Raw genomic sequence first — 72,089 nt, 5'->3', positions numbered from 1 at the left:
ACCTGATGTGAAATAAAAGCATGTGTCTGTATGGTATGCCAGGAAAAGGATGAAGGTGGTACCTCACAGAGGTTGGATCTGGGAGGGGCTGACACTGCTTCTTTACTCCAGGTCTTTGTGTCTTTCTTAGAAGCTCATTCACTGTGGGTTGAGGTAGTGGATGGAGTGGCAGGCACCACTCTGCTCTACATTCCTAAGCTTTAGTACTTTGCTGAGTGCTGGGAAATAAGAAACCAGGTTCAAAGTCTAAAGATACCTTTGCGATGTATGCTTGTGTTTGTGCTCACTCGTGTCCAACTCTTTGCAAGTCCATGGACTGTTGCCTGCCAGATTCCTCTGTCCATGGCATTCTCCAGGCCAGAATACTGGAGTAGATTGCCACCTCCTGCTCCAGGGAATCTTCCTGACACAGGAATCTAACCTGAGTCTCTTGAGTCTCCTGCATTAGCAAGCAGATTCATCACTACTGCGCCACCTGGGAAGCCCTCCTTTACAATGTACAATAATGTCTAACATTCTACTTAATTTCTAAAGAAGAAAAAAACAGTGTATATGCTTATCCTAATCATGGGGATCTTTCTCCAGTGGAAAGCGAAGTACTTCATTATCTTAGTAAACACTACAAAGAATTTATTATGGTTTTCGTTGCGCATTCTTTCTGGGAGTATACCTAGAATATACTAGTTAGAATATTTATACTACATATCTGGATTCACAGAAGTGGGAGCTGAAATGAGGAAATAAGGGAGAGAAAAAATAAATTGCCCTTTTTTTGACCATATTATCATTCCTTCTCAGGTCCATGTCTGTTTTTTAGTAACAGCTTAACTGACACATAGCACACAATTCATCTATTTAAAGTGTATAATTCAACCTTTTTATATATTCAGAGACACGTGCACTGGAAACTGTGCTGACGTGTTTCGATTTCTGGAGGGGACCACCCTTTTAGCCGCTGGCAAGTTGATTTCATAGGGCAGCTTCCTCTGTGGGTAATACCTGCTTCGTCCACCTCTATGTTTGTGAATACTTTGAAGGGCCAACCGCTTGCTCCAACCAAGGACACCTCTTCAGAGCAGGTAACTCTTTTCTAAGTATATCTTGCCCCCATTTGGCCCTCCTGACATTGCTGACCCAGATCAAGGATCTCGTTTTACCGAGCATATAAAATAGCATTGGACTGTCCAACAGGGTATCCAGTGGAACTTTCATCCTGCATATGGGCCTCTGGCATTATTGAACAGCACAGTGGTCTTCTAAACCCTTGCTCTTTAAGTTGCAGGTTAGTAAATGGACTCCTAAATGGACTTCCATGCTACCAGGGGCACTTACCTCTCTAAACTCAGTCGTATGGGCATCACTATTCTTACACCAACTAACTCACCTGACAATGCTGCCTATGATTGCTACTGAGGAGATAGCAATCTGATATTTTCATCTTATAGAATAGAATTATTTACATATTTCCCAATAATTTTGAGCCCTTTTATCTGGTGACTCAGATAGTAAGGAATCTGCCTGCAATGCAGGAGACCCGGGCTTGATCCCTGGATCTGTCAGGAAGATCCCCTGGAGAAGGGAATGGCAACCCACTCCAGTATTCTTGTCTGGAGAATTCCACGGACAGAGGAGCTTGGCTGGCTTCAGTCCATGGGATCGTAAAAGCATCAGACACAACTGCGCTACTAACACTTTCTTTTTCACTTTTCACATTTAAAATTTCAATACTCAGAATGTTTATTAATTAAAAAAAATATGATGGGACAGACTTAAGAGTAAAGGTGAATCAGTTTTGCCATCCAGTTAGAAAAAAGGCTATCTAACTTGATTTACATTTTTAATATTATTTAAATTTACATGTTGAACATATTTGGAGGAGAATTAAAACTTTCTGGTCTAAGAAACAAAAAAATTTGTTATTAAATGCCTATCAGAATGTGTGTCTTACCCTGATTCTAACAGCTCTCCTGAAGAGGGAAGCTTAGAACTGTTCTGATCTAGGGACATGATTGATCCCTTGCTTTAAATAACAGATGGTGTGATGTGACACCCAGCAGCGATGCATGTCAGCTTTAGAATTAAGAATGTAGGAAAGGATTTCTTGAGTGGACAGTAATGGGAGTGAAGTTGTTTGAAGAACTGTAGCAGCTACTGGTATAAAGAGGAACTATAAATATTTTACGTAGAAGTAGTCTCGGGATGTTTATTTTCTTTATTTTTTAAAAAATATTCAATTAAATTATATCATTTCCATGGTAAATCTACATAATTGGCTAAAATCACACCTGAAGATGAAGGCTGGTATTTTTCTAGTGCTAATAAAAAATTATCAAGAAAGCTTCTGACAGACATCAGAAGGGGGTAGAAAGAGTACCTGCCTCATTAGTTTAAGCAGGGCCTTATATACTTCTCATCTGGCTGCTGAGAATAGATAAAAATAACTTCAAGGTTGTAAGAGCTTTTCTTTTACCAGACCCTTTCCCAAAGTATACATTCTGAGATAACTTTGGCACAAGATTAGCCAGGGAGAATGGATTCCGGGGCAACACATCTCTGGGTGAGATATACTGTTGCCATGTAATCAGGGGTACTCCTCTTGAGAAACAGGTTCCCTGGCAAGATTTGTTACAATGATAATCATAGAGCTTAAGAAAAGCATCTCCATGAGGAAGACATTGTGCTGTGTGATCTTTAGTTCTGGACATAAAGAAAGGCCAGGTCTCAGGTGAGAAACATTGTTGAGCAAGGCTTAAGGAAAGCATGATCGAAAATGTTCACCTTCTCCTTCAAGGGCCCTAAGCTTTAACTCTCACAGGTCTTGACTTCCTTGTTATGGAAAGCTCACCTCATAAGCCCGGGCAGGATTTGCTGCATCCAAGAGTCTCCATACCATTAACAGGAGCTGAATAAGTGAAGGGATCACCCACTTCTTGCCACGTCTCCCTGGAACTTAGCCTCATCAACAGTCAGCTGGGAGCAGGATGAGAAAGCCTGATGTTCTCCCTCCTGGGAGAACTCTCTGCCTGGGAGTTAGGTGGAGATGGAACCCTGTGTTCTTAATTAAGACAATGTGGAGTTGAATCTTCATCCTTTTTGCTGGGGGAAGGAAGGTAGGGTTTGGTTCAAATGTCACAGAATGCCTCGATTCTTACCAAATTTTGTTTATTTAAACATATATATTTACTGTATTTTTAGGGCCATTTTCAGACACTTTGATCATTATCATTTTTATAGTTCTCACCAGTTTCATTGATGAGTTGGTCTCTGAGGTCATCATGTTGTCATGTCAGAAGTGGCTTCCTCATGTCTATTTTTAAGTCTTCTCCCATATGTCTATTCTTCTCAAGCTGTGATAGCCATAACCTGTGGGTAATCTGTGGTATTCCAGGCAGTTTGGCAGGGCATGGGATAAACTTGGAGTATCTGCCTGTCTCTTGATTTAATCCACATATGTAAGGGAGAAATATTTATATTAATACAATGACCTTATGGTAATAACATATGTGAATGAGATGGATTTTAAACATGAAACCTGATAGTTTGAAGAACTCTCCAGTAGTGAGCTACCTGGAGCAATACCTCCAGGCTCTTAACCTAAGCTTGCATTTTCTTGTAGGATCTGCAGTGGGCATTTGCCAAGTGACCTTTCTGTTTCTAGGCAAAGGATGAATTTTAGTACTGAATTTGGCAAACAACACATGGAAAATAAAATTGTCTGTGATCTGTGATGATATCTACCTAAAAATCCCCAAGATTTTCTTGCTCAATATTATATATTAAGTAATATTATATACATAGCATAATGCATAATTAAACTAAAGGATGCAGCTTCTTCTTCAAGGGTCCTGTAATTGAATTGGGAGCATGACGAAAGCAGTGTATTCTTTTTTGAAATTGAATTAAAATGTATAACATATTAGTGTAGTATAAATATACACAATTTAACAACAACAGAAAAGATCCTTTAATGATTCAGTTCTAGTAAAAAAACAAAAAACAAAAAACCATGTATTAGATGTACGGCCTCCTCTTTGCCCTCTGCTTCTATTGAGATGTCCTTCTCAATCACTCTTAATCTTTCTATATTTTTTCTTCTTTCCCCTTAAGATTTGACTATGCAACTTTTTTATGCTCACATCATTTTAAATGCATTCTCAAGGCTAATTATTCCCAAAAGAACATCTCTAATCTTGTCCTTTCTATCTCCCTTCCTTCCACCAATCTAATTACATAGAGTGTTGTGTTCCAGAAAAGTACTGACAGATCATTTTCCCAGTTGAGTTCCCCAACTATTAAAATGAATCTCAACCCTCACTTTCATTTCCTCCAGCTATTGACTCTAGTGCTGAATTTAGCACAGCCTCTAAAATGAAAGTGTGCTAATGATTCCAGGGAACTATAAAACATGAAAATTACAAATATTTCAATATACTGCCAAGAGAACATAATACAGTACTCAGTGTATTGTCACTAGACAAATAGTTTTAGACTTTTAGGGTTTCTTATGAAGCTAAGATTAGTAGTTTGAAGTGCTATAATAGAATATCATGTACCTTCCTAATTTATCTTCAAGATACACAATTCATCAGGAAAAAATCTGTTTCCAAGACACTGATTGTGAAATATGTTCCTGCTGTGTTAAGAGAGAGTAGAATATTTTTCTGCTTGCCAGTTACCTTATTTGTTATCTTATCTTTGATATTATATCATTTTTTGCACAAATAAATTTCTCAACCTGAGTATTGACCATCACATTATTTCTTGTTACACATATCCAAAAAGGCACAAATTCTACTAGGTGATTTCCGCTGTTTTTCCTTTAATTGATGTTTTGATAGAAATCATTTTGGACTAAAGTGCTGAATCCATTTTCAAAGGTTCCAGCTTATCTATGGAACCCTGTGACACCCCTACTTCCTAACTAAACCCCAAATAAAAATGTTTACAACTTATGCATTAGGTTTCTTGAAGATGAGTTCAAATTAGAAATCTTCCACAGCAATATTAAATATTACCCATAATATATAACAAGTAAGTCTTTAACACAAAAATTAAATATTTTAAAATTATGCAATCTATCTGTTTAATTTAAAATGATATCTACAAAGGATGAATAGGTGCTGAGTCATAATCAGCTGTTAGAGTTTCGATCCCACATTTGCTGGCTATACGGATTTGAAAAAAAAAAAAAAAACAAACCCTAGACTCAGGTGTTATATTCTTCATCAAAATGAATATAATAAAAAAGCATGACATTCATGAGATTGCTTTAAACATTAAATGTGATAATGCCTATAAAGTGAACACTTGGTATGTATTGAGTTTTAGCTATCAAGAATGAAAATGTCAGGTTCTTTACCACATGGTAGTTATCATTTTTAGAAGTGTAAATTATTATTTCATGTTAGTTTCACAATTTAAAAAGAAATCAGTGAAGTTAAATAATACAGTTGCGCTATGGCCATTCAGGTAGTAACATCTGAGCTGAAATAGGGTCAGGCTGAGTCAGAAAACTCAACCATTATAATCTACTGAGTATGATCAAGAGCCCATAATATCTGAAAATAGCAGGAGGGGTTTGATTTAAGCACTTGTACTTAAGAACTCTTCAGGAGTTCAACTGATTTTCTTCCCTTTATCCAGAAAACAAAAATTATTTTCTTCCTTTTTGCTAATGGGGTAAACATACTTAGCCATGTTTTTTTTTTGTTTTTTTTTGTTTTTAAATCAGACACTGTAAGTAGAAGTCTTCAGTTCTATAGCCTTTTCAAGAGCCTAGAAGAACATTTGAGATTGTGAGGAAACACAAATTTATTGACCCTAAAATATTAAAATATACATAGCAACTCAGTATTAATTGATATTGAAATCCACACACAAAAAATAATCAGGTAATCTCTTTAATATTTCTCTCTCATATCATTTAAGGAAGCTGGGAAGATCCCCTGGAGAAGGGAAAGGCTACCCACTCCAGTATTCTGGCCTGGAGAATTCCATGGAGTGGCAAGGAGTAAGACATGACTGGGCAACTTTCACTTTCACTTTTCATGAATTATTTGGGGCTTCCTTGATGGCTCAATGGTAAAGAACCCTCCTGTCAATGCAGGAGATGCAAGTTTGACCCCTGGATCAGGAATAACCCCTGAAAAAGAAAATGGCAAACCAGTCCAGTATTCTTGCCTGGGAAATCTCATGGACAAAGGAGCCTGGCAGACTATAGTCCATGGCATCACAAAAGAGTTGGACCTGACTTAGCAACTAAACAACAACTAAAATGGATGTATTTAGTGTGAGTCTCAGGTAGACCGAGATAATATTAATTTGTTGTGGACCCTGCTAAAGGAAGATGCATTGCGGCCTGAAAAGTTATTCAAACCATCCACTCTGCCACCAAGGATTGCTTAAGGGGAACTAGCAATAGTCCTTAAAATTGTTGTTCAGTTGCTAAGTTGTGTCTGACTCTTTGCAACCCCATGGACTGCAGCACACCATGGAAAAGCTTCCCTAACCTTCACTATCTCCCAGAGTTTGCTCAAATTCATGTCCATTTAGTGGGTGATGCCATCCAACCATCTCATCCTCCATCACCCCTTTCTCCTCCTGCTCTCAATCTTTCTCAGCATCAGGATCTTTTCCAATGAGTCAGTGCTTCACATCCAGTGACCAAAGTATTAGAGCTTCAGCTTCCAATGAATATTCAGAGTTAATTTATTTTAGGATTGACTGGTTTGATCTTCTTACAGTCCAAGGGATTCTGAAGAGTCTTCTCCAACACTAAAATTTAAAAGCATCAATTCTTCAGCACTCATCCTTTCTTGTGGTCCAACTTTCACATCTGTACATGACTACTGGAAAAACCATAGCTTCAACTAGTTAAACCTATGTCTGCAAAATGATGTCTCTGCTTTTTAATACACTAAGCTTGTCATAGCTTTTCTTCCAAGGAGCTATTGTCTTTTAATTTTGTGACTGTAGTGATCATCCACAGTGATTTTGGAGCCCAAGCAAATAAAATCTGCCACTATTTCCACTTTGTCCCCAGCTATTTGCCATGAAGTGATGGGACCAGATGCCATGATCTTAGTTTTTTGAATGTTGAGTTTTAATGTTGTAAAGTCCCTAAATACAGCCAGTCAATTTGTATCCAAATTTTTTACTTCCAGTTTTCTTTCTGTCAGGTCTCTAAATGTTAGCATGCTGCTTTCTCCTCAGTACTCTCTTCTGATTAAAAAACAAACAAACAAAATTCCAACCTCAAAACTTCATTTAGATATAATTGGCAAATACTAAATGATATATATTTAAAATGTAAAGTTTGGTAGGTTTTGACTTATACTTGTGAAGCCCCCGCCCTGTCATCTTTTTGCTTTTGCTCTGAATTTCCTTCTCCTTTAGAACTATAACCAACATTCCTTTATAATCTATACCACCCTGTCTTGGTGTTTTAAATGGGCCTCAAAAACATCACCACACTCCATTTGTTCCAGTCATAACCAACACCACTAAATATGCAGAGAGTTTTTAAATTATTTGGAGAAGGAAATGGCAACCCACTCCAGCATTCTTGCCTGGAGAATTCCAAGGACAGAGGAACCTGCTGGGCTACAGTCCACGGGGTCACAAAGAGTCGGACACGACTGAGCGACAAACACTTTCATACTTTCAATTATTATAGTAGCTTGCTCTTTTATCATGTGAATAAACATCTTTTAAACTTATAGAGCAAGTATGTTCTGTGGGTGTGTTTTGCATATCCTTCAGATAAGCTATCTTCTCTTGTACTTTATTTCTTCTGGAGACATACGTGTTTTCAGTTGTGCCTGACGCTTTGTGACCTCATGGACTATATCCCGCCAGGCTCCTCTGTCCATGGGATTCTCCAGGCACGAATACCGGAGTGGGTTTCCACTTCCTCTTCCAGGGTATCTTCCTGACTCAGGGATTGAACCCACATTTCTGAGGTCTCCTGCATTGGCAGATGGATTCTTTACCACTAGTGACACCTCAGAAGCCCTGGAGACATAGCTATAACTATAAGGGAATTTTTAAGTCTGATGGAGCCTGGGTGAGAAGTGACTCTAGCTGGGGACATTCAGAGCCAAGGGATGCTACAGTGAGAAAGGAATGACAAGGAAATGAAATGAAACTCTTTCACCAGGCTTGTGGATATGTGTTTAGTTTCCATTAAAGCACTGTTACACTGAAAGATGAAATTCTTAACAATGCTTGGTTAGGAGAGAATTGGAGGTTCAATAACTTTCCCATGAGGCGCTATCCTTGCCCAGGTTCACACTAAAATTGATGGGGAACACATGAGCAAGCTAGGAACACTTTATGATGCCTGTATTCCCTAGATCTGGAGTGTTATTTTGCATATCATAGAAGATGTTTCCTGCTGATTTTGGAGGAAAAATTGTAAACTAGTATTACACTCAATTTCCAGGGATGTATGAGAGAATGCTTCTTCCAGATAATACTGTGAAGATTGCCTTTTACTAACAGCAATCTCATAAGAATTGAGTTCCAATGTTGGCTTATTTCATCTTCCAACTATATTGAATAATTGTCTTTCCCAACTGGGATTGTGCTTCCAGTATATAAATCAGTGCTAGCCCAATATTGTCTGAGATCTAGACCACAAATATTGTACATCCAGTGCATTTTTTTTTTTTAAAAAAGATTCGGTTTGTATAATCTTCCATATATGGTAAGCCACATTCAGCTGTCACACAGATCTAAGAAGGAGAGCTCACATTTGAAAAGTTTGATATTTTTCCACTGTGTGTATATATATATATATATATATATATATATATATATATATTTCTCTCAATCCTTCAGAAAGCCAGATGTACCGACCTTGGGTTATGAAGTGTGTCCAGCAATAAACACTGAGTAAGTTTTTGAATTTTGGTGGCTATAGTACATGGAAATTAGTAAGAGAATGTCTACAAAATTATTGGACTATTAAGACACAAATCCTGGGATATTAGTTTTCTAATGCTACAGTAACAAATTATCAAACCTCTAGTACTTTAAAACTGCACAAATCTATTATCTTACAATTGTAGAAGTCAGAGTCTAAATTTGGTAAGCAGGGCTCCACTCCTTTTGCAGGTTCTGGGAAGAATGTCTTTATGTCTTTTCTAGTCTTGAGGGATCCCCTGTATCCCTTGGCTCACAGGCCCACGTTATTCTTGTTGTTGTTTAGTTGCTAAATCGTGTCTGAGTCTTTTTGTGACCCCATGGCCTGTAGCCTGCCAGACTCCTCTGTCCATGGGGTTGCCAAGGCAAGAATTATGAAGTAGATTGCCACTTCCTTCTCCAGGAGATCTTCCTGATGCAGAGAAGAGATCGAACCTGCTTCTCCTTTATTGGCAGGCAGATTCTTTACCACTGAGCCGCCAGGGAAACCCTCATAGCTCTATGCTCCATCCTAAAGTCAGCAGTATGCAGCTTCCAGTCTCACTCTCTCCTTCTTGGCTTTTGGTTTCACAATGCCTTTACTCTAATCCTCCCACCTCCTTATTATAAGAATTCTTATGATTATGTTGGGAACACACATATAGTCCAGGCAATCTCACTGTCAAAAAACCATTAGTTTATTCACATACACAATGACCGTTTTGCCATAAAAAGGTAACATATTCAGTGGTTGCTGGGAACTAGGACATAAACATCTTTCAGGGTTCACATCAGGATAACATATCCCAAGTGATATCACTCTAAAAGCCAAGAAGAGAGAACATTTCCACATACCAGCCAAAGAGAAATAAATCAGAAAATCTGTATGAAAATGAAGACATGAAGAAAGCAGTGAAAGGCATTGTCTAGGCCAGGAGCCACATATCTGTTTTTATAAAGAATGTTTTATTGGAAAATAATCATGTTCATTCATTTTTATGTTGCCTATGGTTGTTCAATTAAATTCTGAAATGAACATTGTACTAAATTCCTAGGGGTGCTTAACAAAGTGCTTCAAGCTCTATAAATTTTTTCTCTAATAGTTCTAGAGGGTAGAAATCCAAAATCTGTAAGTTCATATATTATTTGAAGGTTCTAGGGGAGGAATATTTCTTTTAACTTTTGCTGGTTTCAGCAATCCTTGACATTCCTTACTTTATAGAGAATTAGTCCAATCTCTGTTTCCATCTCCAAGTGGCCTCTTGCTGTGTGTCGTTTTCAAAATTTTCTATTGCTAAAAATATACCATACCAGTCATTGTTTCGGGCCTACTCCTGTCCAGTATGATCTCAACTTGATTATATCTCCATGACCTATTTCCAAATAAGGCCACATTCAGAGATCCCCAGGGTTGAACTTCAGCATATCTTTTTTAAGAGAACACAAGTCAACCTATAACAGGTATCAAAAGCACTTAAAATGTTTTCCTAAGATGGAAAATAACAGTTATCCTGACTCACATTCTGCTTGACATCGATCAGTGGTAGGCTTTCATAACCCTCTGTGTGCTGTAGCTAAATTGCTTCAGTCCTGTCCAACTCTGTGTGACCTATGGACTGTAGGCCACCAGGCTCTTCTATCCATGGGGTTCTCCAGGCAAGAATACTGGAATGGATTGCCATGACCTCCTGCAGGGGATCTTCACGACCCAGGGATCGGACTTGCATCTCTTATGTCTCCTGCATCGGCAGGCAGGTTCTTTACTGCTAGCTCCACCTAGGAAGCCCTCATACCACTTTATATAAATACCAGATCCCTCCAGAAAAAGAAGAAAGTTAAGTCATTTCAATGGTAGCATAATAAAATTGCATTTGAAATAGAAATACTAAAGATGTAGTGTGTGCTCAGTCATGTCCGACTCTTTGCAACCCCAAGAAGAGTAGCCCACCAGACTCCTCTGTCCATGGAATTCTCCAGGCATGAATACTGGAATGGGTTGCCATTTCCTATTCTAGGGGATCTTTGTGACCCGGGATTGAACACACATCTCTGTGTCTCCTGCATTGGCAGGGGGATTCGTTACCACTGTGTCACCTGTACATTCAAAGTCATGATGTCTTCCATGAGAGAATACTTTTGGTTCCCATGCAATCACGTAGCCTCATTTGAAAAGCTAGATGTGTATTCTTCTTTATTTTGGTTTCAGGTCTTATTTCTAATTCTCTTTGGTAAAGTTATTCATGCACTTAACCTTATATGTCCCCAAACTTGGAGAATATATCATTGAGTAGCATTCACAGAATTATATAATGGATGTGACTATTTCTCTATAGCCAGAGTAAAATTTTGAAGTGCTACTTTCTTTCTTTATAGTTTCGTTATTTGGAATAAATTTTATCTAGACCTCTCTTTCAGGGCTTCTTTTGTAGCTCAGCTGGTAAAAAATCCGCCTGCAATGCAGGAGACTCTGGTTCAGTTCCCGGGTTGGAAAGATCCCCTGGAGAAGGGAATGGCTACCCACTCCAGTATTCTGGCCTGGAGAATTCCATGGACTGTATAGTCCATGGGTTCACAAAGAGTTGGACTGTACTGAGCGAATTTCACAAACCTCTCTTTGTTTTTCAGTGGCTGAGTATGTTTTATTTTTCTGCTGCCTGTTAAATTGAAGCTGCAGTCTCAGAGACTGTCTTATTTTGTAAATATATCCAAAGGGTTTTAAACAATAAGCCTTTCTGATAAATATAATATGTGATTATAAAAGTTCTCATATGTGATGTTTAATTCTTAATGGGAACGACAGATGCTCTGATTCAGTGGGATGATATATCCTTTTGGAGTTCTGTATTGCCTCTCTGGTATAGTATTAAGGCTGAAAGGAGTGAATACTGAGTTTTAGAAATGTAGATGGAGGGAGAGGTGGTTAGTCACTAAGTCCTGTCCAACTGTTGCAACACCATGGACTGTTGTCTGCCCAGCTCCTCTGACCATAAGATTCTCCAGGCAAGAATACTGGACTGGGTTGCCATTTCCTTCTCCAGGGGATCTTCCCGACCCAGGGATCGAACTCAGGTCTCCTGCCTTTCAGGCAGATTTTTACCCACTGAGTTACGAAGGAAGAGCCAATCATAAATTAGGGGGAAATGTCATATCATAAAGTTTGTTTTGGAAAAAAAATCATCCTTACTTGTGATCATTATATGCTATTGACAAGTTTGGGTCATTAGATACATTTTTCCTCACAGATTACAGGATGTTTCAAATATTTGTATGAAGAAGAAATGTTATTGTAGTGTAGTTAATATTTTTACAGAAGAAAATCATATTTAAATATGATCTATACAGAGGCAAACTATCATGAAGCAGATTTACTTATGCATTTGTTTATGCTCATATTACTCTCTATAAAATTTCATAATTATCATTCATCATGTTTTATTATACTCATTCATTTATATGACTGTCACTCCTTCTAAACTGTTAAGACCTTCAAGGTAGGACAATGCTTCATTTACCTCTGTAACCACTACTTGCGTTCTAACATATGGGAGTCATTTAATAAATGTTTGGGGTTTAAAAAAATAAATTAAGAATAAACTGGCATAGTTCCTAGTAATTAAGCAGTGTATACACATGCAATAAAAACTGAATATGCAAAGAAGTCATAATGAATTTTATTTAAGAGACATTAAATATATATAAATTGAAATTTTATATTGATTGAAAGCATGCCATATGCTTTGGTGGTGTTCTGCTTTGTTCAATTTAATGAGAAAGATGGCAAGTAAACTTCATATGTTCCAAGAAATTGGGACTCCACAAAGTTCCTTGTAGGATGTTTAGAAGAAAAAGTAGATTATATAGGCCTTTTTATATGACTCTATATACAAACTCTGAATACAACTTCATTTTATGTAAGGTATATATGTCTATATAAATTATATGTTATATATAATTTTTCAGTTTATACTTAACAGTAATATGTCAGAATAGACTCAACAAATATATACTGAATTCTGATTTGATTCAAATCTTTTAACTCTCTATGTTATACATTTAATTATTATCACATTAAAAAATACTTTGTCTCTATTTCATAAATAAGTAAATTATAGGCTTAGATATATTTCTAAGATGAAACAGCTAGCAAGTATTGGAGGTAGAGACTGATTATTTCTGATTCTATACCCATATTATTTCCATTTTCAAAGACATGATAATGTGATGGTAAATATTTCTCAGCTAGCTAGAAGTGACTGGGTCTGATTTATTGCATTTACTGATTTTCATGGTGCAAATACTCTTGCCTTGACTCATTTCAAGCTATCAGTATCATTTCAATGAAAGTGGAGTTTAAAATAAAATTTAACTCTTGGGTGCTAGTAACAAGCACCTCCAACACACCCCTGGAAAAACAAAAGATTCTTTTATGGACAGCTATAATATTAGGAAACATAGTCATAGCAAAGACATCAATTATTCAGGCTGTTCATGCTGGGTTAAGACAGCAAGACATGGCATTAGGAGTTTAAAAAATCAAGAAATAGTGGGCAGGCATGGTGAAATCAAGGATTTCCAGTGGTTAGATACCAGGAGACAACACAAGATTACAAATGAGAAAATTCACAAAATTTTTATATATTCAGCACATCTTTTCCCATGTCTCATTATGAGATATTTTATGAATTATGTCTTTCAAGTAGTATTTTCTTTAATTACAAAATTATGGAAACAATTCAGATGCCACTTAGCAGCACAATTAATTATAAATAAATGGTACAAAAGTCACATAATGGAATACTGTACAGCAGTGAAAAAGAATGAGCTACTGCCCGAGTTAGCATGGATGAATCTCAATAATATTCAATTCAGTTCATTTCAGTCATGCAATCGTGTCTGACTCTTTGCAACCCCATAATCTGCATCACTGCTGGCCTCCCTGTCCATCACCAACTCCCGGAGTTCACTCAAACTCATGTCCTTTGTGTTGGTGACGCTATCCAACTATCTCATCCTCTGTCGTCCCCTTCTCCTCCTGCCTTCAATCTTTCCCAGCATCAGGGTCTTTTACAATGAGTCAGTTCTTCACATCAGGTGGCCAAAGTATTGGAGTTTCAGTTTTAGCATCAGTCCTTCCAATGAATATTCAGGACTAATTTCCTTTATGATGGACTGGTTGGATCTCCTTGCAGTCCAAGGGACTGTCAAGAGTCTTCTCTAACACCACAGTTCAAAAGCATCAATTCTTCAGCACTCAGCTTTCTTTATAGTCCAACATGACTATGGGAAAAACCATAGTTCTGACTAGTTGGCAAAGTAATATCACTGCTTTTTAATATGCTGTCTAGGTTGGTCATAACTTTCCTTCCAAGGAACAAGCATCTTTTAATTTCATGGCTGTAGTCACCATCTGCAGTGATATTGGAGTCCAAAAAAATAAAGTCTGTCACTGTTCCCACTCTTTCCCCATCTTTTGCCATGAATTGATGGGACCAGATGCCATGATCTTAGTTTTTTGAATGTTGAGTTTTAAGCCAACTCCTTCACTCTCCTCTTTCACTTTCATCAAGAGGCTCTTTAGTTCTTCTTCCCTTTCTGCCACAAGTGTGTTGTCATCTGCATATCTGAGTTTATTGATATTTCTCCCAGCAATCTTGATTCCAGCTTGTGCTTCATTCAGCCCAGCATTTTGCATGATGTACTCTGAATATAAGTTAAATAAGCAGGGAGACAATATACAGCCTTGATGTACTCCTTTCCCTTTCCTTTTCATGGAACCAGTCTTTTTTTCCATGTCCAGTTCTACCTGTTGCTTCTTGAACTTCATAAAGATTGCTCAGGAGGCAGGTAGGGTGGTCTGGTATTCCCATCTCTTGAAGAATTTTCCACAGTTTGTTGTGATCCACACAGTCAAAGGCTTTGGCATAGTCAATAAAGTATAGGTAGATGTTTTTCTGGAACTCTCTTGCTTTTTTGATGATCCAACAGATGTTGGCAATTTGATCTCTGATTCCTCTGCCTTTTCTAAATCCAGCTTGAACATCTGGAAGTTCACAGTTCAGGTACTATTGAAGCCTGGCTTGGAGAATTTTGAGCATCACTTTGCTAGCCTGTGAGATGAGTGCAGTTGTGCAGTAGTTTGAGCATCCTTTAGCATAGGCCAATAACAAAATCTCTTGACTTCCTACTTTTGCATTCCAGTCCCCTATGATAAAAAGGACATCTTTTTTGGGTGTTAGTTCTAGAAGATCTTGTAGGTCTTTATAGAGCTGTTCAACTTCAGCTTCTCCAGCATTACTGGTTGGGGCATAGACTTGAATTACTGTGATATTGAATGGTTTGCCTTGGAAACGAACAGAGTTCACTCTGCCATTTTTGAGATTGCACCCAAGTACTGCATTTCAGGCTCTCTTGTTGACTATGAGGGCTGCTCCGTTTCTCCTAAGGGATTCTTGCCCACAGTAGTAGATATAATGGTCAGCTGAATTAAATTCACCCATTCCATCCATTTTAGTTTACTGATTCTTAAAATGTGCATGTTCACTCTTGCCAGCTCCTGCTTGACCACTTCTAATTTACCTTGATTCATGGACCTAACACTCTAGGTTCCTATGGAATATTGCTTTTTTCAGCATCAGTCTTACTTCCATCACCAGTCACATCCACGACTGAGCATGGTTTTCGCTTTGTTTCTGTCTCTTCATTCTTTCAGAGTTATTTCTCCACTCTTCTTCAGTAGCATATTGGGCATCTACTGACCTGGGGAGTTCATATTTCAGTGTTATATATTTTTGCCTTTTCATACTGTTCATGGGGTTCTCAAGGCAAGAGTATTGAAGTGGTTTGCCATCCCCTTCTCCAGTGGACCACGTTTTGTCAGAACTCTCCACCATGACCCATCTGTCTTGAGTGGGCCTCCATGGCATGACTCATAGTTTCATTGAGTTAGACAAGGCTGTGGCCCATGTGATCAGTTTGATTTGTTTTCTGTGATTGCGGTTTTCATTCTCTGAAGGATAAGGATGAGAGGCTTATGGAAGCTTCATGATGGGAGAGACTGACCATGGGGGAAACTTGGTCTTGTTCTGATGGGTGAAGCCTTGCTCAGTAAATCTTTAATCCAATGTTCTGTTGAGGGCCAGGGGTGTGTTCCCTCCCTGTTGCTTGATCTGAGACCACACTGAGGTGGAGGTAATGAAGATAATGGAAACCTCCTTCAAAAGGTCCCATGCGTGCACTGCCGCAGTCAAAGCCCCTGACCCTGCAGCAGGCCACTGCGGACCCATGCCTCTGCAGGAGACTCCTGGACACTCACAGAGAAGTCAGGGTCATTCTCTTGTGGGGTCACTGCTCTTTTCTCCTGGGTCCTGGTGTGCACAAGGTTTTGTTTATGTAGATCACAACAAACTGGAAAATTCTTCAAGAGATGGGAATACAGGACCACCTTACTTGCTTCCTGAGAAATCTGTATGCAGGTCAAGAAGCAACAGTTAGAATCAGATATGGAACAACAGACTGGATCCAAATTGGGGAAGGAGTATGTCAAGGCTGTATATTGTCACCCTGCTTTTTTAACTTATATGCAGAGTATATCATGTGTAATGTTGGGCTGGATGAAGCACAAGCTGGAATCAAGATTGCCAGGAGAAATGTTGATAACTTCAGATATGCAGATGACACCACACTTATGGCAGAATATGAAGAGGAACTGAAGAGGCTCTTGATAAGTGTGAAAGAGGAGGGTGAAAAAGTTGGCTTAAAACTCAACATTCAAAAAACTAAGATTATGGCATCTGGTCCCATCACTTCATGGCAAATAGATGGGGAAACAATGGAAACAGTGACAAACTTTCTTGTCTTGGGCTCTAAAATCACTGAAAATGGTGACTGCAGCCATGAAATTAAAAGACGCTTGTTCTTTGGAAGAAAAGCTATGACCAACTTAGACAACATATTAAAAAGCAGAGACATTACTTTTCCAACAAAGGTCCATCTAGTCAGAGCTATGGTTTTTCCAGTAGTCATGTAAGGATGTGAGACTTGGACTATAATGAAAGCTGAGCACTGAAGAATTGATGCCTTTGAACTGTGGTGTTGGAAAAAACTCCTGAGAGTCCCTTGGACCACACGGAGATCAAGCCAGTTAATCCTAGAGGATATCAGTCCTGGATATTCATTGGAAGGGCTGATGCAAAACTGAAACTCCAATACTTTGGCCACCTGATGTGAAGAACTTACTCATTGGAAAAGACCCTGATGCTGGGAAAGATTGAAGGCAGGAGGAGAAGTGGATGACAGAGGATGAGATGGTTGGATGGCATCACCGACTTGATGGGCATGAGTTTGAGCAAGCTCCAGGACTGGTGATGGACAGGGAAACCTGACTTGCTGCAGTCCATGGGGTCGCAAAGAGTTGGACACAACTGAGTGATTGAACTGAACTGAACTGAATAACAAAATGGTCAAAAAATGCAAGCAGAAGGATTCCATTTAAATATATTTTAAAGATAGGCAAAACTGATCAATATAATATTTCACATTTACAAAGATAGTAAAAGCTTCTACAAAATTCAAAGGATTAATTGACAAAAAATTCTGAGTAGTGACTTTCTGCCAGGACAGAGATGGGATTGTGAGTTGACTGTGGTAATAAAAGTGATTCTGCATGTTAGTAATGTTCTGTTTCTTGACCTCAAGTCTGTATATACATTGTTGAATTTTAGTTATTCTTTAATCTTGCTTATGTGTTAACAGATGTTATATGATTGTAAAACACGTGCATGAATATTTTGAAAATTTAATAGCAATTATAGTCATAACTCTTAGGAAGTATACAAGATAATGTTAAATTATTATCTCTGCTTGACGTGGATACACGGTATTTTGGTATGCAAACAGGAATGAAATTAGTGCCATATAAGGTTTGTGAGGACTTTTCTTTGTGTGTATCCCTGTTTTTAGTGATGAGAGTAGGCAAAGCACATGGAAAGCACTTGAAAATGATCAAATCTGATCACCTTCATCCTTGATTGTTTGGTCAACATAGTTGGTATAAAAATGAAATGTTGCAACATTAAAATAAGAGCAATCAAGTCTAAAATTAAGTCAAAACAGAAAAACATAAGTTCAAGAAACAGAATGATTTTAGATAGTTAAAAAAAAGGGACAATGTAAACATTCTTGTGAAAATGAAAATCTTTGGGAAATTTAGGTATTCTTTTATATTAACATCATGTAATATAGTAAACCTAGAATATTGGAATATATGCTGAGCAATGTTAAATTCTACAATAGGTGTCAGTGTGCTAAAAATGAAATTTCAGGCCTCTAAGTTAGTAGCTTTATATAAATCATATAATTATATATAAAGTAGTGCTGAGATAAATCAAATGAAAAAAATGCAGTTAACATCCCAATGTCCATAATAACAACCACAGAAGATTTTTTTTTTTATTAACAGCTAAATGGACTATGTAGGGCTCATCACAGATAATTTGAAATAGCAGAAGTGGATAAAAAGTATGCATTATCTCTTCATTGGCTAATATAGTTAATAATCATTTTTTCAGTTGTTATTACTATACATTATATTGGCCTTACACAATGTAGAGAGAGCTCACATTTAAGAACTGACACTTTAACATGAAAAAGGAATTTTGGTGCCAAAGTTCAACCAGATATTTAGACTGAATAGCATTAGTAAGGCTGAGAGCATATACAGGATTTCCAGGACAGATATTGTTGTTTTGTTTAGTATATTATTGACATATTGAGACTATATTTTTGACATTATAATAATACACACACACACACACACACACATCACCCAGTATTTTACCCAATATCACTATTGAAATATACATTTAAAACATTTTTTGATGTAAAACAGGCTTAAATGTTGTTTTAGTCATTGGATAATATATTTTCGAAGACCTACTTACTTCACCTGACATTATTAATAATACATTTTCCTAGGAATATCTTTGGGCATATATTTGTTTTAAAGACTGTTTCCTTTGGATAAGTTTTCATGTGTATAATTATTATTTTCAAGTATCTGCATATCATTAGACCCTGCTAAATATTGCTGACATAAATATGTTTACCAATTCTTCATGACATTGGAAATATGGGTGTGTCAGTTTAAACCTTATAGAATTGTTAACCATCTGAAGTATATTTATGAATGTTTATGTATCTGATACAGCATTGCATTGCAGACTGATTTGCAACCTTATTTCCACAGACGTTAAAGATACTTTCAAAATGTGTTGACTGATTCTATATCATTTTTATGCATTGTGTTTATATTCTGTTCTAATTTATTTGTGTTTTATTTCTACATTTTGTAAACTCTGCACAATAAAAGAGCTGACTGGTTTACCTAATGTGTTTGCAGAGAGAAATAGAATAAGATTGACCATTTTAACAAATGGACCAAGTATACTGGTTTCTAAATTAGTTAATTAACTCAATCCCATGTAATAAATTATCAGTTCATGTCCATTGATTTAGGATAATAGGAAAATGCCATTAAAGGTAATGCTATAATGTGGAAGTTAGAATATTAGGCTACTATTTTATTTTTCAGATGACAAAAGATAATACTGAGTAAAGGTAGTAAAATGGAAGTGAAGATGAAGGAAGTGACTCCTTTAAATTTACTCAAAGGCCCTTTCAAGTTCTCAACACAAAGACAGGATATTATAAGAAAAATAAAAGTCACTTTTGACAGTAAAATAAAGATTATTCCTAATGTATGCCTCCCAATGCAATGTTACTGTCTTCAATTTATAACCATATACCCTCAAAGAAGAGAAATGACTTTTCAAAGAGTCATGTTGAGTAAAACCAAATCTTGACTGATTGGAAAGTCACAATTTTAGATCTATGAAAGTTTTGTCTTTTCTAAATCATGGTGTAATACTTTAAAATTGTATTGTATTATACCAAACACAGACTTGAGATGTTGCAGTGTGCCTTTTCTTTTACATCCAATTTAAGATGAACCACTATTGAGAAATCGTAGGCTGAAAACACCAAAAATTTCCCCTACAGCTAAAAAAGAATATAAATAAAAGCAATTACTAATTTTTATCCTTATTTGCCTACTCATATAAATTACCAGAAATGAAGACTCTACAGTTAAGATCTCTAATTTTTCTTACACAGAAAAAAAAAAAAGACTATTGGAAATTTTACAGTCCTATAAGTATCGCTGACAAAAAAAGTAAACAAAAACTCTGCATTCACAGATATGTATTATTATCAGTGTTATTATGATGATGCTAGTGGTAAAGAATCCGCCTGCCAATGCAGGAGACACAAAAGACACAGGTTCAATCCCTGGGTCAGGAAGATCACTGGGAGTAGAAAATGACAGCCCACTCCAGTAGTGTTCAGTTCAGTTCAGTTCAGTCGCTCAGTCATGTCCGACTCTGAGACCCCCTGAATTGCAGCACGCCAGGCCTCCCTGTCCATCACCAACTCCCAGAGTTTACCCAAACTCATGCCCATCAAGTCGGTGATGCCATCCAGCCATCTTATCCTCTGTCATCCCCTTCTCCTCCTGCCCCCAATCCCTCCCAGCATCAGGGTCTTTTCCAATGAGTCGACTCTTCACATCAGGTGGCCAGAATGTTGGAGTTTCAGCTTCATTATCAGTCCTTCCAATGAACACTCAGGACTGATCTCCTTTAGGATGGACTGGTTGGATCTCCTTGCAGTCCAAGGGACTCTCAAGAGTCTTCTCCAACACCACAGTTCAAAAGCATCAATTCTTCAGTGCTCAGCTTTCTTCACAGTCCAACACTCACATCCATACATGACCACTGGAAAAACCATAGCCTTTACCAGACGGACCTTTATTGGCAAGATAATGTCTCTGCTTTTTAATATGCTATCTAGGTTGGTCATAACTTTCCTTACAAGGAGTAAGTGTCTTTTAATTTCATGGCTGCAATCACCATCTGCAGTGATTTTGGAGCCCCAAAAAATAAAGTCTGACACTGTTTCCACCGTTTCTCCATTTCCCATGACGTGGTGGGTCCAGATGCCATGATCTTAGTTTTCTGAATGTTGAGCTTTAAGCCAACTTTTTCACTCTCTTCTTTCACTTTTATCAAGAGGCTTTTTAGTTCCTCTTCACTTCCAGTAGTGTTGCTGCAGCTGCTAAGTTGCTTTAGTCGTGTTCGACTGTGCGCCCATAGACGGCAGCCCACCAGTATCCCCCACCCTTGGGATTCTCCAGGCAAGAACACTGGAGTGGGTTGCTGTGCCCTCCTCTAGGGGAATCTTCCCAATCCAGGAATGAAAGCCACGTCTCTTGTGTCTGTCTCCTGCATTGGCAGGCATATTCTTCACCACTAGCGCCACCAGGCAAGCCCCCTTTGTGATCTACTTTGTGAAAAAAAGGAAAAGAAAAAAGGAAAAATAATATTATCAACAAGGTTTAAGTTACCTGTTATGCAAGCTAAATTTGTCTGCTAACTGAATCCTACAGTTAGAATTATCTCCATGTTCACTGGCAATTTTGAGGCAGAGGATGTGCCCTGCTAATATTGATCATCTGATATAAGAATGAACTCCTGCTTCAGGCAAAATCCATGGTCCCCAAAAAATAAAATTTCAGAACTTAGGCCAATACTTTGGCCATCTGATGAGAAGAACTGACCCATTGGAAAAGACCCTGATGCTGGGAAAGATTGAAGGTGGGAGGAGAAGGGGATGTCAGAGGATGAGATGGTTGGATGGCATCACTGCCTCAGTGGACATGAGTTTGAGTAAACTCCAGGAGTTGGTGATGGACAGGGACGCCTGACATGCTGCAGTCCATGGGGTCGCAAAGAGTCCAACACGACTGAGCTACTGAACTGAACTGAACTGAAGTGATTATAAATGATTGATTCCTCTCAAATAAATCAATAATATTAAAATTCCCCATGCACCTTGAGGAGACAATTATTAAAATGATAGACATAGATCAGGACTGCTTTACCAATGAAACACTGTACATTTGGAAAGAAAAATATATGGGAGTAAGCATCCCCTGACAAAATATAAATACATACATAAACACAATTTAGCATGAACATATTTCATTGTATTAAATTTTTTAAACTATCATTATAAAAGCAATGTTCCATTAAAAGAATGAGTCATGATTTACTTAACCAATTTTCCCGTAATGTTGATGATTTTGGAAGATAACCAGGGTTCAACTGCACTTATTTCTCTCCTTTAGAAGACATTTTCTAGTTATACAGTATTTCTTGGCAGAGCCATTTACCTAATGTGCTTTATAGTCACTTTCTTTTTTGTCTAGGTAGACAAGCTAGTGAAAAAATTAAACTTTTTCCTGAAAATAATGAAGCAGTTTGGAATTATGCAGTCTTCAATTTCATAATCCTTTAAATCTAAGGCTATTATATTTTATCTCTTTTTAGGATACTAGTTATGTATTCCTTTGAGAAAGTATCTTGATTCTCACTCCAGTTATTTATGATTTAAATTTACATATTGCCTTTCTTCTGAAAAGCTTATGGCATTGAAGAAAAATGCTTTCAACTTTCATTAAACATCTGTCACGATCTAGTGCTAAAAAAAGCAGCAGGGAAGCTTTACAACAATAAGTGAAAAAAATACGATGAGAAAAAGCAACATTATAAATAGTAATAATAGCAATATATTATGATCAGAGCCCTCACATCCAGCTGCAAAAGTATTTTTAATTTTGCCTTAAATATATAAATAACGCATAATCCTTTTTCTAGACAAATCGTTGATTTTTGAAGATAATATGCAACCTCTTACCTCAGCTAATTTGTGAAATTCTATGTTAAAATGCTTATCAATTGGCATTCTAAGATTCTTTGTTTGAGAATTTATCATTCATCTTTTAGTACTGAGATAAATTCCAGTTGGCTAGGCAGGCAAGGAGATATAGTATTTGGATCTCTACGAACACCTCTGCTAGAGACTGAGCAATTTGCCTGACATACTGAGATATACCTACAGGCAAGAAACAAACAGACAAAAAACTGAGTGAAAAGTATTCATCCAAAGATAAAAGACCTGTGTAGCAACAATAACTATTTGTGAGGAACAGGAGAAAAGGCCAAGAGATTTCTACATTTGTAGAATGCAGAAAAAAATATCCTCTAAAATGTAAGTGGTCCCTACCAAACTAAGGAGTCACAACTTGAATGGAAATCTCAGTGGAATAATCTGGGAACACAGCCAAAACTAAGCAAGAGTTTATCAATCTCCCATTCACAGGCAAAGACAAAGGACTGTGGAAAGGTCAAAAGATGCCAGCATGTTTTGTAATGAAGAAACTCTCAAATTAGTCAAATAAAGCCCCTTTCTAGAATTAAAAACTAGCACTGAGAAGAAATTGTTCAGAGAAGTTTTATTAAAAAGTACAAGAACATTGGTCAAAGAAAAGAGCAGAGACATTTATTATAAGATGCAGAAAATTAATGAGCAGGATAAGAGGCAACAAATGTCATTTACTGGAAACATATATCTAGAAAGCATCTATAAAATTTAGCTATAATTACAAAAAAGATCATGTAATTTTAGAATGTAATGAGGTATAAATAAAATAATATAAACTGTAACTTGAAAAATTCAGACATATATATGTTTTAAAGAAAAACTTAAAAAGAGAGCTGATACTATGCAGGAAAAGATTATCAATGATAAATATACTTATTTTGATATTGAATATTAACCTAGAAAACACAAAAGGTAAATTAAAAAAAAACACAAAAAATGTCATAAAATAAATGAATGATAGAAAGGTGAAAAAAATTTTAAAAAGAGGATTTATGTAGAGGAAAGAACTTCTACACATGAAAAGGAGTTGGTTAAAAAAAATAAGAAACAAAGGTCTAACATATATACAACTGGAGTCTTTATAGGAGAAAAATCAAAGAACTGGGACAGAACAAATATTAAAATATTTAATTAATGTGTACATGCTGAAATAAAACATAACTTGAGCCTATATATGAGGATGTCACAGTGCATAACTAGAAAAAAATATTCTAGACCAGTCAAGACATATTCTAGTAATACTGTTAAGGTTTGAAATAAAACGTCAGAGGTCAAAAAAGACAAACTCATTTGTAAGAGGAAGAGTATCAAATTACTATCAGATATTTGTACAACAACACTTTATGCTAAAAGATAATAGAGTAACATCTAGCCTGCACGTAGAAAGCCAGTTAGTTTAGTTATGGTTTTGTATCCAGGCAAATTGACTTTCAAGTATAATGGCTGTAGACAAACTACTACACACAAGGCCTTCAGGATGTTGTTCTCATGAGCCCCTTTTCATAAATCAAATAATGGGTGAGTTTTAGACAGGTAAAAATGAATAGATAATTATTAGCATAAGGATTGTGTTGAACAATGAATATAAATTTATTTTTATAGCAGTCTAATTGACAGACTTAAGGAAGATGTTGTAGTGTGTTATATTTTCATAATACAGACATGGGATAACATAATTGTTGGTGTAACAAGAGAGTACAAAAATAAAATAAACTTGATGATTTCCTGTGTTTATGGAAAGAAAAACATGTTTGCTCAAATTAATGCTGAGGATAAATAAGGAAGCAGATATAATATGCTCATAATGTTTGAAGTAGGGAAGCATTAGATACACCAAAAGAAAGAAAAGGAGATGAAGGAGAAGAGGAAGAGAGAAAAGGTATGGTAGTATGAAGGGAAGAGGATGAGAATGGGAATATTTTATCAGCGTTCTGCACAAAAATAATCTTTTTGACAAAAGGATGAGATGAGAGAAATAAGAAAGTGATCAAATCACACTGTAAAATTTTCTCTCCCTCTGTCTCTGCTCCTTTCCCCCTCTCTCTCTGCTCCTTTTTTGTCCTCTCTCTCTGTTAGAATTTCAGTTGAATATATTTATTTTGTCAAATCAACTGTTACAATGAAAAAAATCTAACTTTGTCTAACAAAAAATCCAACACTATGCTGTGAGCCAGAGATCCGCCTTAAAGATATTCCAGAAAGATTAAAAAAGTAGAAAGAATGCTGGCTGCCATGACGGCTCTCAATTCCAAATTTTCCCTCCCTATGTTCATAAAATTTCTGAAATGTGTCCTGTATTTCCTTCTGTGTTTATTGCGGTGCCCATTACTGTGGTTGGGCTTCCCAGGTGGTGCTAGAGGTAAAGAACCCGCTGTCCATGCAGGAGACGTAAGTGGCCTGGGTCACTTCCTGATCGCTGAGTCAGGAAGATTCCCTGGATGAGTCACGGCAGTCCGCTCCAAGTATTTTTGACTGGAGAATCCCATGGACGGTGGAGCCTGACAGGCTACAGTCCATAGGGTCTCAAAGAGTCGGACACTACATTATTGTGGTCCCTAGTGCTAAAGATATTCAAATGCCTTGAGAGAAAACTCTTCATACAGAGTATCAATTTAAGTGGATAAACCTTGTCCAAGGATATATACAGTTAAAAAATAAGGATAAGAAAGCATTTATTCAGGATAAAGATATTTCCAAGGTTGATATAAGATGGTAATGGTGAAAATGAAGAATAGATGTTGGTCAAAGATATAGTTGAAACTTGTTTGGGGTGGGTGGTAATAAACAGAGAATTATAAAGGATGACTTTAATGTTTTTGGCTTGCATACCTAGAAAGATGCTTTTGACATCACTAGTAAAAGGAATGCCAGAGGAGAATAAGGTTTGAAAGGAAGATAATAAGTTTAACTTTCAATATACAATTTGAAATGCCCCGGAACATTTGGTGAAGACTCTTGTGAGCCCTTTGGGCAGCAAGAAGAAACCAGTCAGTCCTAAAGGAAATCACCCCTGAATATTTCATTGGAAGGACTGATGCTGAAGCTGAAGCTCCAATACTTTGGCCACCTGATGTGAAGAGCTGACTCATTGGAAAAGTCCCTGATGCTGGGAAAGATTGAGGGCAGGAAGAGAAGGGGATGACAGAGGACGAGATGGTTGAATGGCATCACCGACTTGATGTACATGAGTTTGAACAAACTCCGAGAGATTGTGAAGGACAGGGAAGCCTGGCATGCTGCAGTCCATGGAGCTGCAAAGAGTCTGACATGAGTGAACAACAACAACAACAACTCAAAATTAGTATGCAGAGCCCCAAGAATTTTGAAATTCTCCAGGTGGTGAACTGGACTAGAGAGATAATGATAGGAACAAGACAAAATGACCTTGGGACTGGCTTGAGGATTTTGAATATTAAATGTTCTGTTACATATAATGAGTCCACAAGGAGACTGAAAGGAAACAGGCTCTAGGAGAAAAAAAAAATGCTGTGTCATGGAAGCTGAGGCCAACACACAGCATTTCAAGATGGGAGTCATGATAGCTGATCTTAAATACCACTGAAGAATTAAGTTCAATTTTTTTCTTAATTCTATATCACAGATACTCTCTTATGTACAGGATAGAGTTGCTGGAAGAACCTGTGAGATAAGGTATATAAAATGTATTTCTTGTCCATCTTATGTTTACAGTAATGTTTATTATTAAAGGATTAGGTAAGGGAAGCAACATTAGAGCCCTTTAATTCTTGAAGGCTAGGACATATGAGAAGATAGAGCATATGAGATCCAAAACAAAAACTCTAGTCCACTAGCATTTCATATGAAAAATGATTCTAGTGTAAATTAGACCAAACATAAATTGAGATTGGGAAGAGTTTGAAGAGATTGGTTTGAATCTGTGGATAAAGGAATGGAGTGGAGAGATCTAGGCTGATCTTCAGGTTTCTGTTTAAGGAAGTACGATACAGAATGAAAGGTTGGTAGCAGTACAGAGACGGAGAAAGAGAAAAAGATACTTAGTGTATGGGACACTGTCAGTGATTTAAAAACAAAGAGGCAAACAGGTAAAGGAAATGCAGACAATTGACCTATGAATTTCTAAACGACTAAGCCCTAATCCTATATTCCACAATACTGGGCAAATATACAAATACCTGGATGTCAGGTACAATCTGGGGGAAAGGGCATCTATCACTTGAGATTCTGTTTTATTTAGTTTCACTAATCATGATGTATGGAAAGCCTTATGATAGTGGAAGGAATAGCAAAATACTTGTATATAACAAATCACTTTCCTATGTCATGTAAACTCCTATGCATTACCAAGCCACTACTTACCAGTTACAAATTTTGTCTATATAGCACAGAAAAAAGAAATGAATAACATTGAATTCTATTTCTAAGCAAAAACATTTAGAAAACATGAGCTTCAAAATAGCTGTGATAGATCTTCAACGCAGTTTTTTCCCTGGCAATTTGCTTATCCCGAATGTAATTTCTTTCCCATGTTTATATTAGCTCACTCTTATGCCTCATGGCAAAAAAAAAAAAAAAAAGTGCTAATAAAACAATACTGCATATATTATTTGCACTTGTTTGAAGATACTTTTTCTGGCAGCTGTGCTGAAATACTGAAATTCATTTTATTTAAAATCCAGCATTGTGCTTTAAAAGTAAATTCAAAGCTGGGGTTCCTGTACCAAATTATCTTTTATGTATGTAGGTAATATACTTTTAATTACTTATTCTGTCTTCTGTTGCTGACCAAAGTAAAAATGTACTTTTTATGTTAACAAAAACAGATAAGATGGAAAATATGATTGATACTTATCCAGATATTGTATGGGACATAGTTACTTATTAAATCCAGGGAGAAGATGCATTCTAATTTCTCCTTCACATAGGTCAGTTTTACTTAGTCATTACCTTTTTCTCCTCATGGACTCATCTTTATTCATTTCTGTTTCTATCACTGACTTTTCATCCTTGAGGACTTGTGCTGGTAGATACACTACATGCTCAGACAAACACAAACATTCATGCAATAGAGACTGGTGATAAAACTTGAATAAATGAATGAAAGTATTTTCAACAGAAACTATGTGAGGTCCATTTTCATTGATATTTCACTTAAGAAAGAAAAAAAATTAATATATGTAATATACATATCAGAAAGTAGCCAAAAAGTTAAGCCTAAGAAACAAAGAGGAAATTTCTCTTTGCCATTAACAGCACATATTTTTAAGAAATCTAGATTATGAACATATGTATTCCCCTTCCTGCTTTTAGGAATAAAGATGGTTAAGAATGTATGGAAAACTGAACAGCCAATTAATTACATTGGTAGTGTTTCAAAGTGCCTATAGTATTAGCAACTGATATAGGTTGATGAGATCCTGAACACATATTTCAATGATAAAACATAATTTCCTTGTGTTCTACAACTGTGAGTAGCCCATAATACTTAATAAAATCTTGGAAAGGGGTCCAGCATTTCTATTGAGTCCCTTCACTGGTTTTTTTCTTCGTCAGTATTTATATTGATTTTAAATAGCTGTTTATTTCCCAGAATTACTTTTAGAATATATCTAATATTGATTACTTCCTTGTTTGTGAAACTCTAGGGGCTCTACATTATAGTAAAAATGATTCTTTATAAATTCTTCATAAGATAGTTATGATGTCAAAACATTATTTGTACCAATTGATTTAACCCTCTGTTATGAAATATATGCTTTTAAAACTAATTTCATACACTGTGATCTAACCCAGAAAATGAAAGAATACTTAACTGCCATTACTAATGTGTTTGCAAGTATTTTTAAAGAGTTATCAATATGCTGTTAATAAAAAGGGGCTGTAGGAGTTTATTAAGTTAATCACAAATATTGCGGTTCTCCCTTCAGGCATAGGAGAGGACTGCACATCCCTTGGAGTTGGCAAATGGCTTGAGTTGGTCAACACAATACAAATGAAAATGTCAAGTGTCACTTGCAAGTGGAGGCACTTAATTGTCATTGTAAACAATGGCACCGTAAACAGGGTGTACAATGACATTGTAAACAATCTAAGTGATCACCTTACCAGTACAGGTAATCAGGAAAGCCTGTTCTCTAAACAATCATGAAGAACAGAGACCCTTATGATCTTCAGTGGGCCTATAGTGAAATAAAACACTGAAGTTAAATAATCAGGATTGGATGGTATTAATTACTGCAGCATAACAGGGCTATCCTGAAAGACATAAAAACCTAAAAGGAAATAGAAATATGCTAGCTGGGCTCTATCTGGGGAAACAGTTTCTGAGACTTAACACCAATTTTAAACATCACAAAGATTGTTATATGTAATTGAGTGATAGAATTGATACATTCTTATTTCAGTTGGCTCAATTTAAACATTTTTATTATAATGTTAAAATTACAAATTGGTAGAATATGAGAAAGTCATTTTTAGAAAAAAAAATCTATGAAATTTTTCACAGAAGATGCAATGTGTACATATGATGCAACACATCTATCAAAACTATATTTCTAAAAAGTCTTGGCTAATGTATTGTAACATACATTCTATAAAAAATTACCCTATGGAAAAGCATAGTTTTCCCTATTGATAGGTTTATATTTTGCATAATTATGAAGGGTACCAGTAGACATACCACTTCTGAATGCTAAAGTGTTAACAATTCAAAGAGAAATTTGTTGTAGAATTTTTCTTAAATGTAGGATGGCCATGTAGTATGAAAACTGCATTGCCAGTTTCTGCATGTTAATAAGTATAGTTTTTGTTTGGCCACACCACCTGGCATGTGAGATTTTAGTTCCCTGACCCCGAGATCCAATCCCGGACTCTGGCAGTAAAAGCCCCAGTCCTAACCACTGGACTGCCAGGGAATCCCCCCTGGGGTTTTTGGCTTTTGCTTTGTAATCGTTAATAAGACCTTTTAATTCTTAAAATACCCTAGTTCCAACAACAAAGTATATAGTTACTCTACTAAAATACTTGTGCCTGTAAGAAATCTTTATAGCAAATTAATTGAATGCTGAGATTTGAGAAGATTCATTACAATTAGACATCAAACCATACTCATACCCCCCCAAACTATAATTCCTATGAAAGTAAGGTGTTATCATCCTATGATTAGCAACTATTAAGGCATAATGTATCTAATAATTAATGACCACTCAAAAAAATCTGTATTGAGTGGAACCATGATGATAATGCTGGGTGAGTTAGCTAATGTATGAATACCAGATTTAGGGATCAAAAAGGTTATAATAAGTGGAATCAGTCTGCTGAGACCACAATTTTATATGAATAGAAATCCTGAAATTAAAACAATTGCTCTTCAGAAACATGACAGTAATTTTTATGCAAAAACATATGGAAAATGTTAGGACTAGAAAAATATATTGATTAACTTAACTTGATACTTCCAGAAAGTAATGATTTTGAGACAGTGAAAGAAAATCAGATGATCTATTTTATAGCATGAATAATATTGTTATATTAATCAGTATAAAAAAAAACTTATTCAGTTTTGTACTAAATGCACGTGTTTGCTTTATTGTTTAGCTTAGTGGTTTAATGATTAGAAAAAGGGCGCCTCTGAGATTGTAGGGGATATTTTTTAAACCAACTCAGCATCTGCTAAGGGAATTGGGACCATTTGGTGGGGAGAAGAGACCGCTTAACAGGTTATAATAATTGTTTGCAAATATTTGGAATACTCTAATATATAGAAGAATGTTCAAATTTTGTTTCTCTCCAGAGGATAGAAATATGACCAAACCAATAAGTGAAAGTTTCAAGAAGCAATTTTCAGCTCTATATTAGAAGATTTGCCAGAAATTAGAAGTGCTTAACAGTGTAATAAGATGCTTCAAAAAGTATGCAATGCCACATGTTAGCCATGTCCATCTTTCAGGAATAAAAGTTATTTCTCCCTTGGCAGGAAAGGTTGAACACTTAAGGTCCTTTACAATCTTCAAATTCCGTGTGTTTTTAATGTCATTATATCATACTGAGAAGTATTGGTTGAATAAATTATGGATGTTCTAATATGACTAAAGCAAGAATTAGAGTTACTAGCTGATTCAAACCCAAGGGTACATTTAATGCATTACAGGAATAACTATCAATACGATTATGACAGAATTATCTATAATCTCCAATAAAATAACTGGGATGCCAGAACCTATTTACCTTTCTCTTGCAGAACCTTGAGGAGTGGTTTACAACTATTTTCTTAGGGACACTGAGCCCTCTCTGCTTTTGCATCTGTACAATGTCAAAATAATACTGTCACTTTTTTCAAATTAGTAGGGATCTGGGTTTTCCAAATTAGTAGGGATCCCAAATTAGTAGGGATCTACCCAGGTCCCAGTTATCTTTTTTAGGCAGAAAAATTTGCACTATTTTGTGAATACTCTCTCATCATCATTGAGTCACTTTTACAGAAATCAAAGTTTAATGGTGACACCATCTTATTTGCATGTTGCGCTTAATCTAAGGGCGGAGTACGTGCTTCCACATTCTTGTTTTTTCTTAAATCAACAATATCCTTGACTTTGTAAGACTTTGTAACAATATCCTTGACTTTCTTTTTAAAAGATACACATGATTTTATGCTCTAGTATTTTAAATTAGTTTGTGCTTTCAGTTTAAAACATTATTCTCTAATATTCTAAAAAATGTCAAATGTAGAAAAATAAATATTTACACCCTTTGGTGCTGATCAGGATGTCTCTAAGGTATGTCCTTCTTGGTCTCCAGAGCTCCTCTGCAGGTTGGAGCTAGAGTTCTCCTCTGAGACTTCATTTCATATTAAGACCCTTGCATGGTTTCCCCCACCTCTTAATTTATTCTTTAATGGATTTTCATGGAAACATGTTCTAATAAATCTCTTTCACATAACTCCTATTTGAAGACGTTCTTCTGAGGCCCCTAAAGTAACATATGTACTAATGACTTAAGAAGTGATGACCCATGCCTGGGATATTTGTTCACATAGAAGGAAACTTCATATAAAGAGGGAACCTCACCCACATCCTCTGTAATCCTGTTATTATGTTTTATTGTGATTTAGTATCACACATAATTTCCTTCCCAGGCTCTTGGTGGGTAGTCAGATACAGTTCATATTATTATCTAACACACTGTATGTCATGTGACTCTTTGGAAACACTCACAACTATTTTATGTTATATATTGGCTTGGATGCTATGTTAAGTCACTTAAGTCATGTCTGACTCTTTGTGACCCTGTGGATTGTAGCCCTCCAGGTTCCTCTGTCCATTGGATTCTCCAGGCAAAATACTGGTGTGGGTAGTCATTTGCTCCTCCAGGCGATGATCCTGACTCAGATATCAAATTGTGTCTCTAATGTCTCCTGCATTGGCAGGTGGATTCTTTACTCATAGCGCCACCAGGGAAGCCCAAATATTAACTATACATTATATATGACTATTACAATATATTGACTATACATTATAATAAGATTTTCCAGTGTTTCTCAATTGCATTACTGTTGTTTAGTTTTTAAGTCATGTCTGACTCTTTTATGACCCAATTGACTACAGCCCCCTGACTTCTCTGTCCATGGGATTTCCCAGGCAAGAATACATGTGTGGGTTGGTCTTTTCTCCTCCAAGGGATCTTCCCCGCCCAGGGATCAAACCTGTGATTCCTGCATTGGCAGGTGAATTCTTTACCACTGAGCCACCAAGGCAGCCCATTTCTCAATTAGAGAAGGGGTAATGATCTCATTTTTTTGTATAGAAAGCATACACATGAACCCCAATGTTCATCGCAGCACTGTTTATAATAGCCAGGACATGGAAGCAACCTAGATGCCCATCAGCAGACGAATGGATAAGGAAGCTGTGGTACATATACACCATGGAATATTACTCAGCCATTAAAAAGAATTCATTTGAATCAGTTCTAATGAGATAGATGAAACTGGAGCCCATTATACAGAGTGAAGTAAGCCAGAAAGATAAAGAACATTACAGCATACTAACACATATATATGGAATTTAGAAAGATGGTAATGATAACCCTATATGCAAAACAGAAAAAGAGACACAGATGTACAGAACAGACTTTTGGATTCTGTGGGAGAAGGAGAGGGTGGGATATTTCAAGAGAACAGCATCAAAACATGTATATTATCTATGGTGAAACAGATCACCAGCCCAGGTTGGATGCATGAGACAAGTGCTCGGGCCTGGTGCACTGGGAAGACCCAGAGGGATGGGGTGGGGCGGGAGGTGGGAGGGGGGATCGGGATGGGGAATACATGTAAATCCATGGCTGATTCATGTCAATGTATGACAAAACCCACTACAATATTGTAAAGTAATTAGCCTCCAACTAATAAAAATAAATGAAAAAAAAAATTGAAATCATTCCAGTCAAAAAAAAATCATTAATTTAAATACATGATATAAAGCTACAAAGCTCTAAGGTCAGGGTTCATATTCTTCTAAAACTATCCTTATTGCTGTTAATTGATCAGAGTAAATATCATCTTGATTATGAAAAGGACAGCTATACAGTTGATCTTTTAATTTTTTTGTTTTGTTATTTTGTTCTATTTTGGACATTTTTTGGTAAAGATTCTTTTATTAAATTAAGAATCGGTGGATCATTAAATTAAAATAATTGCTTGTGTTTTATGAGTTTAATAATCTTCACTATCAGAAAATAATATGTTGTATGGAAGCTGTTAGTTCCCTATTCTGTTCCCCTGGGTGGCCAGTTCAGCATCCCTCACCTGCTGTGAGTGTCATGGTAGCTAATGCCTTACAGCTGCTTCCTTCTCAAATTGCCCTTCACTAAATAGGAGCCTCCTGGTCTGTTGCATAGAGTTGCCAAATTTAACAAATTAAAATACAAGACAGTAATATTTGAGCTTCAGATAAACAACATACACTTTAAATTAGAAGTGTCAATATGTCACATGAAATATTTGGGACATATTTATATTAATAAAATTATTTGTTTATATGAAATTTAAGTATTACTGGTGTCCTGTATTTTATTTGCCACTCCTATACATAAGGTTGCATCCCCCTATGTGTTTATTGTCTTCCTCCTTCCCTAATTCACTCCTCCAGCTAGATTGATGTACACCAGGGAATAAGAGATGGTGCATATATCTTAAGGCAGGGTCATGTTAGGAGATCCATGTGACCATGTCAAAAGATTTCTAAAAAATTTCTAATTGAGACCTACTTTGTGGTTATTTTTATTTCCCTGCCCTTTCCTTCTTCCTCAGTTTCTTTCTATCAATTCTGTTATTGTGTTAAATGCCTTCCTGTGCATAGAAAAATATGTTGGCATAGCAGGTTTTGGTCAGTGGTTTCAAAGTTTGGTTCAAGGGCTTCTTGGAACCCAAGATCCTTTGAAGAGATGTGAGAAGTCAAGCTATTTAATAATAATATTAACAATACATTATTTGCATTTTTTTGCATTATTCTCAGTGTCTCAGAAGATACAGGATGTATAATAATGCCATTGCTCTGATGACTAATGCAATGTGTGAGGCAGTGATGAAAATCTCACTCTTTTCTCTTGTTAGATATTCAAATTATTTGAAAACAAGTGAAACAATGCTATTTTTCTCACTTAAGATGTTTACTTTGGAAAATATCACTTTCATGAAAATATTTTAATATTAATTTGTAATATATTTCTAAAATGAATTAGTAGTACTCATAAATTTAATTTCTAAGCCTTAATTTTAATCAACTGACATTTTTTGGATTATTAATAAATTTGAAGAATGTAGAATGGGCCCTAAAACCAAAAGGTTAAGAGCTGTTGGTTTTGATCACTTGCCTAATTTTCAACATGTCTTAATGGTGGAAGATAGATTAGACATTCTAAATCCTGGTATAGTAGTATTTTTCTTACATAAAACTCTAATCCATAATATATGTGTGTATATGTATTCACATAATACCTAAATCTTGAAATATTTCATTAGTTTTCATTTTAACACTTAGGTCTAAAAACATACAGTTTTATGATTATAAATTAGGTATACCATCATATAAGTAGAGATATAAAATATTTTGTAAGAATAAGTTATTTACATATTAAAGTTGCATTTTAAAGTTTAAGAAATAATCTTGCATTTTATTTTGAAATTCTTATGATTCTTATGTAGCATTTGAAAGATAACAGGATTAGAAACTGCAAGCTATTTTAGCTTCAAAAGAAAAATTTTATATTACTTTTGAAATTCATTGAAGGTTTATTTTTAATACAGTATATGAAGACAGAAAATTGGGGTAACTGTTAAGTTTTTAAGGCATATACAACATCTGTAACTTACTTTCTTAAATGATTTTTAAACAAAATACAAATGGTAATCTGGACACGTATTTTAAACACACAAAATTATAGCTTCGATGTTGTGCATAATGTCAGTGTGAATGATATAAACCTATCAAGAAGTAACAAGCAACAACCAATGGCTAATTTTATCTTAAATTTGTAGTCCTCTTAATATTAACAAGGACAAAAGTCATGTTCTAGATAATAACAATGAAAATAAACCAATGCAAAACTTCTCTCTTTCTATTATTTGGGTTGGTTTGTTTTCAAAGGAAATTTTTTCTTTCTTTGAACCATAGGAAGTGAGAACATGGTAAATGAGCTAATTTTTGTAAAAGTTTTGTAAATGACATTGTCCTCTAAAATTTGGAGTAAATCATTACCCGATGCCTATCAGATTTTCTTAATTAGTTTTAAATGCTTAAAGATGAATATTAAAAAGTGTGGTTAAAATGACATGGCAGTAAGAGCTACATGTGAGTGAGTTTAATGATGGTAATTGATTTAATAAGGCAGTAATGCCTGAATCCTGCCCAAAATAAGCAAGTCTGCCACCCAGACTCCTGAGGGGAATTCATGCATGGAGAATCAAGACAGCCAAAATAATGCTTTATTATTTTATTGAGCTTAGTCCAAAATTCTGTTTAGATCTTGAACAAATTGTGATGAATCCCACTTACATGACTTTAATATCAATTTTAAGGTGTCTGCAAGAGCTTCTCAAATAATGAGAGTTGTAACATTTTCCTTAATTATTTTCATAGAACTTCCAAAACCATTGTGTACCTTCACCTCCCATTAGTCTGATGAGAGGAATGATTTGCACAAGCCTGAAGTCTGGATGGGGTCAAAGCGAGATGGAAGGAGAGTGGGAGGAGAGAGATTGAAAGTAGTATTTTGGCCCAATACCTGTGGTCAGTTTTTCATCTTGGGTCAGTGCAGAATCCTAGAGACAGCTGCGAAGTAGGCAGTGATGGAGGCCCCAGACAATACCCTAATTCTCTAGACTTTCAGAGGGAATAGGTTTAGAAAGATTACCCCAATTAACCTTGTAACTGACTGCCTAACATCAAATCTTTGCACCTTTTGTGTGATTTCCTGGATCTTCAAGACTTTTTGAAAGCTGCCCTTGATGATGGGCACAATCAGGGTCCTATAATATGACCTACTGAGATCAAAGCCAGCTACCTTTGAACAGTACAGTGGGAAGGGGAAAAAATGGTAGAGAAATTTGTTTGACCTAGTCTCAGAGCTTCTTAGTGCTTTTTAACCCAATGTAGTTATTAGAATGCCTTTATGAGTTAGAGCTCTAAGTGACCCGTTTAGGAGGAAAAGCAGATACAATCAGAGAAGCACTGCCCAAATATTTGATGACACGCTCTAGATTGTTGTTGCTGCTCCTCTAAGAACTTCTTGTGGTAGTTCTGAAGTACATGGACTCAAAACTTTTTGATTATCCTTCTATGATGTCTCTAGAAGCTTCTGAATCGATTCAGAACAACACAATTGGAACACAAGGCCACGTTATACACTGTACTGCCGAGTAGCCTGCGTTCTCATTCCCTGCTTGAATTCATCTTAGCTGAGTTGCTAAGGCAAATTCACCAACCCTTTCACCCTGCCTTTGACAAGAAGAAATGAAGGTTCTAAGATTAAATCATTCTATTATTCTCAACACATCAATTTAAGTTCAAATTCCAAAATTTCACCTCACTCATTCTCGTAATGCTCGAGCCCACATCAGAGGGGTTTTGTTTAGAACACATGCAAAGCCCACAGCTGGTGTGGTCACTGAAACAGTATACTGGCTCAGAACCACTCCCCAACCCTAAACTCTCATAGATCTCGCTTTTCCAAAAGTTTTCAAAAATACGCATGTGGATATTATAAACTAAGCTTTTGACCCACAAATATAGAATATACAAAATGTTCCCAATATGCTACCTCTTCAAAATTTATAATCCAAATGTAATCCATTAAAGCACTCCTGACTGAGCAAGAAGAACAGTTCCAAAATACATTAAAGATTATGTTGTTTTTAATAGCTATAAGCTATAAAAGAAACAGTGCTATCTGTATGAAAGAGATATAATATCTAGTAACCATAATTCTTAGCTCACAAAAGCCTGTTTTCATTGGTCCATATAGGTTCATCTATGTTCATATTATATTCTGTGAATTTTGTTATGAATTGAATTATATGTCCTTTAAATTTATATGTTGAAGTCCTAACCGCTAGTACATTAGAATGTTGGGTTCTTTGAAAATAGAGTCATTGCAGATGTTATTAGGAAATACTGGAATGACATTGCCCCAAGTTTAATATATTTATGACTTTATTATAAAAGGGGCAAATTTGGAGACGGACATGCATACAAGGAGAATGCCATCTGAAGATAAAGGCACAGATTGGGGTGATGCTTCTATATGCAAAAGAATGCCAAAGATATGCCAGTGACACAAAATACTTTATAAAGTAAAGCAGCAAAAATGGCTGATAAGCATATTATAAAGGTGCTGAAAATCATTTACAGGGAAATTTAAAGCAAAATGAGATACCTTTACACAACCTTGATATATTTTTTTTTTCCAGGTGACAAATCTAAGTATCAGCAAGGATGGAGATAAAATGGAACTCTCATTCACAACTGATAGGAGTATCTTCAAAAGTAATATATATGTGTATGTATGTATAGATAGATACACATTTATGACATTTCCTAATAATTCTACATTTTTACACCCATGATTAAAAAGTATGCATACAGAAACATGCACTTGCACACACACACTTGTACTCAAATTGTTATCAAAATTTTTCTTCATAGGGACCAACAACACTAATGACCTAAAGATCATCTGGTGAATGGATAACATTGTGGTATATGAGTATAATGGAATACCTGTCACTAATATAAAGAAATAAATCATTGGTGCATGTAAGAATGAATCTCAAAAAGACTATAATAAGCTAAAGGCATCAGACACAAAAGACTATGTTTTGTGTGAACCAATTCATAAGAAGTTCTTGTACAGAGAAAACAAATCTAAAGTGATGTAAATCAGATCAATAGTTGCCTGAGGTAATGGATATGTTCTACATCTTGGTTGTGTGGTGGTTATGTGGGTAAATAGATTGGTCAAAACATTGAGCAGTGTGAGTTCAAGTAAATTCTTTATATTGTATATAAAGTATACTTTAATAAAGTTGATTTGAATATGTCTTTTGTCCCTAACACCCCATATTACTCATTAATAATCAACAAGGAATATTTATAATCCTCATCACTAATGGCAGTTTGTCGTTGTTCAGTTGCTAAGTTGTGTCCTACTCTTCGCAACCCCATGGACTGTAGCAGGCAAGTCTCGTCTGTCCTCCACTATCTTCCAGTTTTCTCAAATTTATTTCCATTGAGTTGGTGATGTTGTCTACCTAACCATCTCAGTTATATCTATGTATATTTTACCTTCCCCTTAATATATATCTATTCTGGCTTCTAGAGTTCAACCAGTCTTTTAAATAGAAATTTCCCTTTCTTTTCAGTTTAATTTAAATATTATGAAGGGGTAACACAAGGGAACCTTGTGGTGATGGAACATGTCTGTACTTTGATTATAATGGCATATCCATAAACATACATATGTGATAAAATTGCATCGGGCTGCATACACACACCTGATTGAAGCTGGGTTTCTCACATTGCAGATAAATTACTTACCATCTGAGCCCCACACACACACACAAAACCCACAAATAAGTTTAAGAAAACTGAAGAAATGTAATAAAATCAATAGAATGTGTTAATGTCTTGCTTCTGATTATATACGATTATTTTTCAATGTTTTACCATTGGGGGATATTGGTAAAAGGTGTATGGGACCTCTCTGTTTTATTCATTACAACTGTATGCATATCTATAATTATTTCCAAATAAAACTCTAAATCTATTCCAAGAAAAATAATTTTTATTCACTAAATGTATCCTACATTCATTGCTCCATGCTGAATACATTTCTTACACTATACCTGTGGCAATCTGATTCAAAAAGTCAGAAACTTCTACAGGTAAATTTTCTTTAGCAAAAATTTGACTTAGGAGTTGTTAAAGTTCCATATAATTTTCTTTGATATTGTTCCTAGAATCTGTGTATATTCTGGTTTCCCATTGTATTTTTTTCTTCTCGTGTCAGCACACTAAAAGTTCACTGTGGTTGAACTTATACTTTAAGACCCTAGCATACATAACAATAATCTGGAGTAATCCAGTATGTAAACAAGAACCATTTAGGGGGCATGTGTTGTAAAGGAACAAGACAGTCTCTAAATATGCATCCCCCCATATTATGTTTCTCTTTTCTATCATATATATGGTTCATATCAAGATAAAGAATTGAAATATTCGGTCCCAGGAGGCCAAGGATCCTCCCCATGCCCTGATCTTATTATGTCACACTTGAGATAGAAGACCCCTTTGGGGCCTAACAGTCTTAGAATCACTGTGCAAGCAAACATCATGGCTATTAGGTATAAGTCTTCTTTCTTATTCATCCATTTTTCAGGAGTGGTAAGGATACAAAGAATGGTTTCAAATAACTATAATATTTGCCTTCTTCTTAGATATGATTTACTGTCTCAATATAATATGCAACAAGAGAGGGAGATTAAACAACTGCTGCTTAGGTTTTTAAATTTATGTTGAAATTTTTTTCTTTCTAAAATAGAAGTTTTAGGGGAAAATCTTCTGGGAAATTCTGAACTCTTGACACTAAAGAAAAGTTAATAAACTTCCCAAGCCTCCAGGAGAAGATTCAGGTCTTCATTTTCTTAAGAAGATTAATCAATTTTGAGTAGAATGAGAAATTGAAGGAGTAGTTTTTCTTCTGCTTTGTTGCTAGCTGGAAATTGGAAATAGTCACTGACACAGCCCCTAAGAGAGCCTAGTCCAGTGACTATCAAGTTCACTGTGGCTAAAAGCTCTCCTAACTGTTACCAAAGATAGCTGCCTTTCAGCTCTTTAACATCTTTTTCCACTAATTGCTAGCCAGTTACTATATTCTTTCCTCTTTGCTTCTGTTGTTGTTTTTATAATGCAAACCAAGGCTTTGTGGTGTTAATGACTTCTTCCAAGAGTTGTTCTAGCTCTTTGATCAATTTAGTGTTGTATTGCTTCTAATGAATACGCCTCTAAACAAAGGGACTCCACCTTCACATATATTTCTTTTGCAAATGAATTAAATTATAATAAACCATGTAGAACAACTTTTCCTTTTTCCTTGGCCCTAAATGTATCATTTTTGTTAAATGGCCAGTAAGTTAGCCCTCCTTACACCTCAGTACATGTCTGTAGACATAGTCTTTTATCCCTCAAAAACCAATTCAGTCTCACCCTGTTAATTTAATTTGTATGATTTTCCTATGTTCTTTAAATAGTAAGTTTCTAAGTTTGAAGAGTGATTCTAGCAGAGGTAATACTGCCTTAGGAGCTAATCAACCACCTGGGAATCAAGGACTCTGATTTTTAATTTCCTTCCTTTTACTAACTTGCCAAACTTTTGGGATAATCAAAATTCCAGGTACATTAAATTCTGCCTTAAGTAAAGTAGGGTTAATAATGTAGTGAGAATGTGGTGAGGTGGAACTAATGGATTTTAATACTTTTCAATGGTAAAATATCACATAGAGATATTTGGAAATAGGCTTATCATTCTACTGAACCATATTTCTGAGCAAGTAAATTCTCTACTGAAACCTGAATCCAATCATTGTAACTTAGTTTATTCTGTTTCTGAATCCTACAGCTTTCAGAAATTGTATGTTTTCATGAATAGGTTAAAAACAAATGAAATTAAAGCAATTTTACTATTGTTCATATTGAAAATACCTCTGAAGACAAAATGGTAAGTGAAGCCTAAAATGAACAGTCAGCTTAAGCCCAGCAGGGGAGTTCCTCAGAAGTGGACACATTTGGAAATGAACACTTTTCCATTTGCTGTATCTCTACAAAGGTGTAAATTTCTAGGGAGTCACAGGGATTGCTTAAATGGGAAAACCTGTGGAACAAAGAAACTTCTACCCTCCTGGTCGTCTCAAACTCCTGTCCTTCACATGCACCAGAACCTCTTATTCCTTATCAGTGTCTATACTTGTCAAGATTGCATATCTCATTACAGTCCTTATTATAGATCCTAAATAGACCACTGCTCCATCAAATAAAGAAAATTGATAATTTCTTATATCAGCCAGGTTTCGAAAAGCATAAGCTCCTGGAGTTGTCAGCAACTGTGGACTGGAGAGAGCAATGTTGATTCCAACAGGACATTGAACAATGCCCAGCCAAAGGCTGCACTCTGATTTTTTTCCCCCTCAGTTCAAAGTGTATACAAGTCTCCTGGCAATTAACTACTAACCTTCTTTTCTGTTAAAATTCAGCCATAATTGTTAATGATAAGAATCACAAAAATGAGTCACACCTGCAATTAATTCAACATATACTACATTGGGATACGTGACTCTATGCTTTTAATATGTAACATCTGATGTTCATTTTCACAAGTACCATGTGAGATATTTTTATTCTCATCTCACATATAATATGAAAGGGCTTCCTTGATGGCTCAGTAGTAAAGAATCCTCCTGCAATGCAGGAGATGTAGGAGACACGAGTTTGATCCCTGAGTTGGGAAGATCCCCTGGAGGAGGACCTGGCAACCCACTCCACTATTCTTGCTGGGAAAATCCCATGGCCAGAGGAGCCTGATCGGCTGCAGTCCACGGAGTCGCAGAGCTGGACATGACTGAGCAAAGCACAGCAGTATGGAAATGTTGAAGCATAGAAAATTGGAGTAACTGTTTAAGGTGACACAATGGTGGTGGTAGACCTACATAAAAACTCAACTTTCTCTGAATCCAAAATCCATCATGCCACACCCACCTTGTCGTTACCGTCATTCTTCATTATAAAGATGCTGCTATTTTGCATTGGTCATGATTAAAGGTTGGGTTATTTACAGGTGAGTAAAAATAAATGTCAGCTCCCTTTTCTGAAACACCTGTGGATTCTGAAGGCTATAACATGAGCACTTTAATAGAAAGTGTTACATACCAAGGTAAGAGGAAGTGAGTAGGTGAACTTCTATCCAAACTTCCTGTTTTCCCATTTTTCTGCTCTTCTTTCAGACCTTTAATTATGTTTCCAAAGTTTCTTTCTTTGACTCCTACATTCCACTCCCTCTCACTCTCTATAATTCATTCCCTCCGTCTTTCCACTCCAGTCTTCATCTTCTTCCCACCTCTAAGTCATAAATATTGTTGTCAAAGCCAACAGTCTATACAATGTATCTGCTTGTGTTTGCATATTTAAGTTTATTTTATTTTGAATAGAAATTTGAAGACTTAATATCTTTGTTGACCCCTCAGAGATAGAATTAAGGTATCAAAACTGGCCAGGGAAGATGCTTGTTTGATTGGTTGGTTCACTGGCTTCAGTAGCCTTCTCCAATGCCCTTAAATTACACTTCTTTCTGTAAAATCATACTGGAGAACAACAAATAAAAATATTTTTGAGATTTTAAGTGATTAGGGAGACTTGCTAAGGGTGGATGAAGGGCAGGTAGGTACTGTGGGAAGCATGAGTGCTCAGCCTACACCTTGTCAATGAGAACACTGGGTCTCTAATTGTTAAATATTTATGAATATGATAAATGGCAAATGTTGACCAGGCGCCGCAGATTTTTTTTTTTTTCCTGTAAAGGCCAGACAGTAAAACTTTTGAGTCTTAAGGTATCTATTGTAGCTTCTCAGCTCTTCTTTGTAACAAGAAACTAGCCAAAGGCAATGTATAAATAAATGACCCTGTCTTTGTTTCCATTAAATTTTATTTACAAAATGGATGGAATACCAGATTTGGCTCATAGGGTATAGTCTTCTGACCTCCATTCTAGACTCTTATCTTTCACTGCCTATAACTAGCCAATCATTAGTACAGCCACTATGGAGAACAGTGTGGAGATTCCTTAAAAAACTGGAAATAGAACTGCCATATGACCCAGCAATCCCACTCCTCGGCATATACACCAAGGAAACCAGATCTGAAAGAGACACGTGTACCCCAGTGTTTATCGCAGCACTGTTTATAATAGCCAGGACATGGAAGCAACCTAGATGCCCATCAGCAAATGAATGGATAAAGAAGCTGTGGTACATATACACAATGGAATATTACTCAGCCATTAAAAAGAATTCGTTTGAATCAATTCTAATGAGATGGATAAAACTGGAGCCCATTACACAGAGTGAAGTAAGCCAGAAAGATAAACATCAATACAGTATACTAACACGTATATATGGAATTTAGAAAGATGGTAATGATAACCCTATATGTAAGACAGACAAAGAGACACAGATGTATAGAACAGACTTTTGGACTCTGTGGGAGAAGGTGAGGGTGGGAAGATCTGAGAGAACAGCATCAAAACATGTATATTATCAAGGGTGAAACAGATCGCCAGCCCAGGTAGGATGCCTGAGACACTTGCTCGGGGCTGGTGCACTGGGAAGACCCAGAGGGATGGGGTGGGGAGGGAGGTGGGAGGGGGGATCGGGATGGGGAACACATGTAAATCCATGGCTGATTCATGTCAAGGTATGGCAAAAACCACTACAATATTGTAAAGTAATTAGCCTCCAACTAATAAAAATAAATGGAAAAATATATATATTTTAAATAATCTACTCTAACAGATATAATCCATCATCTTCCTCCTTTCCTGGGTACTTACGTGACATTTATTGAGTTTATTAATCAATATCTGTGAACTATCCTATTTAAACTTTCTACCGCCTGTAAGTTGTTCTACTATCCTCATTATGAGTCTTAGAAAGGTTAAGTAACCTGTTTCACCACCACCATGCGGCTGTTAAGTAGTTGGAATATGGGGAACCTGCAGTTTTAATGGTCTCTTCTCTAATATCCTATCTGATCTCTTTGCCTAGGTTCTCAGTCCTCCTTGCCATCTGTACAAGGCTGCGGGAGTGACTAACTAAAAGTCTCAAATATAATCAAGCTCCTCATTGATCGAACATCCTCAGAAAAAATGTCATTATTCACGTGTACCTGTCCAGTTTTCTCCAGGAAAAACCCACTTATCTGTGCACGCACACACTCACGCACACACACACATATTCACACCTAGATCGCAACCTTGTCAAATTGCCTTTAAGTCCCATAAACATGTAAAACAGCTTCCTAGCCACCATGTTTTTGCTCATGATGCTGTTGATATACACTCCTCCCACTCAGTCTCCTTTACTCACCACTTAATTTATCTCTGCCTTTCAGCGTGTTTCCAATGTTTCTGTGAAAACTTTCTTGACACAGTTCAATTGAACATTTTTCTTTTCAATCTGAATGTTTTTCTTTAATGATATATGGAATATATCATTGTATGATATATTTGTTTTACTCTGCACTATTTTTGTTCTCTTTTTATTGTGTCTATCTTTATATCATATAGGATACTATCTGAGAAGGAAGCTGACTAATTATTATGCAACTAGAAAATTTCAGAAAATTTGCAAGAGAACAGAAGTAATGCAGTTTTGAGAAGATACAAGAAAGGGTGCCAAATGTGAACTGTGATTGTTCAAAAGTATATACTAGGTCTTTGTAAATATGAAATTATACATATTGATAAAGGGAATGGATAATTACAGTTTTACAGTGTCGGTTTTTTGTTTTGTTTTGGTGTTTGGTTTTGTAGAGAGGAAGGGAGATACAGCATGAGAGACATGTATTCCAATCTAAGTAATATGACCTTTATAGGGCCAGGTCTATGATACATGGATTGCTCTCAAATAAAAATTTGATCTACAGAAAATAAGATTGGTTATATTTTAATACTATATCTTCATATAAAAAGAGAACATTATATTGAATAAAATTTTTGAAGTACTAGGGCCATTCAAAAACTCTAATGATGATTATAACATGATTTAGAAAATCAAATCTTAGAATTATTCTCAAGCACAGATTTAAGAATGAAATCTAGGCAATAGGTTTATAATAACAAGTGAAACATCCTTTGGAATCTTTGTGATGTTTATAAAAGACTATACTGAAAAATAATTAAGTACATAAAAGCACAAAAAGATTTCATGTTATTTAGGGCAAATGTATTCAAGATTTATAAAAAAAAAAACAAAACAGAAAATCAAAACAAAAACTCTGATAGTACAGAGTAAACTTGAGCTTCAAATGTTAAGATAATTTGGAAATTCTCCAGCTAGACTGTAACCTTGGCTGAAGAGGCCACATAGAGGCAAATAATTATCTTCTACAAAATTGGCAAAAGGCAAGTTTCAGGAATAGGCCATAGGGATGAGTGAGTTAGGAAAAGGAAGCCTTCTGTGTGTATTTACCTGGGCATCGTGTTTACTAATGAACTACTCCAAATACATTAGTGGCTCCAGGGAGTCTTCTCCATGTCTCAGAAGTGTAGTCTTTGATAGCTAACACACTTCACTCATGACAATTGTAAAATGATCCCAGCCCGCAGTCTTGGCTCCTAACAAGGATGAAAGGAATTCCCTGGAGAAAATCCAGAGAAACATTTGTGCATTACAGCTTTTAATTTCAGAGAAGCAAACAAGACAGAAATAAAGCCTCAGGATCTGTAGGTCCTGATTTATTAAAGTTAGCTGAGAGTATGCTGTGCCACCCTTCAGATTAGTAGAGAATTTTGTTTTATCTTTAATTTGGATAATAATGAGAACTCAGTTTCATATCTCAAGTGTGAACATGTACCTCAATATACTATATGGCATGCTGTGGCTGAGTCCATTGCTATTTCTTAGTGACCAACAGGTGATAAAATAGAAGAAAATGACAATATATGGTTTTAATACATGACTTAATTGACGGGAAACAGAAAGTGACCTACTAGGTTTGGTCGGAAATCGAGATCCATTAAAATCTCAATTAACAGAGTATACTTCTTGTTTTCATAAAAATGTCCAATGTGCATCATGGGGACAGTTGGTACTGATCAAGGTCAATACATTGAGCAAACCTAAACTCTAAACCCATGGTTCTTAACTTCTGCAAAGAAACTCAGGGGGATGCCACATGATGTTTTAAATATTCAGAGGAAACACAGATATATCATAACATATGCTGGGTCAATAAATTTTACTATATTCATTTTGATGTCATATCTTTACAAAGATGTACTTAGATGGTTGCTATTATGGAAGGCAAGTACTGTGGGAGATGAGACTGGTTCTGTCCAAAGTTTGAGAAGTTATGCAGCGCCCAATTTGTGCACACATCCCACTATTAAATAATTGCTGTTTTGAATTGTGCCCCTGGCGTCAATGTTTGTTATGCCTGAGAACTATGCAAGCTGCTAATTGTGTTCTCTGTTTAATTGAAGTGACTATCACTTTACTAATAAAGTGACTCAAGCAGGCAACTATAGAAACAACATTCAGATAGGATTAGTCAAAACAAATGCAATCTGTTGCCGGCATTAATGTCTTTATTATCTGGATTATAAATTTATTTGGGACCCAGAATAACAGAAAGAATGGTGTTGGTTGAATCATCCTGGTAAGAATAAAAACTATGAAACAACACAAGTTTCTTCTAAGCATACTCTGCTTAACAGAAATTTCTCTACAGTTTCAGGAAGTAATGAACGTTTTCCTTCCCTAGGCTAGAGAAAACCCAAAGCGTACTGCCTCCTGTTGAGACATTTTTGAATAAAGCAGCAGGGGATTGCCAACAGTCTCAAACCTGGTAACAGATTTTAGGGAACAGAGATGTCCCTATGAGAGGCACAAGAACAGCTGGCTCCAAATCATCCTTAGAATCCAAATCCTTTTAACAATAGGAGGGAAAAAGATGGTATTGGAGATTGATTAAGTAGGATTGCAAGGACTAGGGGAAAAGAAGCAAAGTGAGGAGAACTATGAGGAAGTATAGTTGTATGGTAATTTGCATTTTGTGAAGTCACACCTGTTGTGTTATGCAATGCTGATGGCAGTGACTGAGAGGAGCTTCTTTAACATGCCAGCATAACACAATGCCAGAAGCCCTTTAATAGTGCTGTCTCTGCTTATCCATTGGGCTTAAAGTAAACACACACACACACACACACATGACTTGAGAGGCAGCAATGATTTGATGAGCCAGCACCAAGTCTACTTGAGTGGAATGCTATGGTCATCAGGTCTATTCTACCGCCAGCAATTAAAAATTAATCTTGGCATTTTCAAAAAAGAAGGTAGCAATTCGTATGCAGTGTCTTTCCTGCTTGACAATATGTCTAAAGAACAGCTGCTTTCTCAACTCAAGACAGTTATGCACAATGAACCTCTTTTGTGTGCAATGTGCAAAGCTAGGTCATTAACACACCTGCCAGAATAGGAGGGAGGAAGAAAAAATAATCTTTTCTCTTGGTAAAACTCATTCACTTAAGACACTCAGGTTCGCAGTGCTGTCCTCTGAACACCCCCAATTACCTCCTCTTGCTCTTACAAACAAGTGGTATGAATTTTAATCAGCTGGAATGCAATTAAGGGCTGAAATAGTGTTGTAAAATCATTTTTACAGCTAAAAGTGATGCACATACCTACATTATATGTATCTCTGGTTTTCACAAGGGTGGAATGCCCTTGCTAGGGACTGAACCAAACAATGTTTTTATTTTTGTTTCAGCCTCTATTGACTTTCCTCAGCATTCTTTCCCCTCCTTTCTAGAGCCTGGGTTCTGAGAATAATTAACAACACCCACTGGTGATAACAGGGCCACAGCAACCTAACAGCGATATCTTGCCGGCGCCAGCTGTGCTTCAGTATTTATTTATTAAGATCACAATATTTACACAGTATGAACTTGTTGAGATGGTGGGGGATTGAGCAACGCTCCTGCAGCAAAATTTCATGTGTTTTTCAATGGAGAGAAAAAAAAATCTTCTAGGATGTCTGTACTGTTTATTTATCTGGATAGAAAATTCAAGCTTCTAATTCCAATCCAGCCCTGTTTTACAGCAGTTTGGTGGAGAGACCCCAGAGAGGCATTGTAGGCATGCACTAGAGTGGGGAAGCTTAGAGCTGCCACAGATGTGTGGAATGAAGCAGCGAAGACGTCAGGCAGCTGGTTTTCGGGGGCTAATAATTCCACTGGTCCCAGGTCTGTGTCTGAACAATTTAGACATTCGCACAAAATCCCTCTTGACTTGGATTATTATATCTTTTCATTTGCTCTTCTGCAAGGATTTGTTAACATGGTGGTAAGCAACACATGTTGTGATGTTCATCTGCTGAGTGATTTGCTATGTAAAGCCCTAACTCAGAGAGTTTTGGGCACACAGGTAAAAGTTTTTGATATACAGGGAAAATTGTGGGGTGTCAGTTTGAAAAAAATATAAAAGGTGCACTTTAGGCAAGAAAGAAATTAATGGCGGGCACAAAGAGTACATGCATTTTTTTTCTTCGGTATGCCGAACTTCCTGGCATAACTCTCTTGAAGTCCCTCAAAGAAAAGTTGGTTCTACTTTTAAAATGTTAACATTGTTGATCAATGAATGGAACCCATGATAGAATAAGAGGCATTTGGGTTGTTCTTTTATCATAGGGATCTCAAACAAATCACCTAACTTTTATGAATTTTCATTTTCTCATATCCTAAACCAAAAGAAAGATGTTTGTCACCAAGCCATTATCTTTAAAATCATTAGTTTAATATTTTTAAGTATTTTGAGTATAGTGTCTTAAAGTAGTTACACTAATAGAATTCAAAAGTAATCAATAAATCATATTAAATCTTTATACAAGAGATATTCTGTCAACACTGAAGAAAAGACTCTTCAAAATTTAATTTTGTTGACAAGTAATAGTAAAGGCAAATAACCCCAATTATTTACAACTGTTGTCACTGTTGTGTAGTCACTAAGTCGTGTCTGACTCTTTTGCGACTCCATGAATAATAGCCCACCAGACTCCTCTGTCCATAGGATTTCCCAGGCAAGATTACTGGAGTGGGTTGCCATTTCCTTCTCCAGGGGATCTTCCCGACCCACTCACATCTCCTACATTGGCAAGCAGATTATTTAACACTAATCCACCAGGGAAGCCCAATTATTTAGAATAGTTTATATAATTATTATGTATCTTATTATAACTAAATTATATATTTTAAAATGTATTATATATCTAATTATTTACAATAATCTGTATATATTGTTGTTGTTTAGTTGCTAAGTTGTGTGCAACTCTTTGCAACCCCGTGGACTATAGCCCGTCAGGCTCCTCTGTCCATGGGATTTCCATGGACACTTGGAAATACTTGGAGTGGGTTGCTACCTCCTTTCACCAGGAAATGCATATATGACTATATAATAATTATATGTAATAAACATTATTGTCTGATAAATCTTCCTTAAAAGAGTTCCAACTGCAAGTCTTTTAAGGAAGATTTATCAAACAGTAATGTTACACAAGACCATAAATTATAAAGGTACTTTCAAGGAATGGTTATTTTCATGCCAGTCTTAGCCTTTTTAAACATTAAAAAGAGGATAATGCAGCAGTTCCGTTGACATTTACTATTGTGCTGTCCATATCACGTTATCATTCATCAGTCTTATTGCTTTCATGTTATTAAAATATCACAGAATGATCTAATATGAATCATAAATCTACTTATCTGTACTATTTTAACGCTTGTTGTAGAAAATAATTGCGAAAGAGCATGGCTACTTTTGGGGTAAACTTATTAGTGAAGTAATATCCACGCACCAGGAAGTAAGCAGAACAAAATAGCACAGATTGATGAATGTTTTCAACCTGAGTGCATCTGTATTTACAGACCCAGATCAAGAAATACACTGGTATCTGCACACAGAAAGCCCTTGACCCTCTCATTTGCACTGGCCAGCCCTCGGGGGCTAGCCAGTATTCTTTTACTGAAGGCATCAATTGTTTTGGAGGGCAAATGAATCACTCACAAAATAAATAGATCACATTAACTTTTGGTTTAACACTGGTAATATTCCAGTATTAATGCATAAAAATGATTAAAGCTAGCAAGAAAAATTGCTTTGGATCTTAAGGGGAAGCTCATACATTCATTCAAATAGCAACCGCTGACAGGGGTGACTGCTGTGTTTATTTCAGGGACACAAAACAATCCTGTTCTGTCTTCACTTGGCTACAGGCAAGTTCAGTTAGCTAGAACTTTACTGCTGCCTCCAAATTGATGGTACATTTTAGGTTGCCCTCAAGTTATTTACTTTAGATGTTACAATGCACCAAGAGTTCTTCATTCCCAAAGAGAATAGATAAGATGAGACTCTAAACACTAGCTAAGCCAACAATGTCTTAATGTTCTTCAGTTTCAAATGACTATTTAAAGTATACATGTTCAAAGGTACTCAGAACTCTTTATTCTCAAAAATAGGCAAATTTCTTTTCTTTTAATTAATGTTGAATGATCAAATTCTCAAAAATAAACCTTGAAACATATTTTTCAATGCTGTTTATATGATGCTGCTTTAGGAAAAAATGTACTGTGACTGTCTTATCAATAACTGAGTGTATGGACCCATTTTTTTTTTACATAGGAAGTATAGTTCAACTATATTGACATAGAAAAAAATAGCTTTATGACTTCATGTAATCTCATATGACTGGGGGTGTAGTTGTGGATATAAGTACATATTTAGCTATATCCATTATTACATCCATTATGGAATGAGTTTTTGCACTTGATAACCTTGAATCTCTTCACTGATGAAGCAACACCCCAATACCATTTATTTTTAAGTCCTAGACACATTGAATTACATAAACAGCAATTTATAGGCATGAGGTGTCCGGACTGAAAGTCAAACAAGCAATCTTCCTTTTATATATTCAAGGTTCTAGATTGGAATTCTCAAAATGTATCCACTGTTTGGCAGGATGTAATTGAGTGGTCCTAAGGACTATGGAAGCTGAGAGCCTTCAGGAAAACTGCTAATGACTTCAGTGTTTAAAATACTCATTATTTCAATAATAATTTACCTTCCTTCATCAGCTAGAATATTAAGAAGTGGAGAGGGTATAGAATTATAACAAAGCAAAAGATAAAATTCACTATACATTATAAATTCTTTGAAAAGTGTCTTTTTTCCTAACCCAACTAAATGGAGCTCTTCCTTATATTCATTCCTGCATCTCATTAAATATTCATCAAAGATGAGTGATTATTCACAATCTCTGACAAAATTTTACTGCATGTGGTCAGAACAGTGGAAGTTTGAATATAAATTTCAAAAGACTAAATAGGACAAAGTCAGAGCAATGCCTTTACTGTAAAATGGAATTGATGTAATACCCTTAGTTTACATTAGTTCAGGTTCATGATAATTCAAAATATTAAAAGTGTTTTAAAAAGTTTTATACTATATGGTATATATTGAATATTTTTGCTGTTGTAATGCCATGTAATCCAGGTCTACTAAATTTTTCATATGCTATTTATTTTTATTTTCTTAACTTATTTACATCTTGGCATTCTGGTTATATGTATTTATATATATGTAACTGAAAATAATATCTGTGAATGTATTCAAAATATTGAAAGCTGAATTTCCCTCTAAATCAGGAAGACTTATCTTTCTGGCTGCCATTCTACCTCAAATTTACTGAGTTGCATATTTCAAGAGACACACAATACTAAATAATCAGTTTACTGATTATTAGCTTACTATAATCAGTTTACTGATTATTAGCTTTACTTTTAATACAAATATATCTAGATTCATAAAAGTAAAAAAAAATAGAAAAACATCTTTTAGAGACAGACTTTCCAGTGCATTTAATCATTTTCATATTCTGTCACTTTCTTTATAAAATGGATAATTTTAGTTGGCCAAGGATAATGGTCTTGTCACTCATCCTAATCTGGAATTTATAATAAAAATTCTAGCTGTTTCTCTTGGCCTAGCCTTGCTAACCAGTGATGTTTATTCTGGGGCCAAATTGTGTCAGCATGTATGATCTCAAATGGAATGAAATGTTCTCTTGGGATTTCTATTTAGTCTGTTGTTGCTATTGTTAAAAAATACTGAACCTTAGAATTTGGGATCAAATTCATTTTCTATCAGATAACTGTCTTGTGTCCTTAAACAAGTTTCTTAATCTCCCTGACCCTCTTTTTCTTTGTTGATAGTGTGATCATGAGAAATTATTTCAGAACAGTACTGAGCCAGGCACTTAGCTTTTTTTTTTTTTCTGTTTCATATCCCATTCTTTTGGTTGGATGGCATCACCAGTTAAATGGACATGAACTTGGGAAAACTCTGGGAGATGGTGAGGGAAAGGGTGGCCCGGAGTGCTGCAGTTCATATGGTCGCAAAAAGTCAGCCATGACTTGCTGACTAAGTAACAACAATCTCATTCTTTTAGGAACCCTACCTTCCATACAGTCCTTCCTCTAATGCCGTGGGTGGAATGTCCCATTCTACTCCAGATGAAATAGCTAGATTTGTTCACTCTTTTGGTGAAAGTAAATTGAGAAAAATGTTGAATTAATAGAAAAATGCTGGCCTTTGGAGCTTAGTATGTGCACAAACAGTGAACAAAACAAACAAAACCTCTCTCCTCATGGAACTTTTGTTCTACTGGTAGACAACAAACAATAAATCAGTAGAACTTAAAGCAGGTCAAAAGTATCATGGAGAAAACTAAGCAGCAAAGTGGGATAGCAAATGTTTGGACTATATATTTGCAATTCAAAAATCTTGTTCATTAAAGATAAGTATAATGATACCTGTACAACATTGTTGGAGCTTATTTCAATTAATGCCCTTATTTCAATTAATGCTCTTCTCTCTGTCCTAGAAATGGCCCACACTATTAAGGGCTTCCCAGATGGCTCCGACAGTCAAGTATCTGCCTGCCAATTCAGGAGATGCAGGAGAACCAGGTTTGATCCCTGAGTTGGTAAAATCCCCTGGAGTAGGAAATGGCAACCCACACTAGTATGCTTGCCTGGAGAATTCCATGGACAGAGGAGTCCATGGGGTGGTAAAGATTTGGACATGACTGAGCTACTAACATTTTCCATTTGGAGACTGCTGACTTAGACTGTCAGCATTAGGAAAAATTACTTGGGTACTGAGGCCTCAATAAGTTCCCAGCAACCCTGCAACATAAGCGGTATCCAAAATATATATTCACCGATTTGTGTCTTAATACTTTTTAAGTACATCCCTGACAGTGGGACTTGATGGGACACACACTGAATAGCCAGTTCATAATGACCCAATATGTTCTTCACATTTAGTACCATATAGTCATTGTGTTAAATTATGGTATTATGTCCTAGGCATATATAACCATCTCTTAAAGGGCTTGCCAGAGTCACCACATGCATGAGAACAAAATTAGTCTTGACCCCAACAACTAATGTAAGGTGTTGTTGTGGTTGCCATTGTGCAGTCCCTTATTTGTATTTGTCTCTTTGTTATCCCATGGACTATAGGTTTCCAGGCTCCTCTGTCCATGAGGTTTTCCAGACAAGAATACTGGACTGGGTTGTCATTTCCTTCTGAAGGGGTCTTTCCGACACAGGGATCAAACCCACGTTTCCGAATTGGCAGGCGGATTCTTTAGCACTGAGCAACTAGGGAAGCCCAAATATAAGGGATATATCTGTTATTTGCTTGCCAACTAGGATAAAATATAAACAGCTTTGTTTGGAAATGCTCTGCACTATGTGGGGAATTGTGAGTTAAAGAGAGAGAGTAGTATATCCAAATTCAAATGTCACTGTGACTTAGTGATAATTGATGTTTGGTTTACTTTTAGTTCTTTGGATTCCATGCAGTTTATTTGCTCTGAACTTTTATATCTGTGTATAGTCATGTATGTATATCATGAGCTGTAAACTCATGTTAGAAGTCAAGACTAAAGTCTAAAGAGTGGGTAAATATGATAGAGAAAATGCATTAGGCGCATAGGGATTCTCAGGTCTTGAGTACTGGCAAGAATAAAGAAAGTTAAATAGAGAAATGAAAATCCCCTCTCCTCCTGAGAATCCCTCATTACAGTGGTATATTACCCAAAGCTTTAGATTTAGGCTAGGTACTTAACCTGCTTAATTTTTTTTTACTACTCAAAGGTAAATGCTATAACATGATTATTTTGTTCTCCAAATTTGGGGGATAATAATTTGAATGTTAGCCATTGCTTCATGCAGGTTTATTGGATAAATAATGTTTGTGATATCCTCTTTAAGGAAAACATCTGTTTTGTTATTTTTTAAAAAAAATCAACTACCATGAAATATATCAGAAAAACTAAAATAACTATATGCTTGTTTTTTAAATTGGGTTATATACCTGCTCTGTGCACTCACTTGCTAAATAATGTCCAATTCTTTATGGCTCCATGGATTATAGACTTCCAGGCTCCTCTGCCCATGGAATTAACCCGGCAAAATACTGGATTGGGAGGCCCTTTCTTACTCCAGGGGATCTTCCCAAACCAGAGATCAAATGTGTGTCCCTTTTGTCTCCTGCTTTGGCAAGTGGATTTTTTCACCTCTAATGCCAACTGGGAAGCCTATATACCTGCTCTAGAATATTTGAAGAAAAAATGTAAGATTGATTTCTAGTTACTCATGCCCTTAGGGTACCTGATAATAAACAAACATAAATCTGGAAAGCAACTCTTTCATTCTCATCCAAACAGGATTTCCATGGCTAAAGCCTGAGAAATATGAAATCACATTTCAAAATTAGAAAACACATGAAGAAAGAATCCATCAAAATCCAAGACTCGTGAGTAACAGTAAACATTAGAACAAGACAGCAAAGAATCTCAGCTAATAAAGTCATAGGTAGAACCATAAATAAATAAGCTTAAAATAATCAAAGACATAAAAATGCATCAAAACATAATTTTACACCAATAAATTTATTTTAGAAATAAAGATTGGCATGAAAGGTTAAGAAATTAAATATATATATATATATGTAATATATATATATATATGTTAAAAATGAAGGATAGAATTAGAATATACAAAATATATCCACCAAATTTTCCAGAAATAACAATGAAAGACACTGGGGGAAAGGCAATATTCAAAATAAGGCTGAGAAATTTCTAAAATTAATTTAAGTCACGAATCCTCAGATACATGCATCATAATGGTTCTCAAACAATAACAGAAACTATTTCAAGCATCAACATCATTATAAACTATATGTTTGTGGGACTGATGCTTTTTTAAAGGGACTCTGGAGTGCTTCCTCGCCCTCTTTTGCCATGAGACACATGTTAAAAGACAAATATCAGTGAACCAGGAAGGGAAATTTCACCAGACACCAAATCTGCAGGTATTCTGACCTTGAAATCCCCTACATCTAGAAATGTAAGAAATAAATTTCTGTTTGCTTATAAGCCACCCAGTTGATGGTACTTTTTAAAATAGCAGCCTGAGTGACTACTATAAATGTAAACATTTTCTTAGTGCAATTTCGAGTATCAATGATAAATAAAAGAGCTAAATTTACCCTTAGCTAAGAAACAAATTGCTCACAAAGAAATAATTAGACTGACACTAGATTTTGCAATAGGAAAAATGTTTTTCTGTAAATAAAATATTTTCAAATGATAACATAAATTTCCAATAAAATATCTTCCAAATGATAAACTCTGCTGCTGCTGCTAAGTCACATCAGTCGTGTCCGACTCTAGAAGCTAGAAAATTAAACAGAAATAATACATGAAATTTAAACAGAAATATGTGAAAAAATGATGTTGACTGTGGATAATAGAGTTTGCTTCCATTTAGAGATGGAAAGTCAAGGGAACATTTTTCCCACTCTAACAAGAAGGAAAGACTGGTTGATCTACAGAACTTTTCCTGAATCTATTAGAGAGCTAAGGTCACAAGACAGCTAGGTGAAACAAATTTCAAAGACAGGGAATATAAATAGTTTCACTAATGGGAGTGTAATAGAGGAAGAGTTGTGTCCACCAAAAGGTGGTAGGAAGGAAAGAGTTAAATTTGAACAAATTCCTAAGCTGAATATGGTATACTGTGAAGATTTAGAACCTCTGTGAACCTAGACAGAAGAGTCCACACTCACCAGCTATTTTCCATGCTCCTCCACCACATGTTCAGGAGAAAGAATGAGATTAAGGCAGAAAATCTCAGAGGGCTCCCCTCAATGACACCAGTGCAAGAAAACTGCTCACCTCCTACAGCCTTTTCATATGTTAATCAAGAGCTGGAAGCTAATGAATGAGAAGTAAAATCCCCTCCAGCCCAAGTCAAGACACTGCATTTGAGGGATGCCTGTGTGTGAGCTCAGTCACCCAGTCATGTCCCACTCTATAAGGGAGGGATAAAAGAAAACATTTGCCTCATAGCAGAGGGTCAGAATACCTGCCAAAGGATAGAATATTTCAACAACACCGAGATGATACCTGTGACTACTGGGGTGAGGCACATAATACCCTCCTGCTCAAGACCTTCCAAAACGCAAGGCAGAGCTCAGACACTACAGAGAGTGGACAATAGTGCTGACAAAGAGCCATTGCAGAAGCCAAGCATGCAGAAATTGCATAAAATAGGCTGGTGAAGAAGAACGGAGAAACTCTCTGTCATGAATAGGATCATATTCTCCTAAATTATATTTTAAAGTCCTAAACCCTTCACTGGAAACAATAACAAACTTTATTTTTTTGAACTCCAAAATCACTGCAGATGGTGATTGCAGCCATGAAATTAAAAGACGCTTACTCCTTGGAAGGAAAGTTATGAGCAACCTAGATAGCATATTAAAAAGCAGAGACATTACTTTGCTGACAAAGGTCCATCTAGTCAAAGCTATGGTTTTTCCAGTGGTCATGTATGGATGTGAGAGTTGGACTATAAAGAAAGCTGAGCACTGCAGGATTAATGCTTTTGAACTGTGGTGTTGGAGAAGACTCTTGAGAGTCCCTTGGAGTGCAAGGAGATCCAACCAGTCCATCCTAAAAGAGCTCAGTCCTGAGTGTTCATTGGAAGATGCTGAAGCTGAAGTTCTGGTACTTTGGCCACTTGATGTGAAGAACTGACTCATTAGAAAAGACCTGGATGCTGGGAAAAATTAAAGGTGGGAGGAGAAAGGGACGACAGAGGATGAGATGGTTGGATGGCATCACCAATTCGATGGACATGAGTTTGAGCAAGCTGCGGAGTTGGTGATGGACAGGGAGGCCTGAGGTGCTGCGGTCCATGGGATCTCAAAGAGTCGGACACAACTGACCAGCTGAACTGACTGAATCCCTCTCTTCAATACGTTATTTGTGGGAATGACACCTTATTTAAAAGGTACATCTTTGTGGATGTAATCAAATTAGGGAAGATCGTTAGGGTAGACCATAAGCCCATATTATTCATGTCTTTGTAAGAAGAGGAGACAAATAGAGAAACACAGGAAGAATGCCTTGTGATAATGGAGGCAGAAGTTAGAGTGAGGCATATACAAGTTGAGGGATTATTCCGTTAACTGCTGCCTGCATTAGAAGCTAAGAGTAAAGCATGAACAGATTCTTCCAGAGAGCCTTACAGAAAATGTGGCTCTGCTAAAACTTTGATTTCAGACATGTGAAAGTATATATATATATATAGTTTGTCTATTTTAAGCCACCCACTTTGTGGTACTTTGTTATAGCCATCCTGGGCACTAAATGTGTCTTTCCTGCATTCCCTACAAGATTCACACTGAGTAACAATCAAAAACAGTCTGGTAAAAGATAAACACTGAAAAAAGTCCTCAGGACTCTAGATCCCACACTAACCCCAGGGTAGCAATTGCACACAGTTGGAAAAATCTGAAGCAAGGATGTGCTGAAGATAGTTATAGTAACACCAAAAGTCAAAGCAGCTCAATTCCTTACTAGACAGATTCAACCCCCCACAATAAGAATATGACAGAGATGAGGTGTACTCATTCAGGGTGTAAATGTTACTTACTTCAGTCTCAACTGTTTTTGCACACATTGTCTATCACTGAATCAAAAATAAGACACACAAGAAGGCATTGAGGAAAATATTGACAGACGGTAAAGGAGGCAACAGAACAGCCACAAAGATGAACTAGTTTTGGAAGTCTCTGACAGGGACAGTGAAATAACTCTGGTAAAATTGTAAAAATGGACATTTTCTTTTCAAGTGGAAAAGATGGACAGTGTGTGTCAATAGATATGGATTTTATCATAGAAATAAAAAAATATGCTTTCATAGGTAAAATGTAAATGACAGGAATAAGTAGACATTGTTAAAGATGAAGAGTTGTTCTGGATGGACTGGCAGACTTGACATGGCAGGGAAAATAATCCTTGTAGATAGGACAGTAGAAATCATCCAAACTGAAATGCAAAGTGAGAGAGAGAGAAAAAAAAAACAAACAAAAACCTGAAAACAAACAACAACAAATTGTGTGATAGCTGTTGGGCAATGTCAAATGGTCTAGCATATGGGTAATTTAAATCTTGGAAGTAAAAAGGAAAGAAAAGGACAGAAAAATATTTGAAAAAAGAATGCCTGATAACTTTCCAAAATTAATAAAGACAACTATAAATTCAAGAAGTTGAGTATCAAAAAAAATGACATATACATATAAAAACACAATTGGCTATATGATATTGGGTTGGCCAAAAAAGTATGTTAGGGTTTTCTCATAAGATTTTTGTATAAAATCCTGAAAACTGAAGATGGGGACAAGTCTTGAAGACAAAGAACCAGGTAAAAGTTCTGAATTCTAGTTTTTTCATCAAATACTATGCAAGCCAGAAGAAAAGAGAGTGACATCTTAAGAGAATAGAAAAAGAAGAAAAAAATGTTATCCTATAATCTATACCTAGTAGAATTATCTTACAGAATGTGGGTAAATGTAAGGATTTACTTACTAATAAAACAATCTAATAATGACTAATATGGAATGTATCAAATATGCAGATGTTTATTTTAATGTAACAACTAAAATAATAAAAATACAGAATGTTTAACATATTATTTATATATATATATTTATTAACATAAATTAATACTGGAGCAAGATGAAAGGAGTAAAACAGTATGTGGAAGCAAATACAAACATGTCAGCATCTCTGTAACTTTAAACAGACCATGGCTCGACCTAGAGGTTGTCATACAGAATGAAGTCAGTCAGACAAAGAAAGACAAATATCTTATGGCATTGCTTATATGTGATTTCTTTAAAAAGGGTACAAATGAACTTAACTATAAAACAGAGTTACAGATGTGGAAAACAAACTTACAATTTCCAGGGGGAAAGGGAGGGGTAAATTGGAAGCCTGGCGATTGATATATATACACTACTAATATATAAAATAGATAACTAGTAAGCACCTACTGCATAGCACATGAAACTCTACTCAATATTCTACAATAGTGTATCTGGGAATAGAATCTAAAAAAGAGTGGATATATGCATAACTGATGCATTTTGCTGTACATGTGAAACTAACAACTCTGTAAATCAACTATACGCCAATAAAAATTTTTTAAAAATTAACAGGCCATCTTACAATATAAAGGACAAATTGAGAGGATACTTAAGTGTTCAATTATATTATTTACAAAAGGCACATGGCAAGGTAATATCTGACAAATAAAAATTAAAATAGATAACTTACAATCTAAGCTGTAAAATAAATACACATAAGTCCATAATGATATAAATAAATTATTGATAAAATAGATAAATGAGGGAGAAGAGATAAATCTTCCTTAGAGAAGAATTCCACATAATATATGTAACTATTCTCTCTAGCTGAAGTTTAATCGCTCTCCCTTGAATGTAGGCTGGACTTAACAACTTGCTCCAAAGAACAGGGATGAGGAAAGGTCAAAGTGTCATTACCTTTGCAAAGTAGAAAACTGGCAAACACTTCCTTAACCAAATGACCCAGGTGATACTTGTCATTGATAAATTATGTAGACATCAGGGACTCCCTGCTGGGATATGATGAGCATAGAGCTTAACCTCTATGATCTTCCTTCCCAAAGTCCATATCATTTCAAGTCTAGTTATGAGAAAATCATTAGACAAATGCAAATTGAGAGACATTCTACATACATATGTGAATAATACTTTCAGCACTTCCATCATTGGGAACATGAAAAGCCTGAGCAATGGTCACAGGCCAGAAGAGATGGAGCAGACAAGATAACTAAACATGTGGTATCCTGGAAAGGACATTAGTGGGAACCTGGCAAAATCAAAACAATATCTGGAGTTTAGTTTATAGCAGTGTACCAATGTTGTTGTTGTTGTTGTTGTTTTCCATTTATTTTTACTAGTTGGAGGCTAATTACTTTACAATATTGTAGTGGTTTTTGCCATACATTGACATGAATCAGCCATGGATTTACATGTGTTCCCCATCCCGATCCCCGCTCCCGCCTCCCTCCCCACCCCATCCCTCTGGGTCTTCCCAATGCACCAGCCCTGAGCACTTGTCTCATGTATCCAACCTGGGCTGGTGATCTGGTTATATAAGATGCTAATATTAGAAGAAACTGGGTGAGGGATGGGGAACAAATGCTATCTTGCAACATTTCTATAAACATAATTTTAAAAAGTTTATTAAAAATAACAGTCAATAAAAGTTTAACATCAGACAAACAGGAAGGAAAAATATTTTAAAGAGTGTTAATATCTAACAGTAAAAGTAACAATTCACTAGAAATAAGTTATTTTTCTAAAATATGTGTACCTGTGAAAGTGTTAATTATTCAGTCATGTCTATTTGCAACCCTATAGACTATAGCCCACCAGGCTTCTCTGTCCATGGAATTCTCCAGACAAAAATACCAGAGTGGGTAGTCATTCCTTTCTCCGGGGAATATTCCTGACCTAAGGATCCAACCTGAGCCTCTTGCATTGCAGGCAGATTCTTTACCATCTGAGCCACCAGGGAAGCCCATGTATACCTGACAAGATTTAAAAATATTTCAAGGTAATATAGACTTTATAAAGTGACACTTCTAATGAAAATATTAAATATAAATATAGCTTTCAACAAACAACTCTACAAGATATAAAGAAATGCAAGAAGAAGACTTCAACACTTCTCCTTATGGGTATTAATGGAATGTGGTATACAATCTTTAGAGAATGTATGATTCAGTGGTAAAGAATCCACCTTCATATTTCCATGTTACAGGTGGCACAACTGATATTCATCTATTAAAAGCTCTGAATATTTGTTTGAAAAAAAACTCCAGCATGTCTCAAACATTTTCAAACAAAGGAAACTTCTCTTTCATATGGCATCTAACAACCTCCCACAAAGGCAGTGTTCTATGGCACACTGGGGAATAATCTGTCTTCAAGTATGTTATTTCCTCAGATTATAGAGCAAATGAATAACATAGTGTACATAATAAGTGTACTCTATTATACATATGTATGTATCAGTCAGCCAGTCAGTTCAGTCACTCAGTCGTGTCCGACTCCTTGTGACCACATGGACTGTAGCACGCCAGAACTCCCTGTCCATCACCAACTCCCACATCTTGCTCAAACTCATATCCATTGAGTTGGTGGTGCCATCCAACCATCTCTTCCCTCTGTCGTCCCCTTCTCCTCCTGCCTTAAATCTTTCCCAGCATCAGGGTCTTTTCAAATGAGTCAGTTCTTCGCATCAACTGGCCAAAGTATTGCAGCTTCAGCTTCAGTATCATCCCTTCCAGTGAATATTCAGGACTGATCTCCTTTAGGATGGACTGGTTGGATCTCCCTGAAGTCCAAGGGACTCTCAAGAGTCTTCTCCAACACCACAGTTCAAAAGCATCAATTCTTCAGCACTTAGCTTTCTTTATGGTCCAGCTCTCACATCCATACACGACAACTGGAAAAATCATAGCTTTGACTAGACGGACCTTTGTCAGCAAAGTAATGTCTCTGCTTTTTAATATGCTGTCTAGGTTGGTCATAGACAACTCCTTTCTTCCAAGAGTAAGCGTCTTTTAATTTCAGGGCTGCAGTCAGCATCTACAGTGATTTTGGAGCCCCCCCAAATCAGGTCCCTCACCATTTCCATTGTTTCCCCATCTATTTACCATAAAGTGATGGGACCAGATGCCATGATCTTAGTTTTCTGATTGTTGAGTTTTAACCCAACATTTTTGCTCTCCTCTTTCACATTTATCAGTTCCACTTCACTTTCTGCCATAAGGGTGGTCTCATCTGCATATCTGTGGTTATTGATATTACTCCTGGCAATCTTGATTCCAGCTTGTGCTTCATCCAGCCTGGCATTTTGCATGATATATTCTGCATATAAGTTAAATAAGCAGGGTGACAATATACAGCCTTGACGTAGTTCTTTCCCAATTTGGAACCAGTCTGTTACATTATACATACATATGTATGTATAATAAATGTAAATCTCATAAAAACACTCAACTATCTGCACCCTCAGTTATGTTGGCATGCTGAGGCACAATTTTAGCTCAGTAAGGTGAGTAATGCCTAAGTAAGATATGCCAGCTGGCCAAAGTGAACTAGAGCAAGTACTATAATATGTCTGGGAAGTATAAAAGTGTATTTACAATGTTTCATTTGTACTATTGCAAAAGATCAGAATTTGTCTTTCAACAAATATTTGTATAAATGGAGCTCTTTCCATAGGGACCATTATATACTAAACTTTACTAAATATATTTGGAATATTTTCTATAACTAAAATATAATTTGCTTAAATAAAAGTAATTAGTATATAGAATGCTGTGATATGCATTTTAATTCTAATAATCTTAAAATTGAAATGTTGTAATGATTAGAAAATATGTTTGACTTTCAGTTGAATACAGATAAATATGTTTTCATTAGTCTACTATGGAAACTTAGAAATCATTTCTCTAAGTTTCTGTAAGAAATCAGAAATCATTTCTCTAAGTCTGACTGTTAACCTAAATAAGTTAGTAATTTTTCATTATGCTCCTTTGATATAATAAAACATTCTGTTGATGGAATCTATAAGAATTGGCCTTGACCCCAAGAAAAGTATCTATTTTAATTGAATTGTTCAATTCAATACAATTGTATTGAATTGAATTGTAATTGTAATTGAATATGTTAAAAACACCTAGTTCAGGAAATAAATGGTAAAACACTAATGTGATGTTTAACTGTTAGAATTCACTCCTACCTTTAAATACTATATTCTTTGCAGAAGAGTCGGACACATTAGTGACAAAACAACAAGAAATCTTTTCTAATACACACATGGAGCATCTACAATAGTTGACTAGCTTACAGTCATGCCACAAAGCAAGTAAAAAGAGAGTCAAAATGAAAATTAAAATTTACTGAGAACTGAGAGATGAAACTAGATGGTAACATGTTTAGACTGAATAAGGCAGCATGTCAATTACATCAGTTATCAAGTCAGACTACTTGGTCAATGAAATATGAATATAGACTAATAATTTATAAATAAATTTTACCCACTTTTATTTAATTTGCATAATAAAATTTAACCTATTAGAGAGTTGAGGGAGTTTTGTCAACACTGCACATTAGTGCTCAGAATGTGTAATATATTACTATGCATAATAACTTTAAATATTTCTCCTCTTTAAAAATTTACATTGATATTCTGGCTAGACATTGCATTCTATAAAATATCAAACAGAAAAGATAGCTAGTGATCCATTTTTATATGAAACTAGAAATTTACATACAGTATTAATATTCATGTAAAAATTTCAGTAAACAAATTAAAATGTCTTCTAAAACAGAAAGTCATTTTAGAGTTACAGATGAGTTGAAATCTTACAGTTCCAAGACTGTTTCTAGTATATCTCCATAATGTCATGGATGTTCTTAACCATAATTATTTAATCGACTCTTCATAATTATACTTTAGAATGCAGTTCAATTATTAAAAGAGTTTTATATTTGAAATATTTTATTCAAGACATTATAAAAATCTGTTTGGCTTCTGTTCTAATGGACATTATGTCTGCATCCAGCGTTTTCATTTATTAAGTCCTGACAACTTCTCTCATTTGAATGATGTTATTAGTTATTTTAAATGAAGTAAATGTTCTTCAAAGCATTATAAATTACTCTTTAAGTATCTGATAATGTGTTTAAATGGGCAACACACCAACAAAGTCTTGGGGAATCAATAATGAGCTTAATTCAATCTACTACAGCTCTGTTAGCTAGTATAGCATTTAAAATTTTAAAAGAGTATTTAAACTACTGAGAAATTTCCTGGCATTTTAATAGACTACTTTATAATAATCATTTATCCTCTTGTACCAAGCAACCATGGCCATTGCTAATGGAATCAATTTAGAACTCATTCAGTTCAGTTCAGTCACTCAGTCGTGTCTGACTCTTTGCGACCCCATGAACTGCAGCATGCCAGGCCTCTCTGTCCGTCACCAACTCCCAGAGTTTACTCAAACTCATGTCCATTGAGTTGGTGATGCCATCTAACCATCTCATCCTCTGTCATCCCCTTCTCCTCCTGCCTTCAATCTTTCCCAACATCAGGGTCTTTTAAAATGAGTCAGCTCTTTGCATCAGGTGGCCAAAGTACTGGAGTTTCAGCTTCAGCATCAGTCCTTCCAATGAACACTCAGGACTGATCTCCTTTAGGACGGATGGGTTGAATCTCCTTGCACTCCAAGGGACTCTCAAGAGTCTTCTCCAACACCACAGTTCAAAGCATAAATTCTTATGTGCTCAGCTTTCTTTATAGTCCAACTCTCACATCCATACATGACTACTGGAAAAACTGTAGCCTTGACTAGATGGACCTTTGTTGGTAATGTCTCTGCTTTTTAATATGCTGTCTAGCTTGGTCGTAACTTTCCTTCCAAGGAGTAAGCGTCTTTTAATTTCATGGCTGCAATCACCATCTGCAGTGATTTTGGAGCCCCCCCAAAATAAGCTTTTTTCTTTTCTTCTCTTTCTTTTTCTTTGTTTCCTTCTTGCTTCCTTCCTTCCACCCTCCCTTTCTCCTTTTCTACTTCCCTCCTTCTGCCTCTTCCTGTCTCCCTCTCTTCCTTTGTTTGTTTTGATTTTGTTTTATTTTGTTTTTCTTCTCTTTGTAGGACATCTACCTTATGCCATCATTTATTACTAATAACCCTAGCAGAATGGAATCAGTTTCACTCATCAGAGATAACTGCTGGGTGCATTTTAGGTAAAATAAATGTAGAACATAGAGTATTGAAGATCAATCATGTGGAGGAAGAGAAAATACTGTGTTCCAGAGCTGTAAATAAATACCTGTAATAGCACTGAATCAAGTTGGGAGAATATCAAAGAGTTACATTTATCAATGCTTTTACACACTGACAAAATGTTGATTTAGTTTTAGCTACCATTCTCTTCACTTTTGTCGCTACATTAAATAGAGGTTTAAAATAATGACTTAGAAACTTACATTTCCATCAATTTTCTTTCATACCAGAAAGTTAATCACCAATAGACAAATGACAATATATCAGCTTTTCAAATTATAAATAATGAAGTACTAGGAAGTGCCATGGAGGTGCTAATATTTTGCAAGTATTCATGCTTGTTCAAAGGAATTAAAATTTAGCAATCACTTGGGGAAAAGGAGCATGTTCATGTATGTTTATCTATTGATCTCTGTATCTCTGTGTCTTTCTCTGTTTAGCATTATCATCTAGCTCATCTATCTTTTTATCTTTTTATCTATCTAATCACTTAGTAAATGTAAATAGTTCATTGTGTATGTGCTATTTTGCTTCAGTCTTGTCTGACTCTTTGTGACCCACTGGAACTCTGTCCATGGGATTCTCCAGTCAAGAATACTGGAGTGGATTGCCATGCCCTCCTCCAGGGAATCTTTCTGACCTAGAGAGTGAACCTGACCACAACATAGTCCATTAGTTATAAATAATTGCTGATAAGCTAAAATCTCCTCAGTAATTTCTGAAGTCTCACCTTATTTTCAGAAATGTCAACTATATGTAGGACAATTTACAACAGTAGACACGTTTTGTGACTTCCACAATTAGTGGAGGAAATTCACAGTTCTCCCCATATAAGGATGTCTGTAAAAAACTTAATTCTGTTGTTTTTCATATATACATATGCAAGAATAGGAAGTGGTTACAAAAAATATATACACATTTTCATATTGTTTAGAGCATATTGTATGTGGAAAAACTCAGTAATTCAATGTGTTACACTATTATATTTTGGATTATTCTCACTTAATTCTTTCTCTTTCATTTAACTGCAGACGTCCACATTTTTAACATTGGTATGTTAGCCGCTCAGTCATGTCCAATTCTTTGCAAACTCATGCACTATAGCTGCCAGGCTCCTCTCTCCATGGAATTCTTCAGAAAAGAATACTAGAGTGGGTAGCCATTCCCTTCTTTGGGGATTGAACCTGAGTCTCCTGCATTGTAGGTGGATTCTTTATGCCTACTCAAATATTTCCAATTACAAAAATAAAAATTGTTTTATAGGTGAAAGATAAAGGCCATTACCTATTAGCAGTACTCTGATGACATTCTAGAGAGAGCTATAATTAAAAAAAATAAAAAATAAAAACTGGGAGAGCAATGCTTTGCTAGGAAATCTTATCATTTGGCTTATACTATCAAGGGACTCATTGGGCAAGACCCTGATGCTGGAAAAGATTGAGGGCAAGAAGAGAAGGGGGTGACAAAGGATGAGACGGTTGGATGGCATCAGTGACTCAATGGACATGAGTTTGAGCAAACTTCAGGAGATAGTGAAGGAGAGGGAAGCTTGACATGCTGCAATTCATGGGGCTACAGAGAATTAGATACAACTTAGTGACTGAATAACAACAAGGAACTCACAAAAAGGATTATCAAGTAGGAGACCAGTTGATTTACTTACTTAGTTTTTAATTGAAAGAGACTACTATTCTTTAAAAAAAAACACAACATTTTATTTTGGTTTGGCATGTAGCTGACAGCAATAATTTCAGGTGAACAGAAAAGGGTCTCAACCATACATATACATGTAGCCATTCTCCCCCAAACACCCCTACCATCCAGGATGCCACATAAAATTGAACAAAGTTCCATGCTACACAGTAGTCCCTTGTTGGGTAGACACTTTAAATATGGTGTTGTGTACATGCACATCCAAATTTGCTAAATATCACTTCCCTCCTCCTTTCCCCTGGCAACCTTAAGTTCATTCTCTAAGTGTGTAAGTGAGAGTCTACTATTATTGAGGTTTGACAGTTTTCTTTTATAGGCTAAAGTGGTGATGCTAGCAAATGAACAGGGGATATATCTTCTAAAGGAGCCTTTTCCAATGAATATTTCAAGAGTGGTGACTCTGTCTATAAACTCATAAGTCATACAATTCTAAACAAAACATGTATGTATCTACACTTAAATGATTGAACATATTTCTTCAGAACAGTGCTGATCTACTCATCTAAGTTATGTCAGGCTTCTCGTTGAATTTAGCAAATACGTGTTAAGTGCCTATCATTTCCAAGTCAATCAAAAGAAATGAATGTCTTTTCATTCATCACAAAATAATGAATGAAAGACAGTATCTGGTCTCAAGTAATTTATAGTTGTATTAGACTGATGTATAAAATAATTTTACACTGTATTTATTTATAGATTATGAAATCTATAACATTGTTAGCAAGGAAAATTGAACATAAAAACTAATTTTATTGTATTCTTGTATCAGACTCCAGTTGAGACACTCTAGATACACTGTTTAACTGATTCTTGTGCTACTGTCAGGAAATTGAGATCAAGTGAAATTAAGTGGAATCACTTATGCCTCTAACTATTAAATTACAGGAAAAAACTTCAAAACCAAAGCTAATTCCAAAGACAGTGTTTCAAAATTGCATTAAAAGGTGAAAAATGAACAAGTAAAATGTTGGCTAATAAGACTGCTTAAATGATATTCTGTTCTTCCAAGTGAAAATGAAAGTGAAGTTGCTCAGTCGTGTCCGACTCTGCAACCTCATGAACTGGGGGCTACCAGGCTTCTCTGTCCATGGGATTTTCCAGACAAGGATACTGGAGTGGGTTGACATTCTGTTCTTCCAAGGGAGAAGCAAATCTGGAGAATAAATAATTAAATAAGAAGAAATAATAATAAAGATAAGTTAAAACAAGAATTAGAAAGATCTTAAAAATAAATGACAAGAAATATAATTTACTAACAGACTTGAAAAATGAAACTAATTTTACAGGGCCACATGGAGCCTCAGAGCCCAAAGCCTTTTTGCCCCTTATAGGAAACAGCCTTCATTTAGCCTTCAGGACCTTCCCTGAGTTCCAATGGGCATATTCAAGCAGTTGTTAATTAGGGAAGGGAGGGGATATGAAACCTGGGAGAAACAGTCAAGAGCAGCCTTGGGGCAAGGTCCTGTATATCTTTGAGCTATTTTGCAGATACTGAAACACCCTCCAGGTGGGAGAAATTAGAAGGTAACAATGATATGCTCCAGTGGTTTGCCATTGCCTTCTCCAGTGGTCCACTGGAGAAGGTGAATAGTTGAAGCTGAAGTTGAATGGTTCTGTGAAGACCTACAAGACTTTCTAGAACTAACACCCAAAAAAGATGTCTTTTTCATTATAGGGGACTGGAATGCAAAAGTAGGAAGTCAAGAGATACCTGGAGTAACAGGCAAATTTGGCCTTGGAGTATAAAATGAAGCAGGGCAAAGGCTAACAGAGTTTTGCCAAAAGAATGCACTGGTCATAGCAAATACCCTCTTCCAACAACACAAGAGAAGACTCTACACATGGACATCACCAGATGGTCAACCAAAATCAGAGAAATTATATTCTTTGCAGCCAAAGATGGAGAAGTTACAGTCAGCAAAAACAGGACTGGGGCTGACTGTGGCTCAGATCATGAACACCTTATTGCCTGATTCAGATTTAAATTGAAAAAAGTAGGGAAAACCACCAGATCATTCAGGTGTGACCTAAATCAAATCCTTTACCATTATACAGTGGAAGTGACAAATAGGTTCAAGGAATTAGATCTGATAGAGTGCTTGAAGAACTGTGGATGGAGGTTTGAGATATTGCACAAGAGGCAGTGATCAAGACCATCCCTCAAAAAAAGAAATATAAAAAGGCAAAATGGTTTTCTGATGAAGTCTTACAAATAGCTGAGAAAAGTTCAGTTCAGTTCAGTTGCTCAGTCGTGTCCGACTCTTTGTGACCCCATGAAGTGCAGCACTCCAGGCCTCCCTGTCCATGACAAACTCCTGGAGTCTACCCAGACTCATGTCCATTGAGTCAGTTATGCCATCCAGCCATCTCATCCTCTGTCATCCCCTTCTCCTCCTGCCATCAATCTTTCCCACCATCGGGGTCTTTTCCAATGAGTCAGCTCTTCACATCAGGTGGCCAAAGTATTGAAGTTTCAACTTCAACATCAGTCCTACCAATGAACAACCAGGACTGGTCTCCTAGGATGGACTGGTTGGATCTCCTAGCAGTCCAAGGGACTCTCAAGAGTCTTCTCTGACACCACAGTTCAAAAGCATCAATTCTTCTGCGCTCAGCTTTCTTTATAGTCCAACTCTCACATCCATACATAACGACTGGAAAAACTGTAGCCTTGACTAGATGAACCTTTGTTGGCAAAGTAATGTCTCTGCTTTTTAATATGCTGTCTAGGTTGGTCAAAACTTTCCTTCCAAGGAGTAAGCATTTTTACATTCCATGGCTGCAATCACCATCTGCAGTGATTTTGGAGCCCAGAAAAATAAAGTCTCTCACTGTTTCCACTGATTCCCCTTCAATTTGCCATGAAGTTATGGGACTGGATGTCATGATCTTAGTTTTCTGAATGTTGAGCTTTAAGCCAACTTTTTCACTCTCTTCTTTCACTTTCATCAAGAGGCTCTTTAGTTCTTCTTCACTTTCTGCCAAAAGCGTGGTGTCATCTGCATATCTGAGGTTATTGATATTTCTCCCAGCAATCTTGATTCCAGCTTGTGCTTCTTCCAGCCCAGTGTTTCTCATGATGTACTCTGCATATAAATTAAATAAGCAGGGTGACAATATACAGCCTTGACATACTCCCTTTCCTGTTGGGAACCAGTCTGTTGTTCCATGTCCAGTTCTAACTGTTGCTTCCTGACCTGCATACAGGTTTCTCAAGAGGCAGGTCAGGTGGTCTGGTATTCCCATCTCTTTCAGAATTTTCCACAGTTTATTGTGATCCACACAGTCAAAGGCTTTGGCATACTCAATTAAGCAGAAATAGATGTTTTTCTGGAACTCTCTTGCTTTTTCAATGATCCAATGGATGTTGGCAATGTGATCTCTGGTTCCTCTGCCTTTTCTAAAACCATCCTGAACATCTGGAATTTCATGGTTCACGTATTGCTGAAGCCTGGCTTGGAGAATTTTGAGCATTATTTTACTAGCGTGTGAGATGAGTGCAAGTGTGCGATAGTTTGAGCATTCTTTGGCATTGCCTGAGAAAAGAAGAGAAGCTAAAGGAAAAGGAGAAAAGAAAAGATATATCCATTTGAATGCAGAGTTCCAAATAATAGCACAGAGTGATAAGAAAACTTCCTCAGTGATCAATGCAAAGAAATAGAGGAAAACAATAGAATGGGAAAGACTAGAGATAACTTCAAGAAAATTTAGCGATACCAAGGGAACATTTCATGCGACGATGGGCACAATAAAGGACAGAAAGAGTATGGACCTAACAGAAGCAGAGCATTTCAAGAAGAAGTGGCAACAATACACAGAAGAACAAAAAAGATCTTCATGACCCAGATAACGATGATGGTTGAGAGCCACCCCTCCTGGAATGCAAAGTCAAGTGGGCCTTAGGAAGCATCACTATGAACAAAGCCAGTGGAGGTGATGGAATTCCAGTTGAGCTACTTCAAATCCTAAAAGATGATGCTGTGAAAGTGCTGCACTCCATATACCAGCAAATTTGGAAAACTCAGCAGTGGCCACAGGACTGGAAAAGGTCAGTTTTCATTCCAATCCCAAAGAAAGGCAGTGTCAAAGAATGCTCAAACTCCTGCACAATTGCACTCATCTCACATGCTAGCGAGGTAATGCTCAAAATTCTCCATGCCAGGCTTCAATAGTATATGAACCGTGAACTTCCAGATCTTCAAGCCGGATTTAGAAAGGCAGAGTCAAATTGCCAACATCCACTGGATCATGGTAAAAGCAAGAGAGTTCCAGAAAAACATTTACTTCTGCTTTATTTATTATGCCAAAACCTTTGACTGTGTGGATCACAGCAAACTGTGGGAAATTCTTAGAGATGTGAATACCAGGCCACCTGGAAGCAACAGTTAGAACTGGACATGGAACAACAGACAGGTTCCAAGTCGGGAAAGGAGTATGTCAAGGCTTCAGTATATCACCCTACTTATTTAACTTCTATGCAGAGAACATCATGTGAAATGCTGGGCTGGATGAAGCACAGCTGGAATCAAGATTGCCAGGAGAAATATCAATAACCTCAGATATACAGATGACACCACCCTTATGGCAGAAAGCAAAGAAAAACTAAAGAGACTCTTGATGAAAGTGAAAGAGGAGAGTGAAAATGTTGGCCCCAAACTTAACATTCAGATCATGGCAACCGTCCCCATCACTTCATGGAAAATAGGTGGGGAAACAATGGAAACAGTGAGAGACTATTTTCTTGAGCTTCAAAATCACTGAAGATTAGGACTGCAGCCATGGTATTAAAAGATGCTTACTCCTTAGAAGAACAGCTATGACCAACCTAGACAACATATTAAAAAGCAGAGACATTACTTTACCAACAAAGGCCCATATTCAAAGCTATGGTTTTTCCAGTAGTCATGTATGGATGTGAGAGTTGGGCTATAAAGAAAGTTGAGTGCTTAAGAATTGATGCTTTTGAACTGTGGTGTTGGAGAAGACTCATACTACTTTGATCTGTAAGG

Source organism: Cervus elaphus, chromosome 26, assembly GCF_910594005.1.
Source record: "Cervus elaphus chromosome 26, mCerEla1.1, whole genome shotgun sequence".
Taxonomy (NCBI): domain Eukaryota; kingdom Metazoa; phylum Chordata; class Mammalia; order Artiodactyla; family Cervidae; genus Cervus; species Cervus elaphus.
The sequence above is the reverse complement of the archived record's forward strand: the minus strand, read 5'-3'. Positions refer to the sequence as shown.